Here is a 72,089-nt window from a genome sequence, read left to right as displayed (position 1 = left end):
TGCAAAAACGTTTAAGATCTCTCTCCAAATTCTCAGAGATTGACGTGGGTCAAGGATCTTTTGAGTGGAATTTGGATAGAGTGTCTGACATGGTTTGTGGCAATATTTGCACTTTAAGATGTCTGCAAACTTGCCTTTTTCTGACAGGATATTATAATGAAGGCAGGTGCTGAAACAAATGGATTGCTCTGAACTCAGTTGGCCAGCTGGGTTATATTCTCAATGAATCCATACCTGATCCAGCAAATTCAATAAAATGATAGCTCTCATGATATTTAACGGTTTTCTTGTTGTCAACCAATCCGATGTATAGGCCCGAACCAAGAATGAGTGTAACAATTTGTTTCATGGAGTTCCATTGTTGTCCAAAAACTACTGGAACACATCAGCGAGCCACAGTGTTGGACATTTGTTCATTACCATGTTCCGTCATTACCATGCTTTACACACACTGGAATCTATTTGGATTCAGTCACATATGCTGCATGAAAAATGACTAAATAGAGAACCAGTCCCCAACAAGTGTCTTCCTGTTTAAGTAACATTTGCCAAAAAAATGTCTCATCCTTCTTTAAAAAGGAAACTAAATTATAAATTAATGAATCTTGTTTAGATACAAATGGTTTGGATTAAAACAATGAGTCGGACCAGGTCACCAAAATCAGTTTGTACTTTTGATGTTCTGCTCACTATACTACTGTATATTGACTACAACTATAAGTACAGATTAGAATTCAACTTCCTCGTTGTTTCCTTGTGTAAACTAGAGTCTAGAGTCTATTGCACAAACAAAATGCTTTGAATACTCAGGTTTAATAGCATGTCCAAGTTTTTTTTTCTATGAAACCAGTGAATCTGACCACCACATCAGCCCAAACTATTTACTGGGCATTTGGGAAAACTCACAGCGCTCTGGATGGCACCCTTGTCATCATGAGCCATAGACTGTAAACTATATAAGGATGTGACATGATGATGCAGTGAGTCTGGTGACTCATGACTGGTCAGATACGTGCATCAGTGGGACCTTTGTATTGAGGCTACATCACTCAATCATTACTGCTCATACTCTGGCTCCAAATGATGTCACCTGCGCAAGATGGCAGCATTCGTATCTGGGATATTTTGACGGAAAAGGATGTGGAGACATGTCATCCATCTTTATATAAATCAAGTCTGTTTTTGGAAAACATTTTGAAGATGTCAGAAACACTGTAAACACTTGTAGATTCTCTTCATTCCCCTTGAATTTGTGGCAAGCTGTTGTAACTATAAATACTATCTTTATTGGAATGATCAACACTGCCTGTTGCCTATTTGCTTTATACGATTTTATATTATGTTACAAATCTTCATAATTTTTCATCTCTTGCAAGCAAGACTACAAGTAGAAAACCTGGAGTGATTTTAGATTCTGACCTCAGATTTACAACCCATTACATTTCTTTCACCAAAACTGCATTTTTAATATTTGTACAATATTGTGAAAGTTAGACTTCTACAAACCCAACCAAATGCTTAAAGCTTGTTTATCCTTTTGTTTCTGGTCTTCATTAGTTTACACTGGCTTACCAGAAGTTGCCACTGCAAAAATACAGACTATTATTATTAAGAACTGTTGGCAGGGTTTTAACAAAATCTAAAACGAGAAAGCATATACTTCCTGTGTTAGCCCCAATATATTTGTTTTAGAATTGATTTTCACTTAATTCTTAAAGCACAAAGCCCCTCTTATATCACAGCCTGTCATTGAATGATCCCTCACGAACCCTAAGATCCTCCACAGCTGCACTTTCAACAATTTCCAAGGTTGCCACACAAACCTGATGGTGCTTTTAGTCACTATCCCTGTAGAAACTGTACTCATGCTGTTTTATAAAAAGAATATGTGTGTTGAGGTCATTTTATTGTTAGTTAGGTTTTATATGAACAAACATAAACCCTTTGTGTCTGTGTTTGGCTGCATGTGTTATTGTTAACTGCTGATTTATCAAGCGCATAGAGCTGCATTGTGTGTATGAAAGGTGCTGTATAACGTAAGTTCTGACAATAACTATGGATCTATAAGACCAAACGGTGACCGGACTTTACATCTACAAGGTCATGTGACTGCTGTATCAAAGCAAATTATGCATTATGCAGTCATGTACTCAGCTGCAGTCAGCCGCTGCCAGATGTTTAGTTTAGTCACTGTGAATAAACAGCCGTACAGTGAAACTGACTTACAGAATTTTGTGTCTGAAATAAACAAGCATTTGCCACAGAGTCACAGTTACCTCCCTCATTTGTTCCTCCATTATCAGAATGTCCATAAGCACGAGACTCACTGACTGTTCCTTATGTGTATAAATGCAAACTGTGATGGATGACTACACAGGAAATATATTTAAGAGTCAGCAAGGTTGAAATTGAGTTTGGCCTTAACTAACACTGTTCTCCTATTGTTAGGTGAACACAAAACCCACAGTCTGAAAGGAACACTGTCAAGAATAGGAGCTGCTCAAATTCAGGAACCTTGTCAAGGGCAAGAAGTGGTGGTAATTTATTTACCCCCCCCCCCCCCCCCCCCCCCCCCCCCCCACACACCCTACAAAACACACACACACACACACACACACATACACATATACAAGTGCTGTGTGGTAAGATGATGTTTGTTGTTCACTGTCCTGACAATGACTTTTTACAGAAAAATTATGAAAAATAACAGATATTGAAAAATATTTTATTTAATTTTATATTGAAAATTAAGAGAATTAACCACTAATTTAAAAGGGAGTTTATATTTTCACATTGTATGTTTCCCAGTTAAACAATCACATTCAAATTAGAGTGAAATCTTAAATATAACAGTAATTAACAATATGTTAATTTCATATTGAGGGCATTTAACATATGTATACCTGCTTGATTGATTGTCACCCCTGCTTATCTACCTATTGAAATGCAAGCTTCTAGCATCTAGCCAAGCCTATCAGCCTATAGTCTAGTTACTAGCAGCTAATGCTACTCCACTAATGTGTTATGGTGGTTAGCGTAAGCCGTTGCATCATAGTGGCATGACTGGCAAAGCTTGTACCACTTTGAAGGCCCCTTCAAATGTGGCCGAGATATATGTCCTTCTTTCCCACGAAATGAAGGATCAAACAGGTGGATTCCTCCAAAATTCTAAATGTGCAAGGAAATAGTGAAAAGTAATATTTATTATAAAAATAAACATGTAAGATATAACTATAATAGAGTGAGTAATGCTACACACCCAAAACCCTACTTGATGGAAAATATAGTTAACATGGGGGCAAAGGGGAATCCAGTGTCAAGAGCTGGCAGAGAATCCAGTGTGGGGGAATCCAGGGGAGCAGGTCAGAGAGAATGAATGAGGGAGTCTGGAGATCACTGAGGGAACAGGCTGAGCAGCAGGACCAGGTAAATAGAAACAAAGGAGGGTAGGCACAGTTCAGGGAGAAGCTAATACATTTCGGTTAAAATAACAAGGCTAAGTTACATATTATGTGTTGAGTTGTAACCAAAATAGAAAGAAAGTAGGTTCCTCGGAAATGTCTATCTCTTTCTCTTTCTGTCTGTCTTTCTCTTTCTCTCTCTGTCTGTCTGTCTCTCTCTCTGTCTTTCTCTCTCTCTCTCTGCGGGTATCTCTGACAATATGACAACTATTATTATTATTATTGTTACATGAACTGTTGCTGCTATCATTAATAACACCTTTACATTCATAATTATCACTCATATTGTTGTCATTCAACTAGTCTGTCAGAGCTGAAACATGATGGTGCACAACTGTTGCTGAACTCGCTCTCTCTCCTCTCTCTTGTTGTTAGATTCCTCTTGACAATTACAGGTAAATTCACCTTCACCCTCTAAATAGCCCATAATTATAAGACAACTGGCAGAAGGCCCTTTTTAATTGTGGTGTGGTTCTCAAGTCACTGCTCTTTTGTATGTGAAAAGGATGAATAAATATTTAGTTTTGTATGGTTTTCACTTGGTGATGAGCACACATTAGAAACATTGCCCTGCTTTAGTTTATGTGTTGTTATTAACTGTCATGACTCAATTCCTCTGCCTTAGGATCGCAAGTGTCCAGACTCAGGGAAAGGACTGAGTGGGAAGACTACTGTCTAGAGGTATTCAACCCTGCCTGTCCTAACTGACTCCGTCCCTGAGAGCACACAAGTGCAGCAGTGCATGATCGGGAGGAGGAGGAGGAAACAATGACAGAGGAAAGAAAGGTAGAAGAGAGCAGATCCAATTCTTTAGACAATAAAAGAAGACAAAGAATCAGAGGTGGTTAGAGCACAGAAAAGAGGAGAAATGATAGACAGCCTTATTCTCTCCATTTAATAGATCGGTTTAATAATTATTTGAATTTATTAAATGATTATCAATTTCTTTTACAACTTAAAATTCACAAGAACTTTCATAAAGGGGTGTTTGTAGGTCTTTAAAAACTCATTCATTGTAAATAAGTATATGTCAGTGTTTATGTAAATAGTATTTAGCTCAGCTGAGCAGCAGAGACATCTCCACAGACAGCTGGTGATGCCTCAAACCATATTCTGTCTAACTCTCCTCAGGGTCATCCTTGCCACCATTCAACCATGTCTCAAGACAGGTATTATGAAGGTTGGCACCTGCTGTTATGACCTAAAAAAATACAATTATATGACCTCCTTGAAAAAGGAAAATCATCCTTTTTGATTTATTCTTCACAGTCAACACTCAAAATCCCATTGAGTGATTACTTATTGGTGTTTCCAGATGTGAACTCCAGAGAATGTCTGCAAAATTTGATAGGACTTTCTCCAGTGTTTGCTTTTCCCACACGTAAACGGCATAGCAGGTCAGTGGTGTCATCAACACGCCCAGTTGCTCACAGTGAAAAGAGATGCTCTGGAGTTCAGTGGATGTCTACAAGCTTCTTATATGAGGTACAAGGTTGTGGCACATGTCAGGGAGGTGTAACGAGAGGTGTAACCTGAAATGATCACCATTGGTGCACTGGGCTCCCAAACCTTGTACTGGCCTCCTGTAGGGAGGGATAATAGGGGACGTTGAAGGCACGGATACCCTCTGTCTGCTTCTATGGTGGAGCGGCCCTAACTTATATCTCTAACTTCCAAAACTGATTTTACTTTTAAATATTTCCATTTTCATCATATATGAATTGGTTTGTCCATGGTGACAGACTCCAACTAGTCAACCATGTTACTCATTCTGATATGATTCTCATTAAAGTTGACTTTAGTATATACCCAAATAAGGCTTGTGATCCGTTAAAGGTCCAGTGTGTAAGATTTAGGTGAAAGGGATCTATTGGCAGAAATTTAATGTAGAATAATCCTCATGATGTTTTCAGTAGTTCATTTAATCTAAATTGTATGAATTGTAGTTTTCTTTAGCCCAGAAAAGAACCTTTATATTTAAATACTTTATATTTACATTGAGGGGACCCTCTCTACAGAGGCCGCCATGTTTTTTACATTAGTCCAGAATGGACAAACTAAACACCTTTTGATTTTTTATGACAACTGAAGCTACCACAGGTTCTTTTTCATGTTTGGAAGGAAAGGGTGAGGTGAGGGGTGTTCAGCTGCAACATGTAATTTTAACACTAGATATCACAAAATTCTACACACTGTACCTTTAAGTCAGACCTCCATCTGTATAGCTACATATGAGACAATTTGATCCGGCCTGTGAAACAATTCATAAATAGAAAGAGCAACTCAGATATATGAACAATTCTAATGATAGAAATGTTTTCTGTAATAAAAGAGAATAAAAAAATTGTCAAGTCATGGTGAAGGAAACGGACACAGAGCTGTTGCGAGTCATCGCTGACAAGCATCATGGCAGAGATCAAGTGAAGTAGATGCATAATGTTGCACTTTCCAAGAAACGTTTCCAAACAATAAAGAAACGACAGACTTCCTAGTTTGAGGGGAAGTTAATAACACTTTATTTCATGCACTCTCCAAGACATCAGCGAGGTTCTGGAGTTCGGGTGACATTAGTTATAGGTGATATTTTGACATTGAATTTACTGATGATTAGCATCATACCAATCTGGGGCCTATGGGATGAACTGGAAGAAACCGGCCCTTTGACCCAACATCAGTGGTGGACCTCACAGATATATACATGTATATATATATATATCTTGTAGCTCAATGGGAAAAAATCCAAACTGCAAATGTAAAGATTTAAATGAGATTTTGAGATATGGGTGTAATGTGTAAAGTATACACATAGTTTTGTCAATGTCATTATGGAATGTGTCAAATTGCAGGTAGTTGTGCTAGTTTGGGCTCTAATGGTAAATTGGTGATTTTCTGATAGCATTGATTTTTTAACTCATTGTTAGCTCTGGATTCTTTTTCTGGAGGACAGTTTAATATTAATAGACACATGGTGTCAGCCAGTGAGTGATGACCAGCAGGGGGCATGAGTTAATCAGACAAGTCAGTGGCAATGATTTATTGTTGATCTTCATCAGTCCACCCCTAGGTGCAGTGCTAATGAAGGGCAGTTGATGGACTGAATACATTTTCTTGACAATTTATAAAGACATTGTGTGTTATAGGTTATAACAGATTAGGGTTATTTTTGTTTTGACCTTGTAGGATGACACTAAGGAAACCCCCTGCCATGTCTGCTTTCTCTCAGTGCTATTGTGGTTGTTCTATTTAATTTCCCTTTTCTAAGTGGTTTGTTGTGATTGTGCCCTGGCTTGGTCAAGGACAGACTTGAGGACACAGAATGCTGGCTGTTTAGCACAAAATCTCACTTTTTTAAAATCATTGTGAAACACAAAGCCTGGAACTCTCACCTGTTCACACTGGTCTTTAACAAATTGGTTAATCTATACCACAGTGGTACAGATTAAACCGTTTGTTAAAGGTGGTGACTGTGTATCCTTGGTGAAAGACACACTACTCTACAAGATTTAAAATATTTTAATTGCTAAAGCAAAATATGATATTTGTGTTATTTTATGCTGTTCATAATGATATGAGCTGATCAACATATATGATTATTGATGTCAAAGTTATTGAGTGTGACAAAACACAACACACACACACAAATGTAAAGATAAATTCATATTTCAATATTTGAGAATGCACAGGTCTTCATTGCGGTTTAAATACTATTAATCCCTTACATTTATTTAAGGGTTTAATTGTATTCAAACTTCAGGCCATTAGTAACACAGCACTTAATAATGCACGTCAACATTAATAGTAAAAATATGATATTTGTACAATTATTTGATGTTTTTTATATAGTATTATGTAATACTATTTATACTACACATGTATTGTACTGTAACCCCTCTTTGTTTTGCACACTTTATTGATTTGTAGATATTATCATAAACATATTTATCCCTGAGTTGTATAAACAACTTAGTACGGGTCCACCTTTGACAATTTGAATTGATCAGGGAAAGATTGTCTAAATCAGGTCCCAAACCCAGTCACAGCAAGATGAAAACCAAAGCATGACAGAGAAACTCTGTGATACAGTTGTGATGAAGCAAAGATCAGGGCAAATAGGGTGTAAAAAATGTAATCAATTCCATATCCTAGTCTAAAGATGACTCTGTGGAATTATTCAAAAGCCAGTTCAAATAATATCTGTTTAAACAGGAACTCAGGTGATTTGTGTGTAGCAGGACTGTTTTAATGCTGATTTTTCCTATACCCCATAGACCTTTTGCTTAAAGCATCATGAAATGGTGAATGGTCTGTACTTTTCTAGTCTTGATGCACTTTACCGTACACTTTTTGCCATTCACCCATTCACACACTCATTAATACAGTGCAGGACTTTCTCTTTGAGAAGTGGGGAATGTGGAATGGAGAAGGCTGGGATCAAACCACAGACCTTCTGGTTAGAGGACGACCTACCCCCCTCAGCCACAGCCACTAAATTTGAGTTGTGTTATTCGTACACAGTCATATGTCATATTCAGCTTTTTTGTGGTAGAGGGACATAAAATATTAGATACTAATGAGGCAGTGTTGCTTGCTTGAATCTGCAACACTATTTTTCTACTGAACTCACAATTCTGTCCTTCCATGTTTAGAGCAAATTCATTTATCCCTGTTTAGTTTCAAATCAAGCATAATTAATTTTTCTTTACTGAATGGATACATTACTTTACCTTACATATATTGGCAGAACTGAATGCAAATATTTTTTTTCCTTTCCACAGTGGAATAAAGGTACACAGTTACCAGTAGGAGTTTTCTGTAATGGAGCAATGTTTTGGCTCCTTGTCTTTTTATATTGTGCAGGTGCACGAGAAAAGCTCATTGAGCTGCAGGCCTGAGCGAAACCGTTCAAATGCTGCCGTTGGTTTCACACCAATCTATAGTTAACAGTAGGTGGCAGAAAAGTGCCAACAAACATAAATCCATCAAACAAGACAAGCAAGAAGACAGCCAGGTAATAAATAAGGATATGAGCATTGCCTAATGAAAACATTTTAAAAATCACATTTTTTTTTACAGGAAGGAACATGGATGGTGGAAGTCAGTAAGAATTACTACATAATGACATCATATTCAATGCAGCAGCACATTTATGATCTTGTGGCCGACAATTTTTACTCCAGGTTTAGAAGATTTTACACAACGACGAGCAACGAAGTTAGAGACCAACTTGCTGAATGTCAGCAGCATATTCACATGGAAGGCAGTTTTATTCTTCATAAAAGGTCGACTTCATTGTTGACTGAGCCGCACACTATATGGGTATAGTAATCGAAGTAGCAAGGCCGTTGAACTTCATTACACACACACACACATACACACAGTATTGACGTGAAGTTCTACATTTGTTAATCAGAGGCCACGTTGTTCTAATGAATGTTCTAAAATGAAATCTAATATTATAAAACTAATGATTTAGTGGATTTTAGGTCAACTACTATGATGCTTGAGTTTTATTAAATGAATGTAATAATGTTTTTACTGATTTGCTTGGTAAACATTTTCTTCCCTGCAGTTAGAGCACCATCATAATAGTAGGAGGAGCTGCAGCCCCCTCATCAGCCCCTATTTCCTGCATGTTTGGGAAAAAATTTATATTTTTTATTCAAACTGTAATTTTTAGAAAGACCATGAATGCAGACACAGCCCTCACCCCCATAAATGTTATACTTTCTTTTTAGCTTTTGAGTCAAGTCAAGTAAAATTCATTCATTCCTGTCTTCTGAAATCTATGGAAGGTGGAAGAGTGGCATATTGATTTATTCAAAAGCAACTCTATGGGGGATGTGAACTTAAAATGTATATATCTATTTGCACTGCAATACGAGACCTATTCTCTGGGAGGATACAACATAAATCTCAGGATTTTTTGTTCATTATTAGTGCAATTAGTGTACTACTAATAAGTGCAATTATGAAAAAAACCTTTACAAATACAGAATTGTATTGAACATACTGTATGAAGAAATAAAATAATTATTTCAGGGGTTAGGGGTACAGTGTAAGATGAGCTGTCAGAAATGTTATTTGGAAAAGAGGAAAATAATGGGAGGTTGGTTACTAAGATTTTTAAAATCATCATCTTAACCAGATGAAAATAATTTCATATTGTCAGCAGGTATGAGTTGAACAAAACCTAAAACAATGAGCCAGGCTGCAGAGGGCTAAAGAGCTATTATTTATGATATCTACACTATCAACCATTTGAAATCATACAGGGCTGTTTGTCTTGAGTGATTCAGTGGAGCACCATGCAACAGTTATCGCCAGAATCATTTTTCTGCCCTTAGAGAAGCTAATTTCACTTGTCTAACATTGTGCTGGAAGCTGTATTCTAACCCTTCTGAGTAAGTACAATATTCAATATGTGGTTTCAATTGATTTTTTTTATTAACCAGGAAAACCAACAGATTGCTGCATTTGTAACAGAAGGGAAGAAGGCAGCTGATCAAACAGGATCAACAAGCTCACAATCTGAAATCTTACAAATTATCTTTGAATACTGTGTACAACATAGAAGATCATGCTCCTGTAGCTTTCACCCAGAGTGATTGCATGGCTATCTTCTTTTATCAATAAAGATCCTGCCATCCCGGCAGAAAAGGGTTGTGGTTGGGAGGGCACAAAATGAACAAAATATAAATGATGAAGTCAAAACACAAGCCAGGCCCTAGTCCTTCCCCTTTATTTATTGTACAAATATATCTGGGAGACAGAGACAGAGCTTGTCTGATGCTGGGGCTCCGCTGACCTGTAGCCACAGCACTCTTGCAAAACAAAATCGTGCCAGAGAAAAAACAGCAGATAGGCCATATTTCTTGGCCCTAGTGACAGAGGGCCCGACTCAGTACCCCTCCCCCAGCCAGCCCGGCTCGTTCTCTGGTCTGTGCTCCCTAATAGTTGGATGAGCAGATATAGGCTAATCGAGGACCTTGCCGTGACTCTGGGAGGTCAGGGGTGAAACAGATTGATAGATAGAACCTATCTCCCTGTAAGCACCTTCTGCTGAGCAAACAGTCTAATGACTCAGATGTGCTGTGCAAGTTTTTCTGCTTTGGAAGGGACCGGCCATGAGTTCACTGAGCTTGATATACTTAAAATTAAGTTGCTGTAAATGTTCTGCAACTACTATCATTTTACTGCCAAAACATATCATGAAAAGTTCTAAACTGGAAAAAGTGGAGCCTTGAATGAAGATTATTATTTTTTTAATTTGCACTTAACTTTTTCCTTACATGTGACTACCTGCTTAGAGATTCAAATCTGCATTTTAAATTGATTTATATTGTCATTATCAAAAGTTATATATCCTTCTATACCCACCTTTATATATTTGCATATATATATACATTATATTTTTCACTTGAGTTAGTGTGCACTCAGTTGGTGTTTCAAGTGTTAGTCTTATTTTGTCCACACAATTCTGTGTATGATTTCAGCAGCAGCAGCAGCACTTTATATCCTCCACAGATATCATACAGTTCAGTTAACACCTGAAACAGTTTCAGATGTGCATATCAAGGCTGACAGGCACTTTATCACCATATTGCATTTACATTTAATGAGCTCAGATACATCATACATTATCATTGTGATCACCACTAAAGTGGGCCTGTAAATAGATATAAATTTATATATATGGCAAATTTGTCATTTACATCTCTGTACTATTTCTTGAGAAATTCATAAAAATGAAAATTTGAAAGTTAGAAATCCTGGATCCGCCCCCTCGATGGAACCTGCTCCAAAGGTTGATGGGTTCCTTCCTGGCTCATACCCCACCCTTCCACCAGGTTTAAAAAAAAAAACAATCCTGATGAACAGGTTTGTCGGAGGTAATATAACATCTCAATGAAGGGGGATTTTTGCAGGACTGTTGTATTAGACTGCATTATTTTTTCAGGGGTTCCTCATAAACGGTTTACAATCATCTGTAAAATCTCTAATGATTTGTTTTCCCCAGGTCACCAATGGGGTGCTACATTTTCAATTTTACATAAATCACTCCGATTTGTGTTTTATTGTCTTTTTGCTTTTCCTGACAGGACATTTGCGACTTGACTAATTGTCTTCAGACCTCAGTCCAAAAGACTTCCCCATCATCAAGGTTGGTGGTTCGATCCCAGTCTTCCATAGATGCAATGTATGAATGTGTGTGAATGGGTAAATGGCAACAAACTGTACTGTAAAGCGTTTTGAATGGTCGTCAAGACTAAATACAGATCATTTTACTGTCAGTTTCTTCCAAACTCTACAGATTCACTGTCAAGCAGACAAGAGAATATGTGAGAATATCATTTAGAGCAAACATCTCTTACGTAGAGATGGACGTAGATGAATGAGCACACAGTAACTCTCGAGTGGACGTCAGGGTGCTGTCTATCAACTGTCAGCTCTTCAATCCAACCCCTAACATTAATAAATTAACAAAACATATTTATATTCTGCTGTTGTAACTTCATCATCCCACTGGTAATTCCACATAATCAAACTATATGCATCATGTCGGTACGAGAGTTTGTCGAGCAATTTCTTTTCCACAATCTGCTCTTGGAATAACAACAAGGGTAAACCCCTGAGTGAGGAAAGACATAGACATGATTTTGACTTGACACAAAAGATGTGATTATATTGGTATTTCATTGTGAAATTGATTGGGAAAGATATATGTGTGCAGTAACGTTTTGTCTTTTACCAAGAAGTTAATTGGTAAACTGAATTTTAAGAACGCTAGAGGACTGTTAGAGGACTCTGCCTCCTCAAGGACAGGCAGTGGTCTGAAAAGTTTTACAGAGGGTGACCCTGAGGAAGAGATGAGCGTAGATAGAGAACCCCTCACTGTATGACAGAGACTGAACCCATCTAACAGTCCAGAAAAGGACGGTAATCAAATTCAGCAAATGGATGTGAGCTTTGTATCAACATCAGTGTCGTTTGTGTTTCCCGTCTTTAAAACTGTATGACGGCCAACAGTTGAGGACCCTCAGCTTTGTTCGCGTTTCCACACAATGACCCTCAGAAGCCTGACGGATCCTCAGCAGCCACCCCCTGTTTCCTGTGTCATCAGCTAACAATAGACAGTTTGACGTCTCACAGTGCTTACCAAGCAAAATGCCCTAACAGAGTCAATTGATATTAATGCCAACATAAGCTGGAACACCTCTGAATGCATGCATATGTGGAGATAAATATAGAAATATCCAGAATGAAACAGCGAACAATGAATTGCAAGCCAGTTTAAAAATAAACTGAGCAATCAGTAAGTCTGTGCGATTACACTGCTAAAGTTACATAGAAATGAAAGCTAATGAAATGCCAAATACCTAATTAGTCTAATATATAACTGATGAATGACAAATGAATGTACTAATACATATAACTAATTATAGCATATATTAATCAATAGTGCCGATAATAATTATTATTATTGTTGTTGTTTTTATTATTATTTTTATTGTTATTATTATTATTATTATTATTGTTTTTATTATTATTCTTATTGTTGTTTTTATTAGTAGCAGTGGTAGTATTGTTGTTATTGCCATATTTAAATGCAGCCAAATGTGCTGATGTGACGTAACCATACAATAGTTATCGTGTCGGAATAGAGATTTTAAGATCTCGAGTGTTTCATAATCTGTTGGGTCGCGTGTGTATTCATCAGTTCCCTCTCTCATCTGCATCGAAAGTTAAGAACAACTTTGTCATTGAATAACGAGTGTGTGAAAAAACATTCTCTGCAAGTGCAGCTGTAAAAGCTGCTCTTTAGCAGATTTTCTTGCCAAACGGACTTAAGCAAAGTGAGATGATCGAGCTGGCGTTGAAGGTGTGACTCCTCATCAGCACCGCTCCGCTCCTCTGTCCAGGCATTTCCACCGGGGAGGCAGCGAGCGTCCGCCACGTGACCCAGCGTCCGCCAATAGCAGCTCGGCAGCCTAACTTTGCTGATAAGGGATGCACAGTAAAGAGCGAGCGGACAGAAAGAGTTTCACTCCGAGCTACAGTTGTGGCCTCACTGGTTCTTAAAGCAGTGTTAAAACAGACAGTGTCCATCCGGATTTGCGTCCTTTTTGATTTTGCTCTGCTCAGCAGCCAATGTGAGGCTGCAGCTATTCCTCCATCAGCTTTTAGTTATCAGACAATCACCCCTGACTGGCTGCAGTTCAGATGTTGGGAGACAAGGCTCACGGTAAGTCTCTCCTCTTTCATCGGTCTGTGTGTGTCTGCATTATAGCCTGCAGGGAAATGTTTTAAATGCTCTGTGACCTAAACCTGCACAAAGTAAATCCCCAGCATCACAGGTCCACAGCCTGTTGTCTCATTAAGATCAACGTATGATACAGCAATGTTTTTATTTGGCAAAATCAATACGTTTGTTTTCCCCCCGTTATTAAACGACAATTAAAATTAAAAAAATCCAAGCAGGTCTATTTAAAACAACACGAGACCAACAATAGTGAAATGATGAAAATATCTTGAAAAATTTTTTAAATTAAAATAGGCCTTTGTAATAATTATTTGCTTTGTTATTCAATTAAGCGTTAAAATGATGTCGACACTATATATGATATAACGACCTATTTCAATGTGTTGATGATTTGGGAAATGTGAAATGTGAAACAACGAGCGTATAATAATAATAATAATAATAATAATAATAATGATGATGATGATGGTAATAATAACAACAACAATAATAATAATCACAACAACAACAATTAGAATTATTGTAGTTTCTTGTATTAACTCAACACTCTGACATCCTCCGACTATCCGCGTGTCCTCCGCACCGTTTCACCGGGCGCGTGACACGTCGGCCTCCACGTCTCGCGCTGATTCCTCTCATCGTCCCGGTTCATCGCCGCAGCTGCTTCTGTCTCAACGTGGCGGCTCGACGGCCGCAAAGTAACCGGCTGTTCGATCCCACAGGGCGGCCGAGCAGTGTTTCACTGCTGCGTCAAACGGGCCGAGCGCTACAGCCTGTGATGAATTAGACTGTGCACTCAGTGATGGAGCTGCCTCGTGTCCCATGGCAGGTAGATGATTTACGTAAACCTCGAATGAGAAAAAATACACAGTGGGAAATAAAAGTCATGTTGATGAGGCGGATTCATCAAATTCACAGAGGTCACATTTTACTTTGAGCAACAGTTTGTTTCGTATATTATTATGTCATAAATTCACAGTGTAAAGAAAGTGCGGGGTCTTAAAATCACACTTCGGTGCATTTAGCTCGTTATTTATAAAATTACATATATATATATATATATATATATATATATATATATATATATATATATATATATATATATATGGCGCTTAATCTTAACAGTAAAGAGCGAGGAAAAAAATATATAGGATATTTACAAACTCATGTTTTAAGTTTCCAATCAAATCATGCCCCAGTGTTTCCGACATTCGTTAACGAAAGTTCTTCTTTTGCACCAATTTGAGTCATATTTTCATATAAACATCAACAAAGATCATTTGCTGATCTGTTCAACCGTTCAATAAATTCGAATTCATGTATTAAAAAAATATATTTGAGCTTTAATAAATAATGTAAAAAATATATATATTCAAAAATAACCAGTATAGGCTATCGCGTATATCATACATATATTGTTCAGCTCAAAATATGCGCACAGAATACATTTTCATTAAATAACTGGGGTAGTTTCAAATAGATTCTGTTCTTATAGCCTTATAGTTCTATACATGTCAGATTCAATTGCTTAAAATGGGAAGAAACAACAATTCGGCCATGCTGATTAAATGAACACTATTATTTATTTCACATGCAGGTCACAACAAAAACACATTTAAATACAAATGTTATGTTTGTTTTAATTGAATTATTTCTAAGTGTATTGAATTATTTCTAAGTGTCAGACACCTGAAACACTGTCAAATCAAATGATCTTATTCTAACTAGACTATTGTAAAAAATATAGGAGGAGACGCTTTTTTTAAGTTCTGATGTCATTAATCGTAGAGAGATGTGGATGTTTCAACAGTGCGCTTCCTTGTCCTGCGTGTGTGTGTGTGTGTGTGTGTGTGTTTGGGTGTGAAGGTGTGACTTTGAAGGTTATGGAATACACATATGATGATGACCTTGAAGAGATGTGTCCTGTGTGTGGAGACAAAGTGTCTGGATACCACTACGGTCTGCTCACCTGTGAGAGCTGCAAGGTAAAGACGCAGAGAAACAGACCAACACACACAAAAAACATTCAAACGATAGACTAAAGCTTTTTACTTCTATTTTCCATCTTCCAAAATATCAAACCCTTTTATATACTGATGCATATATGAATTAATATATTATAATATGCAGCCTAAGATACAGAACTAATTACTTTATCTTCAGCGGATTTAATAATATCCTTTTATTTCTAAGAGACAAGTTTGGATGATTAAAAACGGAAGTCCCTGTGTTGTGCGTGTTTCAGGGCTTCTTTAAGAGGACGGTGCAGAATAACAAGAGGTACACATGTGCGGAAAACCAAGAGTGTAAAATAGACAAGACCCAGAGGAAGAGATGTCCTTTCTGTCGCTTCCAGAAATGCCTCAACGTCGGGATGCGGCTAGAAGGTAAACGTCACTGTGCACAGCCCGGATTGAAATGGAAAGCCCGAATCTGCAGACAATATTTATTCGTCAATTAGTTATTATTTGGGAGGGGAAATGTAAAGACTTGGAATTGCTACACATTCATTATTGCATTGTTTATCGGATAATTCCAATAATAATTCCACCAACACAAACTATCTGTTCTGATTTACATTTTTAATAAGTTGATAATTTGTATGAATATTTTTTGGGTGTTAGTGGCTCTCTTTATATGCACATGGGATGAGATTAATTCTCAGACAGCAATGCAGGAAAGCACCTGCTTCCGTAGCAGAAAAAGGACACATTCTTGACTTACTGATAAAACCCCGGAGACTCCCCTGTTTTAAATCAAAAGCTCTATTTAGGCTACAAGAAGGAGTGGAGCTGCACAGACTCTGGGGATTCTTCTCAGCCCTAAAAAGGGAAGCAAAAATGACCAACATGTCTCTTATTTGCTCTGTATGAGTAGTTGCTGCTAAAATGCAGCTCGTAGTCTGAGTACAGAGTCAGAGCACAGTTTATTGGGATGACAGTGCGGCAGAATTCAGTAGAGTTGGTGTTTTAATAGTAAATCTGTTTTTTCCCTCTTGTCCCTTGTGTGACAGCGGTGCGAGCAGACCGCATGCGTGGGGGGAGGAATAAATTTGGCCCCATGTACAAGAGAGACAGGGCCTTGAAGCAACAGAAGAAGGCTTTGATACGATCCAATGGGTTCAAGCTGGAAACCCCAGCTCCTCCACCAGCCTCTCCGTTGCAGACTGACTATGGCTTCACCGGCACCCTACACACGCTGCCCACCATTTCCAAAAATCTGCTCCCCTCCACCCCGAGCTCTATCACCCAGACAGACTACGAGGCCAACCTCTACGGACCCCCATCCTTAGGCATGGCCATGCAGTCCCACATGCCAATCACTAGCCAGTACCAGTACACAGCCTTCCCTGGCAGGGCAATTAAAGCTGAGTGTCCTGACTACACCAGCTCACCTGAGTCTCTGACAGTATACCCCTACCCAGACATGTACCCCTCAGCCTCGCCACAGCCGCCCAGCCTGCCACCACTGGTGCTGGAGCTGCTGCGCTGTGATCCGGATGAACTGGTGGTGCAGAATAAGATTGTTGCTCATCTGCAGCAGGAGCAGAGCGGTCGGGGCCGGCTGGACAAGCCCAGCACCTTCAGTCTAATGTGCCGCATGGCAGACCAGACTCTCTTCTCCATAGTGGAGTGGGCTCGAAGCTGCATCTTCTTCAAGGAGCTGAGGGTGAGTACCAAAGTCTTTGCCCCATCCTCATGTTCACACAGGCATGTTCCCTCTGAGCGGTTCAAAGGTCACACTTTACAGCTCCTCTCCAGATATAATTTTACGTTCAACTGCAGCCTTTACAAATATGTATGTTATCAGAAATAACAACACAGCTTTGATTTGTCTCCCTTCCATTACACTTGGTTTATACATATTCTACAAAATCCTTCTGTTTGTGTATTATATCATACAAACAAACTGGACAGTCTAAAATCTCTGAATTCTACCCTAGTGATTTATGTCATCTATGCTGTTTTTCTCAAAAAGATAAAACATATCATAAATACCATAAATGAAATGTTCCATATAAAGACGCAAATACATATGTATTTTTTATTTATTTATACTTTTTTCATTTACTTCATCAATGCCTCTGATTTCAGTTTTAAAACTCACATTTCAAAAAATGAGAAATCCGAAAACACAGCTCACAACCCATGATTGCCACATTAGAAACCTACATTTTCCAATCACAAAGACCAGAAGTCACAAGAGTCTGCTTTCAAACAGACGAGTACAGAGCCTGCACCATGGCCCTGTCTTCTCATACCATCTCAATAAACATATTGAAAAACACTTAACGTATTATTATTGATGAATCTAGCAACACTAACAATATAGTACAAGTCAAAACCGAAACATGTGATGATATTTATGAACAGCTAAGATAAGCTGATGATCATTTGCAGCAGTTTTTATAGTGATGATCGGTTTGTCAGTGCAGATGCATCTAAAAAGTTCATCCCATTGATATTTACAAGGCCATGTCACACTCCTTGTGTCTTTCTTTGTGCAGTTTTCCTATGTTCTATTTGCCCCATTTTGTCTAACAATGTAACATGTTACTAAAAAAATAGGAACGCAGTTTCATAACATTTGCTTTGCTCTAATAAATAAGAGAAAAGAAGAACTTGTTTTACGATCAGCAGGCCTGTTTTAGATCTGAGGCACAGCTGAGTGCACAGCCTTAGATTCGTTTTCAGTATAAATCCAAAGTTGACTCATACAACCATAATGCACTGCCTGAAGCCCACATTAGGAAACAGTGGATTTCTACATGTTGTGAAATTAAACCACAGTTCTTTGCAAGAGGGGCTTCATGCATCATCGATAATGACTGGAGATCACACGGGTAAAACAGCATAGAATGTATGAGTATACAAGATTTCAAGTAAAACGTGTAAAACCAGCTCAAGCATGAGCCGCAGGAGGTTAATGCCTGTACCTGGGTGATTTTGCTCTGCAGGGACAGAGGCAATAGCTTCATGAAATTGCTGTAACACATTATTCAATTATTGCTTCTATACTGTATGTGCTGTATCTAGGTTTTTTTGCTCTTGTTTTCCATATTAACACATCAGAAGTTGGGTTGTGGCTGTTGTCAGATTCTAGTTGGCCCGTTTTTTGATCATATATAATATATTTAAATTTAGAATATACAGATGGGGCAGGTCTGCTCCTGTCATTCACTGGTTCACATTGAAACAGGCTTGGATATAAGTGGATAAGAGACCGTACACTCATTGTAACCATATTTTGCTATTAACACAGGAGTTGTCTGTTGTACTGGAAATAGTCTAAGCAAAGTAGAACTAGGCAGAACTGGATAAACGGAGCTGGGTCTTTGTCTACTTTCTCTCTCTTTATATTCCTTGCTTGCACCAGAAGCAGATGAATGTATGGCTTCCTGAAAAGGGGCACTATACACGTGCATACGTGCATACATGCGTACATGCATTCAGTCATGTTTAAGGGCTGCTTACAGATGATGGCAACATTATGAGGTAATTCAAAATTCAGAATATGCAAACACAGGTGGATTGTTCAAGACATAGAAACATGCGAGCTGGATATTTCAGATTCTGGAAACATATCAGTAGAGATGCATATGAAAACATGTTGCATGAAAATAACTTAATGGTTAAGAACATCAGGAAGGATTTGATTCTTATATACCATCCTTCTCTCAGAAACAAAGACCACTTTGTGTTGATGGTATTATTTGTTGTATCCTCTCAGACTAACAACAACAACGTTTCTTTCCATAACTGATAAAGGAGAGAAGCTGCTCCTATGTCATCACAGTGGAGTTGACAAAAGAAAATGTCTTAACATATTACAATTGAATCCTCCGTAAAATATGCAGATTCAGATGTACTTGTCAATACGTTTTCAAATCCAATATAGCACTATTTATGAACATTTTCTGTCAGAAACGCCTGCAGCACTGCACAATGGGACACCTCTTTCACATTCGTGTTGCACACTGCAGACTTGCTCACCCACTTATTCATGTTTTCTGTTCTGTTGCCTTTTGTCGCACTATATTTGCAGGATTCATGAAAGGGAGCTTGGAACTCTAATCTGAGTCTCATTCCTATGTGTCCCTTCAACACATGCATGGGATAATTAGGATAATCAGTAACATCACTGTATTTTTTTATCCCCTGTACAATTAAGATATTTGCTTGTTTAGAAGATATTATAAACACTATTTCCTTCAAAGTTGTTGATGTCTTTTATTATCTCATAGGCACAAGACAATAATCAACCTTATATTTTCTCTCTCGTTTCTGAGAAGATTTCAACAGATGAATTCAAGTAGTTACAAACGTTTCCTATATTAAATGAAGACCATCATCCTTTGCTTCCTCCTCGTGAAGTTGAATCATACTCCAGCTGCTGTGACATTGTTTTGCAAAAGTGGATAGCCTTAATTAAGTCATTTTAGGAAGAGCACTCTGAACCTTGGCAGAGAGGTTTATTTAAAAAGTTTTCCCATCTTGCTTCATGTTTGTATTAGTAGGCTAGTGTAAATATAATTTGTTCGAGACATGGTTTATTAGAAATAAGAATTTGTCTCTCTCTGTCTCTCTTCTCTCTCTAAACATTTAAAACAGTTGTTTCAGTTTGGATGGACTAATAATTGCCCTGTGCATTGTGAATTAATTGATGTAATTAAGTAAACAAGGGGACCACTTGTATAAGACGGAAACATAGGTGAATGAAAGATGGCGAGTTAGCTGGAGAGAAGGTAGTTATCATTTGTAGGGGCCAGAAAATAAATATCTATAAATCATTAAGGGATAGTGTGCTAAAAAGGTTGTGGTATATTAGTAACATCAGCCTATGCTTTCAAAATAAAGAGATCTTTTGATTTGCATAAACAATTTATTCTATAAAATAAATGGGAAACAAGCAGCAAAATGTGAGAAAGGTTCACATATGCACTTTAACAGTCAGTATTATATATCTTTTCCATTCATCTGATGTGTTTCTGTTGACAGTCAGAGCAGTTTTACGTCCAGTGGACGGCCATCATGGACAGTGAGAATAAAGCCGAGCATATTTTTGCCAAGAGAGCCTTCCTCAGAAAGAGCTGTTTCCCTGGGCTGGATTATTACATTCCATGCAAGCGATAACAGGGGAATGTCAGCTCTCCACTGCAGCTCTGTGCTGCACTCGTCTACATTGTTGCTGAGGACGTGCACATACTGATCATCATGAATGTGCTGCTCCTAGAGCCAGTGTACTGACAGTAACATGTCCAGGAATATTTGAGTTCTGCTTAAATTGAATACAATAAAGGTTCACTCTGAGCTGCAAAGTTATATACACTCAACATCAAATCTGAAGAAGCCATTTTCAGAAGGACACTTAATATTATATATATATATATATTATATTATCAAATATTCATATATTCTCCCTGTGTCTCTGTGTCACATAACATTGCAAACGTCAGTGAGGGATATTGTATATCTTTATAAATATGAAAATCATTTTCCAGTAATTTCCAGTAACAATCTCATCTTGTGTGTCTGCTGTTAGCAGCAGCAGGTTTGTTGATTAAGTGCAGCACGGGTTGAAGCGTGGTTTCAGTCTATATATTTACAAAGTATGTAGAAATGCAGCTTTTTCATTCACAATGTTGTTGCTGTACAGTATCTGCTGCTACTATAGACCACTTACTGAACATTGTTCTGTGTCCACTGCTTCTTCACAGCTGCATGACAGCACGCTCCACACTACTCCTACTGACAACACAGAAGACACTTGCATTGTCTAAACGCTGTCACGCCACTGCAAAACACATTTCACGACACGTGTAGCCTCAGCTCTTAATTCAGCAAACTATAATCACCGGGCAGACTTGACGAGAGTGTGTCTGACGCTGCCATCCCTCTCAAAGCAGGCCGAATCCAGACATGTTGGATTGATATTGCTCCTCCTGGTGTTGCAGTCAGGGTTACGTTGCTGTTACATTGCGGTTTGATAGGGTGATGCCAATATATGTTTGTGCCAGAGCTGGCATTGCCAATCATTGACTGCCTGACTGCTGATTTGAAAAGGCTGTAACACCATTAGCCTCTTCTGCTCAAGATCACTTTTACTTACCAGCAGGGAGATGGTGGATTTGAACTGTCAGCAACAGCCTACAAAGGAACCATAATGTGAACAACTGCAGTTCATCTCTATGTCATATTTACCCACTTTAAGCAAAACATCAAGCACAGTAAGCTGGTCGAATAGGGCCAAGCACAGGGCATATGTAGGTAGTGAAATCTTAGTGATTCTTTCTACATAAGATTAAACCAGCTGTATTTATTATCTTGAACATAACACTGCTTTTGTTTTCTGACCCAAAGTTTTCTCAAAGATCGGAAATGGCAGTCAAGGGAACTGCCAGGTTATTAATTTACTGGTCAGTGTAGCAGCAATGTCTAAGTGAAAAATCTACCAATTTAAATAGTCAATGGTCTGTATTTATATAGCACTTTTCTAAGCTTGATGACCACGCTGTACAGTACAGGCTATTGCCATTCACCCAGTCACTCACACATTCATACAGTGCCTCGATGGCCAGCAATTTTTTCTATGAGGGGCAATTCATACACTGCACAAACAAGGTGCTCATGACCGACACTCTCACGCCACCTCTGCTTTCATCACATCTGCATTGTGGTCTAAACAACTCCTGAAAAATATTTTATGAACATGACATGACCTGATGTTTCACACATAGCTGAAGATGTATGCTTTTTTTATTCTCTGTAATTCTGGAGATTTGTACTTCATGGCTGTGGGATAGAATGTGTCTGTCACAGATATTACAGCTTTATAACCTCATACTCTATATCAGTGTAACCCAGTCCCGTACTTGGGGCAGGCAGTAACACTGTGAATAAAATAAAACCCTTCTCCCCTGATTTCTTGGCTGCAGCTCAGAGTCCAACTCCTCCTGAAGAGGAAGCGCATGAGGTCGCTGAGACCTCTTGCTTCCTTAACCCCTTCCTTTATCATTGTACAGCCAGGACCCCACCACTGCAGCAGTTCAGATGAGTTTGTGGCCAACAAGATTGGACCCTCCCCTCATGCACTGATATATAGTTTAATTCACATAGACAGTAATTCTGTCAGCTCTGTGTCAGACGAATGTGTGTTTGGGCCTATTAGCAGCTGCGGCTGGAAAATTACTGACTGCTGTGTCCTTCACTGTGTAGACAATATTGCACGTCCATCCCCCAGAGCAGAGCAGATGGAAGGTTAGTGAGAGGTGAACAGGTCTCAGACGATGCTCATAAATACACAACATAGGACACATTCACAGAAGAAACACATACTGACATACACATACCACCAAGCCACATTTTGTTTCTCTTCTCTTTTTTATCACCTCTGTTTTTGTCACATAATTTAGTGAGATTTGGCAGCAAGGCAGATATTTGAAAAGGAGGTTATTGATTTCCTCCATCCAAGGTGAGTGCAGAAGCTGTGAGAGACACTAAAAGATGAATAATCCCAACTATTTACATGTCTGAACTTATCAGGATTTTCAGTGTTACGCCAAGAAAGAGAAGGAAAAGAAAAAGCCGTGAGATTTGTATGAACAGAATAACTCTCAGATTGTAGACATAAGAAGATGTCTGTCTCTGCTGTCTTTGTTCATCTGCCTCTTCTCTCTATCTGTCTGTCTGTCTGAAGGTGGGAGATCAAATGAAGCTGCTCCATAACAGCTGGTCAGAACTTCTGGTCCTGGATCACATTTTCAGACAAGTGCAACATGGAAAGGAAGACAGTATCCTGCTGGTGACCGGCCAGGAGGTAACAACTCCCACTTACAACTTCCCCTCAACACAATGCACAGTCTGCTTCATTCACTAACACCTCAGCTGAATCAAAAGAACGGCTTGTTTCCAAATCTTCTGACTGCAGCCCCAGTGTGTATTGTCTCTGTTTGATCTATCAATGGGAGCAGGTTTAGCCGTGCTGATATTTTTATATATCAGCAGAAAGTCTTCACATCTTCCGACTACACCTTAGTGAAGATGAGGTCTAATAACCCCAAAAAACCAAACAAAAAAAAGAATATATACATATATAAATATATATATATATATATATATATATATTTATATTATATATATATATTATATAATGTAATATATTTTATTCTATGGCCACTGGTCCATATTTCCAGTCCATAATATCTTTACATTTGTATTTAGTTAGGTTAAAAACTACTATGTAGGTGTGTAATGAAACAGATGATAGGAAAATATTTAACCCAGCACCTGTTCAGTCAGAAAACTGTTAATTTACCACATGATAAAACACCATTTCTCAGGATGTAGGTCTTGCGCTTCTAAAGAGCTGATAAAATGGGGTGGAAACAATTTTTCCTGAAGCATCATTCAAGAATGTGATGTTTATAGTAATTTAAAGTTATATAATTTTAAGGGTTACTTCAAGGAGATTCTGCTGATGACCTAATCGAAACATTTATAAAATGATGTGTACAAGTCAGCTCCCAGAGCTCCACAAACTGCATTTGCTTGTTTGTGCTAATTTAATTAATTAGTGTGGGAATATGCAACACTGAAGCACACTGAATCTTAACAGTCCTGATGTAATAAAATATCATCATCTCTATAATGCACATTCCTAAGTGACAGTGTGTCATCAAATCACCGCACAGCACACATTGAACAGAGGGTTGGAGGAATGGTGGGCTGAGGACTCACTACAAACTGTTGTATAAATAATATTAGCATTTGTTTTCTTTCACATTTAATCAATAATTAACAATGAATTGAAACAATATAGATTTTGTGTTGTTTTTTGGTGTTTAGAACACATAATGTCCACATGCTTAACGTTGGAGTACATTCATGACTCTCCTCTATGACTGTTTTGCAGGTGGAGCTGTCATCCATCCTGTCCCAGGCTGAGGTCACTCTGTCCAGTTTGGTGCAGAGAGGTCAGGAGCTGGCGGCGAGGTTGCGGGTGCTGCAGGTTGACCGCAGAGAGATCGCCTGCCTGAAATTCCTCCTCCTGTTCAACCCCAGTGAGTCACTCTCATGTTTGTAATGTATCACTGTAATGCAATGAAGAGGGACGCTGTCATCCTATATCTATCTTATTGCAAGGTGATATCAGGTTTGTCAGGCTAAAAACATTCAAATAGGCTAAACATTTTCCAATATTTATTGAGACTGATTCATCCTTGACTGAAAACAAAATGTGTTTTGAAAGGCCTGAGCTTATACAAGTGTAACCTGTAGAAGAATAGCGAGTTTTGATGCAAAAATCAATCATGTTTGTGGCGCTGAAATATTGATGCTGTCTTTTGGCACGATTTGAATAGCAACAGTGACATTTTAATGAAAAACTGTCACCACTGTGGCTTATCTGCAGTACCTATTTATCTATAAGGTTACAAGTATTTTCCAAACTGGCCTTTCTCCCTACAATAAATTCACTTAATTAAATTTCTAGGGTTGACAAAAGCCAATATTAACAAAGACATCCTCCTCCATTGTCCACTAATGGCACTCAAAAGAAGCGTAATGGATGGCTCTATCATTCGATGGTCGGACCAACATTCATGTAGCGGCTTGTGCAGATGGAGAGAGCATAGATGTAGCTTGCCTAGATTCCCAGAAGTGTTTGCTGTTTAGCGCTGGCAAAGCGGGGAACAAAGAGCTTTTGAATGGTGAGAGCACTTGTCATAGGCAGAAAATATTTGCTGTCTTTGCCGGCAGCTTCTTTGCTCGCGCTCTCGCTCTCGCTCTTCCTCATCTTCAGAGTCAGGTTTGTTGGGGGTAATTTAATTGCCCTTAAGCAGTTTGAAAAGATGATTCAGAACATTGATTCAAAACATTTAATTACTGTCTGAAAGGACTCTCCAGGATGGGCTCAGCTGATGCTGAATGCCAGTCCATCCAAGGGCTTGGCTATTGTCTCATACGTACACAGAAACACGAACACTCACACACGCAGCCACCCACACTGTATCTACACTCGATACTACACAAAGTTAAAGTATAGATACAGCATATATATATATAACCCAGTAGCTAACATAAGTGAGTGGTTTTAATTGAATTGATTTGTTTCTTTTCTCTGTTATTCTGAAATAGCCTTTCAGATATGCTTATTTATACTGTATATATAGTATGAAAAATACTAACACACTGGTACAAATGAAAGGAATTTCTCTGAATCAAAATGGCAAACTCAATATTGGCACGAACTAGTTGTCATCCAAATAAGCAAAGAAACAAATGCATAAAACAAAAGAGGAATCATCTCGAACGTGAACCTGAGGTTCTTTAAAATGTGTAGAAATCTCTATTCCCTGATTACATGTGGTTGAAAGTTCCAGAACATATTATAGTAAGTAAACCTCAAGATGAGATTATTTCATCAAAGGACTATTTCCAAAGTTCAGGACAAACCTTTTCACGAATTAACGGAATCAGTGTAAACTGTAAAACTCTTTATATATTTCAACAAAATCACATATTTAAAAGGCTTGAATTTGTGTTCTTTAAATGTGCCAAACTCTAAATTCAAGTAAAATTTGAATTCCAAATATGTATTGCAGAAGGTTACTGGAAAAGCACAATAAACTCAGATGGATCTTCTTGTCCTGCTTTATATTTTATATCATGTAGCTTTAAAGCCCATTAAAATGCACAATACATGCATAACACTATTTATCTCCCCTTAATTACCTTTAAATTCTGCAAAATGATCTTATTTCAAACAATCAATCAATGTATCTTCTATTCATTATAGTTATATATTGTTTACTATCAGGGATTGTATGGCTGCCTGAAGAAATCTAATAAATATATTAAAGATATTTTATGTATCATTGTGTGTGTGTGTGCAGATGTGAAGCTGCTGGAGAACCAAGCATTTGTGGAGGGCGTTCAGGAGCAGGTGAATGCAGCTCTGCTGGAGTACACTCTGTCCACCTACCCTCAGTTCCAGGAGAAGTTCAGCCAGCTGGTGATGCGGCTGCCAGAGCTGCGCTCCCTCAGCACGCAGGCCGAGGACTACCTGTGCTACATGCATCTGAGTGGAGAGGTGCCCTGCAACAACCTGCTCATTGAGATGCTGCATGCCAAACGAGCGTGAGTGCGAGGGATGTGCGCAGAAGGCTCCACCGTCGTGTGTTGTTTGTGTAAGTGAGTCTGAGTGTGTAAGGGAGCGTGTGAGTGAGGTGAAAAAAAATCAAAAGAAGATACACAGGTTCATACTGGGTCATCTTTGTGAGGGTTTTTGATTGAGTTGAGTTGAGTCGGGGAGGAGAAAATGTTCTTTTGAGTTTGGAATTATAAAGTTCCATCTGTACTCAATGCAGTTGGGCTATTTTAAATGTTAATGTTTTTATATCCTTGAGCGCTTCATTAACGTGACCTTTGTAAACTGGATTTTCTTCCCTGTTTTCAAAAAACGTAAAAATAGCCTGTAGAGTTACATTCAATTCTCTTTGACCAAATATTGAGCATTCCAATGGCACCAACACGATTCCCTATGTCCCACAGCTGCCCAGCAAACATTTAAACTCAGAGGAAGAGGGCGCAGCATGCACCAGAGCTGAACAGCCGTCAAATCATGGTGTCTGTCCACAGCTGCTACCTGGATCATATAGTGACATCCTCATCTAGAAAATTAAACCAGTTTCCAGTGCTACAGGTTTTTATTGTGTGATTGGGTGCTGGGTGAGCTGCTGGTTATCTGTCGCGAAACAAGATGGGACTATTTGTATGAAAACATCCGATGGTTGCTGGGGGAGCTAACGTGCACTTTGTAAGGCAGATTTTGTAGCCTTTTTTTCAGCAATCTGATTTCAGGGTTAAATCAATCTCTTTTGATCCAAACGTCAGATGCAACTTTATGATTCCAAGATCAGCAATGTTGTTCCCAGATTATTATTATTAGATAATTATTTAGATGCAGACAGACTTTAAGGTAGTTTTAAACACTGTGGTCTTGTCAGACTAGATTAGAACTGCTCTTATCTCTGCACTTGTTCTTTTAGTCACCAACCTTACAAAAAAATAAAAGTAATGGTGTTCAGTATAGTTTTACTTTAATCTATTTAGATGTTAATACATTGGTATATCAAAGCCGGACATGTTAAGAAAAATATAATTATTCATGAAACTCTGAAACAAAGAGGGAGAGGGACACAGGCAGAGAAAGGAGAAGGTAAATGGAGAAAGTGTACACAGTATACACTGCTTCGTGGGTGAAAAAATAAAGAGCAAGGAGAGGAGGGAGAAAAGACATATCAGTGTGCTAATGGTAAGAGAGAGATGAATGAAAATGACAGCATTTTTATAAAACAGAAAACGGGGGACAGCAAAAGGAAGCATCACTGAGTGTTCAGCACAGACGATGCAGGGAGGGAAATTATGCATTTGGCAACATTTGAGTTCAAGTTTCTTTTCAAAATGTCTTTTATTTAGTCCATATGTCAAGAAACAGGCCCTCAAAAAGAAAGGTTTCGTTTGTGTCACTTTTCAACACACTGACTCACAACTGACTGATCATTGGTGCTGCCACTGGGACAGTTGTAAGAGCACACAATGAAAAAGATCAAATTTTCTGAACATATACTTAATGTAACTAATGTGCTTATATTTCCTTATTGTGATCCAATCTTCCCTGCCCTGTGTTTGACTGTCAGCCAAGTCCACTGGTTCATGCTGAAGACATAAACCATTAGAAACTTGTCACTGATATATTTTAAAAAGCTCAGTCCGTCCCTGAAACAACTGGACACTGTTGTTTTCATCAAATGTCTCTTGTTGGGCACTATTTGTAATTTCACTTTTCAATGTTGGCATTTATAGTAAATGTTGACAGCAGCAAAACTCGCTGCATGCTAGCAGTGAATGACAGTCATTGTATTCTGGTCTATACAAAGCAAAGGATGCTGGTTAACTTCAGGTTACTAAAACTCTTTGGTCAAGTTTAGGGGAGATCAGGATTATGATTTAATACAAAGACATTAAACATATCTCATCTCTCTCATCTTCTTGACTTTCTCAATATTAAACCCAAGATCTGTCCCTGCAGCTGTGCTGTGAGAGGCCTAAACAGAACCACAAAGGCATTAATCATGTTTGGTTGCCAAAAGCAAATATTGTAGGAAGATAAATAAAATATGCTGACAATGTACTTTGCTGATATATTTAATATGAATATTTTATTTAAAAGATTGTTCCTTCTTATGTTAATTAAACCCATAATTTTGGTGGTATTTCATTCCAAATGTATGTGCTGTTGCAATATAAACTTAACTCGTTCAGTGAATTTGTGTCCATTTCTGCTAGAAAGCGGGGGTTAGTTTAATAGTAGGAACGACACATCCGTCCTGATGACATCATTATTACTTCATGTGGAAGTAGCGTTTGCCAGGAGCAGAACATTTACATCGAAAAGTGCCCGTTTTTTTCGCATTTCTTATTTTTGTGCCACTGATCCAATCTCGTCACCATTTTTTGTTTCTTGTGCATGCAGCCAAGCTATTTGAATCACCACAGAGATGAAAGATGAACACTGTGATCCAGTTTAGGAGACAGTATTTAATACACATCATGTTCTATTTTTAAAAAGTAAAGTGTTTAATCCATAATTCTGTTCTTGTCAGGGTGATCATCATTGGCCACTGAACAGTCACTGACATATTCCTGCATAGTGTATAGACTTTCAACAGAATATCCTATCGGGCACTGTACAGTGTATCTGTAGCAGTCAGTGTTCATCTGTGGCACTTGCTGTGTTGAAAAGAAGCACTGTGTATTTCGTCCCCAGATGTGTTTAACCCTGTTTGAAAGCATGTCTGTCAGCGATGATGACAATGTAACTGATATTCACTGTCAGTGTAACCAGCACCACCTGAGAAACAAAGACACCGTTCACCCAGTGTTTGTAAGATTGTGCAGCTAAACTTTCTCACTGTGGACATTTAAAAACATTCCGTGCTCATCCATCGCCGTGGCACATTTCAAGGTGTCGTAGACAATCACTCCACCTGCCTTAACTTAATGTTTAAGATACGCACACACACACACACACACACAAACAAACACACACACACACACACACACACCAGGGTTTTCCAGTTGAGAGAGCTGTGTAATCACTCTGTACAGTATATTTATGTTGTGAAGTGAATATCTACTGCAAGATGAAGATACATTTCAACACAAAAAGTTCTCCACTTTATGTCGAGGTCAAAATGCTACTGTGGTGGAACTGATTCTCTTGATATTGCCTTTGTTTTTGCTCTTTTTATTCCTTCCTGTGAGTTCACAGTCCCATCTTTAACTGAAGTGAAGAGAAAGTGACCGAAACATTTTGTTTTCTTTAAATATATTTTATTGTAATAGCATCATAACAATAAAAATCAATGAAGAAAAGCTCCACTTGTGTCGGCTATCATTGCATGACGTTTATCATTTTGTACAAATGATACAGAGCTCATACTGTGACCCCTCGTTATGCTGCCTTTGCTTTTTTCAACTGAACCAAACAAAGCCACCATGTGATGTAAGATGAAGTGCGCTGTCTGTAACACAACAGCGTCTGCATCCTGTCCCACGAGGTCAGTCCCACTACTTATAAACAGTCATCACTCCGGCTGTGAGAGTACCTCTACTTCCTGCATCAAGGTAGAACAACTCCCCCCCATTCTGTGTTCGTATCATTTATAGAGACCAGCGAGGCAGAAAAAAGGTCCAACATTCCTGAATTGAACAGACTGTAGAAAAGGGGCTACTATGTGGCTGTTGTTTAGCCTTGTCTGACTTAGAAAACATAATCATCAAAAATAATTGTGTATAATGTGTTTTACATATACACGTAATTCAGCAGCTACACTACAACTCCTGGCAGGCCACACACACACACACACACACACACACACACCTCTGGGATATCCACAGACTTTCTCAGCGTACAGTGATCTCTGCTGTAGGGATGAGAGAGTAAGATGGCTGCTGCTTTTCATAATAAAGAAAAAGATGACTGTTTCTCATGTCTTTTGAACAACTCTAGGATGTTAATGCAAACATCTGTGTCAAACTCTCACTATCTGGTTGTGTTTTACAGCCCAATGCCTGTTGAGGTGTAAGGATACAATCTAATACTATATTATATCTACTATTTACAGGACAGTAAGTACAGTACACTTTACAGCGAGACAAAAAAAAAAGTTATAGGACTATACTATAGGAGAATATTTTGGGCCACAGGTTTGAAAGCAAAGAATTGGGCCCAGTGTTGAGTCATACAAGTTGATGAGGTACATTTAAGTGGACCTGTGGGTACAGGTGAGCCAGTGATATTCTAAATAACATTTAGTGAATAATAGTGAAAAATACACTATGTAGTCAAGCAAATACAGTGGTTTAGTTTTATTTAGTTACGTTTTCAGGTAGCTGTGCCTCCACCACAGTAGACGTGAACAACAACAGCATTATGTCTGTTACATTATTATGAAAAACTACTGTCTACAGTTTTAATTACTATATTATATCTACTGTACAAGATCCTATAAAGTCTGTTCACAAACACTGTCTGTCAATGTCTGTGGAGAATAAAATAGTATTCTCAAACCTGACTTTGGATTTGTTTGCTGCATCACTGCAGACTTTCCTCAGTGATTTTTTTTTTTTACAAAACAGGGTCAGATAAATAAGTGATCAGATCTGAATATTGATCTGACCTCTGAGCAGTGAGGTGTATCTCTGCTTCATGCTGGTTCTCGCTCACACTCATCAGTGTGGCTGTGCTCTTCATCAGGTGGTGTCTGTGGATGTGTGGGTCCACTTTCAGTTCAACAGCCTGCAGTGAAATAAAGTGAAAGGCATTAGCTACGACTCTGGGCTTAATCTGATGTGTAATGTTTTTGCATTACAGGAGTGTGAGTGTGTGAGTGCACAAAGAAGAAAACAAGCGGGGAGGGAAATGAAAGGCAAAGTGAGAGAGAGCAGGTGTTGGAGTGGTTAATGGCTGATAGCATGAATAGCCGGCACTGTCTGTTCCTGATTAAGGGAATGAACTTCCCCTTTGTCTCGACGGTCAACAATGATCACCCAGCAGCACTCTAAACACCATCCATCAGGCGTTCCTCGCAGACGGCGAAACATTTAATGAATCTGTTACGAACTTCCCTCTCACTACCGCCAGGCAATTTAGAGCCAATGACAGTGACTTAACCCTATGGAAACATGGGGACCATCTGTTGTGCACGCCTGCCCATTCAAATCAACAAAAGACACGGGGGCAGTTTTTCACACAGGCCTAATGTTGCACTCTGTGCAGGTAAATCTAAGAAAATAACGTTGCTTTTGCTCTTTCTCCTCAGGTCAGCTAATTGTATCATTTATTGGTGGCTGTGCTCTAACGCATTTATTTCTCACACACACTTTGCAGCAAGCTCTTATTGTTTAAACTAAAGCCATCAATAGATGTTTTCTACAAACCCTTAAAACCTTTAAGAATGATTTCCATGACAGAAAAAATTACTACTAATAATAACCATAGCATAAACTGACAGAAATATATATCTGAGGCAGTTCAGTTATATAATTCTTTTATGAGCCAAAGAGAAAGCAGGTAAAGGTACACAGGCCACAGGTGGTTGCTGGGCTGTGAATCACGCAGGCTGTCACGTGTAGGTGATGTCACAAGTCTTGAGCCTGTGATTATAACCCTCCTCAGTATACTCTTTCATGGAGGGTTTTTTGTTTCGCTGTCAAAATATACAACACAGTACAATAGCAGTAGAAGTATCTGGCTGTTGGTGCATTTTGCTGTTACTGTATCTCACAAATGATTTTCTCCTGTGTTGTGAAACTGTGACAAACACTTTCCCTGCAGGGATCAATAAAGATTTTCTGATTCACATACACTATAAAGTTTCTGAACATTTTTGGTGCTTTGTAGTCCTTTGTATTTTATTTTTTAAAAATATATTTAAAGTATTCAATGTATAAAATATTCTAGTAAAATAGTATGGTATTGTTTCAAATATTGCAAACTCCAGTAGGAAGAGATGTAAGCGTTGTACCTGATGGTTTGAATGCAGTCAGCTGGACCACCTGTTAGAGTCAAAAAGACATATCCAACAATCAGTCATGTTCATTCACTGTGATATAATAAGACATTGTGCACTATAGGTGTGACCTACCTGGTTTCCTGATGCTGGTTTTAGAGAGAAACTCACAAAGCTGTTAGTTCTGAAACTCTCTGAAAGACAAAAACAGAAAGTATTTTTATTTAGAGTTTACATTTCTCTTCCAGAATCAATTAATTTGTTTATGCAAGGCCACAACATGAAGGAAATATAATGTACAAAAGAAGAACTATTTGAGTTCTTAGAAGTTAATACCATCTTTTAGTTTGGATATTTCTTGTATTAATACTTCTCTTTAAATAGATAGATAGATAGATGACTTTATTAATCCCCCATGGGAGAAATTAAGTTGTCATAGAAGCAGGTACACTAATGACATAATAAAAACACAAGAAAACATATTAAAAGAAAAAAACCATACTACAATATGATATAACACACCATAATATAAAAACAGTACAGGTGAATTTAGAAGTATATATATAATATATACTTGGCTGTGCAAGATATTAATACAGATACACAGTGATTATAAGCAGGATGAAGTTATGTAATACCATTTGGTTCTGTGGCCACAGGTCTGACAGAGACAGATGAATTCAAGAGTCTAATGGCACCAGGCAGGAACGACCTCCTGCATCGTTCCTTATTACAGCGGGGGTGAATGAGACGGTTGCTGAAGCTGCTCTTTAGATTGCCCTGTGTCTTATGGAGGGGGTGGGAAGCATTGTCCATGATGACAGCAGTTTTGCCAGCATTCTGTCCTTGTCCCCTTTATGATCAATTAATGTCATATAATCATCAGTCTTGTGTTTGTAGGACAGATTTCTACTAATGGGATAAACCAAGAGAAGATATCATCACCAGCAGTCGGCTTTCTGCCCCACTTAACATTCACTTATTTCAGTCACAAAGAACAGTGAAAGTGCTGGAGAGTTTGTTTCACAGCTGTGGTGCACACGATGGGAGGTGATGATAACTGACAGTCAATGACGCTCTGTGACCTGTATATTCTAAAGTTTCTGTGGATTTTGTTTAATTAAATGTTTTTTGACCTTTCAGTTGATGCACCACTCCCATCACATTCTGACGATGAGTATTATCTTTTGCCTCCACCTTTAGTCTGACCACTTTTTCATTTCAGAAACTGTTCTCTCTGTCACTCAGTGCATCAACTGCATCAGCAACATGTTACCGCTCAGTGAATTCTCTTTTAAGAATGACATCACTGCTGTGGCCACCAAAGAATGTCTTTCTTCCCCTCCACCTCAATAACACGCTCCTCGATATCGGTGTTGGAAAGTTGCTCCTCTTCTTGATGCCATGATGTGGCTTCAATGAGGATGCTGCTACTTGAATCACCTGCATCATCATTTGAATGTAATAACTAGTTAAATCAAATTATTTCAGTCAGGAACACTTGTCATGATTTACCAATTTGCAAATGGGGATACAGTTATGATTGGCGCTGAAGGCTCCATTCTTTGGATGTTCCCTGGATTAGCCGAGCAGCGTGCTAAGATAAAACAGGGAACATGTGCAGAACCACCTGATGGGTGTAGCAGGCAAGGTACATTTGTTTGAGATAAATATCGTTTACCACGACCGTGTTTGGACTCAGTGCTTAAAAGGTGGAGGCTGGGGTGGTGGAGGCAAGTGGCCTGCAGCAGGCGTGGGTGGCAATGTAGCTGAGCAGGGATCAGTGAGGATGAGGTCGTATTTAAAGGGACCGCTTTGCTGAGAGAATGGGCTGTGATTGGTGGGTATATAGCCCATTCTAACAAATCACAATTTGCCTCATAGAGCTTAACAAAAGCAACATCTTCTGCCCTTAACCCTCAGCAAGAGTATGGAAAAATTACTCAAAAAAACCCAACCTTTTAGAAGAGTAAAAAAGTCATAGAAAGCTCAGAGAGAAACCATAAGACCTTCAGAGAGAGACACATGTGAGGGATCATATAAGAGCACATCAAGCAAATAACAATATTTACAAAATTCATGAGCAAAGACATAAATGAGAGTTCTATCAATCTTTAAAGTATTTAAGAAAATGTCCAACAGAGATGAAGGGAGCAATAATGACAATTGTAATGATAGAGGTATTGCCTATGATGGTTGTATATGTGTGAGTGGGAATATTGTGTATCCAAGCAATCTAGTTGTAATCATGATCGACAATCAGCTGCCACCATGATCCAAACTCCATAATCACAATCACTAATTTTAGTCTGGTTTGTGTCAGTGGCTAGTTTTCATCATAGATGTCTTCAGTGCATTGTAAGGGGCCAGCCGTCACAATCTTTGTGCACAGTTACCATGGTTACAGGTGTCTCTCTGCTCTACTGTAGTACACCCTGACGAACCTCAGAAATCCAGTTACCACTTCCAAACTATGTTTGAGCAGAACCACTCCCTATAAGTAAGCACAATAAGCCCAGTGCTCACAGTAAGTGCTGGGAATGTTAGGGTTTTCGAGGTACTAGAGGAGATCATCTCAGAAAAGGTGAGTCTTCAAGAGGTTTTTCATATGTCTAAGATAAACATTTATGATTATGCCGATGATACACAATTAATTTATCAATGAATCCAGATGAAACTGACCAGTTAGCTAAACTAATATCAGTTAACCAATGTAGCCTATGACAATGAGTTGCCAGCCACTAGGCAATCTTCAAGATCATACAAGGACAAACAGCTTACCCCCAGTTTATGCTATTTTGAATTATTTTGTGTGTGTAAGTCAAAGATGACTTCACACAATACTAATAATACCAATAGTAATAGTATAATAATAATAATAATAATAATAATAATAATAATAATAATAATCATTCCAGACCAAGTGTCTGTGATGAGTTGGGAGTGATACAGTGTTGGTAATGCAACCTACCGTTCTTGATAACCAATGATGTGGATGTGGAACTGGGGGGTCCAGAGGTCTCACTGGTCTCAGGGCTGGAGGGGGTTGGTTGACTGTGGCACCAGGAGGTAATTGGGGCCCTTTGGGAAGGCAGGAAGCTGGTTGGCTGGGAACAGTTCTGAAAATACATCACAACCAAATCAGAAGTGCCACAACGGTACGGCATGTTATAATGAAGTATAGTTTGCATACTAGTCCATCAAACTACTTACATCCTTAAAAACTACACACAAAAAAGCAAAGTCTGAGTTTGGGTGAAGTAAATATGTGCTCTGTACTGATGGACCAGATCACTGCTGTGTGCCTCTTACTCACTCACCGTGAAAGATAAGGCCTTTCTCTTTTCTTTGATCCTCTTTATGGCATTCCTCACCTAAATGAGAAGCAATTTTTACACCCACTGGTTTGACCAAAAGGCTGGAAGCCTCACATATCATATAAAGATACATTCTGATATTCTGCCGCAGCGGCGATAGCCAGTGGCACCGACAATGGACTGAATGCCTTCTTACCTCACTGTTGTAAACAGCATACACTAAGAAGATGTACAGTCCCTGCATAGGAGAGAGACACATATTAGAAAGCACAAGTAAAAGATGTGGAGAAATGGAAGAGAATAAACTCCATTCACACAGTACAGCTTTTATTGACATTATTAATCTTTATATTGTCCATTTAGTGCTGCACTCTGTCATCATATTCTAACGATGTTTTCCTCTTGACTATCAAAAGAGAAGCACATATTTTAAAATAACTCTTCAGGCACTCTATCTGTGTGTATCTACTCCCTTTTGGCACAAACTTCAGTTACATTCAGCAGGGTGTGGCACTTAGATCTCAACTGAACTGAATCCAAACTGAACTGGGGAAAATCTGTTTCAGAAATGTAATTTGGACAAAAAGAATTTTCTCTAACATTACAGCTTGTAGACCTCCCATAGTGATGCATTGAGGAAGTTGAGGACACGATAAAAATGGGATATCTGCACCCAACCACCAGTGCTCTCCTGCAGTAGTACCAGCTCAATTAAAGGTCCAGTGTGTTTGTAGAATAATCCTCATGATGTTTTCACTAGTTCGTTTCATCCAAATTGTATAAATTATATTTAAATACTTTATATTTACATTGAGGGGACCCTCTCTACGGAGGCCGCCATGTTTTTTACATTAGTCCAGACTGGACAAACTAAACACCTTTTGAGTTTTTATGACAACTGAAGCTACCACAGGTTCTTTTTTTCATGTTTGGAAGGAGAGGGTGAGGTGAAGGTTGTTCAGTAATTTCAACACTAGATATCACAAAATTCTACACATTGTACCTGAAAGTATAAAGTTTGTAGTTTGCCACAATGAAAGGCATCCTGTCATCTCTTGTTTTGTCTTTGGGGCAGTGAAAGTGGCATACAAAATTATACAAGAAGAAGAAGAAATACACAGAAGTAACAAAAGCTACTCACAATAGCACGACACAAATGTATGCTTGTCAAACAAAAGCAAATCATCAAGACCGTGAAATAGACTATTAAGGTGAGTCAGTGAGAGCTAGCAGATCTAGTGAGTTTGTTTTCAAGCTACTGCCCTTCACATCATCAGGTAGGCTCATACACAGAAAGATGATGGTCCAAATACAGTGCAAAGAAATGATATGGTCCAATCTCATACAAAGGAAATTCCCACACTTAATCAGGATTGCTTTAGAGAAGCTTGATTTATAATGTACCCACTTGAAACATTTCATATAGGTTTTGGTTAATATTTGCCTCGAGAGCATTCCAACCGACTTTCAACCCCTGGGTTTTGAGATACACTTTTTTGGTATTTGTGGTGCCCGCTATGGTTTGGGCTGAAGGTTTTTGGTAGGTTCATTCCCAAACATAGGCCAAAGATATCTAACAAGATTTCTGATGATTGGAGAAATTCTTTAAGAATCATAGCCAAGAATGAGAAAGTCTTTTACAAATTTATTATTCTTATTAGTTTTCATGTTTTGTTTTGTTTCATATTTTTGTATGTATAAATCATTTATAAAAGAATTGTATATCTCAGTCCCTACCAATTTTGGTCAAAAGCCCAGAAGTTATATTCATTTTGCTCTTTGCATCAGGTTACATCTCTGATCCCATGATGTGACCTTCCCTTTTGACAGTCAATAGTGCAGGTCCTGACCCTACGCCCTACTAATTTTCCAAGTTTAATTCACAGTAGATCGCTCACTTTCTTTCTCTCAATCTATCATGTACACTCACAGACACATAAAGTCATCGGACATGTCACTGGGTAAAAAAGTATTTTGTTGTCCTGAAGACAAATTGAGAATAACGTTAGATCAGACAGGCCAAAAACTCAAGATCAGCTCACCTGACAGCTATAGCAGCCGATTTCAAAGCTGGTGGCTCAGTACGTTCTCTTCCTCTCGTTCATTGGCAAAGCTCAAAGAAAGTGCAGCTCAGTAGCACCTGCAGATAGTCTGCAGGTGATGCATTCAAGGGACTTTAGGAAGCTACGTCTCTACAGATAGCTTCAGGTCAGATCATCTTTAACTGGGTATATCAATGCCTATTGCAAAGGTAGTCACACATTACTAGTTGGCAGCTAAAGCAGCTTTAATAAAACATGCAATATGAACTTTTCCAATTAAATGCAAGGGGATCAGCTGAGCAATCAGCTGTTGTGAGCTGGTATAGAGATCTGCTGCTGTCAGCAAGTATTGTGGATGAGCTTAACTTTGTGACATACCTGAACTAACGCTATGTGCATTATGCTCAATACCAAACAAAAATCACTGACCAAATTATTCTGTGTTGAGACCAGTGGTGGCCGGTCAGCAGAGGATGCGCTGCATGTGTACCTCACCAGCCACACAGTTTAATTCAGATCATCAAGCTCCCAGACCTATTTATCAATATTATTTAAAATTAGTAAATTGGTGAATTTCTACTTTTTAGTCATTTGAATATCCTAAAAATGATCTTCAGTTTCCTTGTCCTATCTATTACTCAAACTTATGGAGATGAAAAAAATCAATAGGATTGTCTGTCTAGTCAATGCTAAACCGGCTTGTATTTATCACACTGTCAATAACACTGGCTTGACAGTAGCTTGTCTTCCCTCCAGTCTCTTCTACTCCTTAAAGAATTATATTTTAATCAATATTCTTGTTGAAGCCATGAGGGGGGTTAATGCATTAGTTGGAGCTCTGACTTTAGGCACTATTGCATTTCTGTCTTGTTGCACAATCACAAATACAGTAGGTCCTTTGTAGTCTCACACATGTACATATGCATATTACTGGGTACTACAGACATGTGAAAGACTGGAGATTGAGTGGTTTGGTGACAGATAAAATCACATGCTGAGACCACCACACTTTAGCTAAAGGTTAAGTAAAACCTTTAAACCAAAACCCCTGATGGATGTTCTGTTTGTGAGAGACGTGCTGTCTCTAATAAATTTTCCCCACTCAGCGACACACCCACTGAGGAACAAACTGCACTGAGGAGCATTATTGGCGACTCTATTCTGAGAAACGTGAAGTTAGCGACACCAGCGTCCACAGTTAAATGTTTTCCTGGGGCCAGAGCGGGCGACATCGAGTCCCATTTAAAACTGCTGGCTAAGGGTAAGCGTAAGTACAGTAAGATTATTATTCATGTCTGGACCCCTGCCTAATGTTTCCAGTGATGACATGTACAGCCGCACGTCATCCTTTCACCGCTGGCTGTCGAGGTGGTGTCCAAATAACAACGTGGGCTTCGTAGATAATTGGCGAACTTTTTGGGGGAAACCTGGTCTGATTAGGAGAGATTGTATTCATCCCACTTGGGATGGGGCAGCTCTCATATCTAGAAACATGACAAGGCTTGTTAGACAGTCCACACCGTGACAATCCAGAGTTGAGACCAGAGTCGCAGTCTTACACGCTTCTCTGCGCTTCTATTCAAACAGTTACCCCCACAATATCCCATAGAAACTGTGTCTGCCCCCCGACCACCTAATTTCTTTAAATCAAAAGCAAACAGGACAGGAGTAATATATTCAAACCTAATTAAAGTTAACACCGCCAATACACCGGTAGCAAAACACAGAATTATAAAATGCGGTTTATTACATATCAGGTCACTCAATCAAAAATCACTACTTATTAATGACCTGATTACCAATCACCAAATTGATCTATTATGTTTAACAGAAACCTGGCTGCAAGATGGAGAATATGTAGGCTTAAATGAAGCGACGCCCCCAAGCTATATTAATACTCATACTCCTTGTAGCACAGGCAGAGGTGGAGGGGTTGCAGCAATCTCTAAATCTAACCTATTTGTCAACCCTCGACCAAAAAAAGTTATAACTACTTTGAAAATCTTAGAATCAGCCTCATTCATCCGAGCTTGAAATCACATAAACCAATTAATCTAGTTATCATATATCGTCCGCCCGCCCCTTTTTCTATCTGAATTTCTATCAGAACTAGTTCTTAGGACAGATAAAATAATTATAGTAGGTGATTTCAACATTCATTCGTAGATGTTGCCAACAACAGCCTTAGTTCAGCTTTCAAATCAATAATAGACCTGATTGGTTTCATTCAACATGTGAATAAACCCACTCACTGTCTGAATCACACTCTTGATCTTGTTCTTACATATGGCATAGACATTGAAAATGTAATAATATTTCAACAGAACCTTCTTCTGTCCGACCATTTTTTAATTACATTTGAATTTACAATTACTAATTACACTGATTCTGGACAGAAATTCTATTATAGTCTGTGTTTATCTGATAAAACTGTGAACAAATTTAAAGAACTGCTTCCCTCTACACTTACCTCTCAGCCATGTGTCAGTACAATACAGGAAAGTTATCAAAACTTTACCCCCACATTAGTTGATAAGTTAGTTAATAGTACAGCAGCTTCATTAAAAACAATCCTTGATGCTGTCGCCCCTTTAAAAAAGAAGAAGGTAAATCAGATGAGATCAGCTCCGTGGTATAATTCTCAGACACGTGTTTTAAAACAGATATCGCGGAAACTAGAGAGGAAGTGGGGTTCTACCAATAAACATGACTTTCACCTAGCCTGGAAGGATAGCTTGATATATTACAAGAAAGCACTCAGAAATGCCAGAACCTCTTATTATTCATTATTAATAGAAGAAAATAACAACAACCCCAGGTTCATCTTCAGCACTGTAGCCAGGCTGACAGAAAGTCACACCTCTACTGACCCATCTATTCCTCTAACTCTGAGAAGCAATGATCTCATGAACTTCTTTACAAATAAAATTATAACCATCAGGGATAAAATCCACCACCTCCTTCCAATGAATATCACATACATAGAAACATTGTCTTGTCCTGAAACCATAGAACCAGATTTATGTTTTAACCAATTTTATTCTATTGACCTTCCTGAGCTGACCTCCCCCTGATTGACAGTTCCATATTAAATCAGATTAACATGTCTTTGTTAACCGGCTATGTACCACAAGCTTTTAAGGAAGCTGTAATTAAACCTCTGCTTAAAAAGCCTACACTTGATCCAGAGGTTTTAGCTAATTATAGACCCATATCAAACCTGCCCTTCATTTCCAAAATCCTAGAAAAAGCTGTTGCTAACCAGCAGTGTGATTACTTAGATAGTAACGGTTTGCTGGAAAAATTCCAGTCAGGTTTTAGAATCCATCATAGCACAGATACAGAACTGTTAAAAGTCACTAATGATCTTTTCATGGCATCAGATGACGGACTTGTCTCTGTACTCGTGTTGTTCTAGTCTCTGAAACCATAGATCACAAGATCCTGTTACAGAGACTGGAACAACATGTTGGGATCAAAGGAACTGCACTAGACTGGTTTAAATCATATTTATCAGATAGATTTCAATTTGTTAACGTCAACAATGACCCCTCCATGCACAGGCAAGTTAGTCATGGAGTTCCACAAGGTTCTGTCCTTGGACCGATACTCTTAGTTCAGGAATGTCTCAAGAACATTAAGGCCTGGATGACCCAAAACCTCTTACTTCTAAATTCAGACAAAACTTAGGTACTTGTAATCGGCCCTAAACATCTTAGAGAATCACTGTCTGAACAGATACATTGGATGGTGTCAGCTTGGCCCCCAGCTCAACTGTGAGGAACCTTGGAGTTATGTTTGACCAGGACATGTCATTTGACCAACATATAAAACAAGTCTCTAGGACAACTTTCTTCCACCTGCACAATATTAACAAAATTAGAAACATTTTGTCTCAGAAGGATGCTGAGAAACTAGTCCACACATTTGTTACCTCTAGATTAGATTACTGTAATTCCTTATTATCAGGATGCCCAAGGAAATCAGTAAAAAGTCTCCAGTTGGTCCAAAATGCCTAGAAGATGGAACTAGAAGGAGAGAACATATTACTCCTGTCTTAGCTTCTCTACATTGGCTCCCTGTAAAATTCAGAATATATTTCAAGATCCAGCTCCTCACATTTAAAGCCCTTAATAATCAAGCCCCTTCATATATCAAAGACCTAATAACACCGTATTATCCAAATAGATCACTCCGTTCACAAAACACAGGCTCTCTTGTGGTTCCAAGAGTCAGTAAGATTAGAACTCGAAATTAATAGTCTTTACACTGTTGTTCCATTTTTAACTAGTCAGATGTGATACCTGATGGCGCTCAAGTGTCCCCGTTCTTTCTCTCACCTACTTCCCCCTCTCCACTATCCCTCTCTCTTTTCTTTCCCTTCTTTTCCACCCATCTCTCATCTCCTTCCTATATTTTGATTTTAAGGTCTTGACCTTCTATGTAAAGAGCCTTGAGATAATGTATATTATGATTTGGCGCTATACAAATAAAACTGAATTGAATTGAATTGAATGTTATTATTCAACCCAGTCTTGTCCTACTAGTCGTTGATCTCTGCTTTCATGACCCATGGGCTCTCAATAATACTTGCTTTTAACATCTGTTGAAGCAGCCAATTAAAAAAAACTTTTTTTTGTTAATAAGAAGAAAACGGGCTGGCCCAGCATCACCCTCATAACTGCATGAGGAACTCCTACTGTAGTGTTATCTGCCCTCAGCTGGACACTGGCAGTAAATCTAAATTAACAAGCAGCTCTCTGGGGGTCACCCAGGGGCTAGTTCATTTTGATTAATTAAAGACTGTGGAAGAGCATGGAGGGGTGGGTGGCGTAGGAACAGAGATGTAGAAAATGGATAAAAGGTATAAGCATAACAGAACCAGTGTATGGAACAAATGGGCAGTAAGTGAAGGGTGTGAGAGAGAGGAAGTGAGTGCTGTGTAGGAGGAATAGAGGAGGTTGATCCGGTATGACTCCCAGCAGGATTCGCAACACACACACACACAAACAAACGCAAACACACTATTGTTGATCAGTGACATGCATCCAGTGCATTGTTTTCTGTTATAATCCCTAACTAAACACATTAACACATTTAACTTTAAAAACTAATTAAGATGGGAACTGTGGTAATGGGTTATACAGTCTGGTTTTTATCAGTTGAGACACATCTCTAAAATAAAACAATTTCTGTCTGCTGTTGACCTGGAAAGTAATTAATTCCTCAGTTTCATCCCCTCTGGATTACTGGAACAGTCCTTGTTCTATAGACTCAGTAAAAAAACACTATATTGTCTGCCATTAGTTGAATAAGCATATATTACCAATGCTTCAAGAATATAATATACAACTGATAAGGCATGACTAAATCACTATGCTGTATGACTGAGGCACACTGCTGACTTGAGTGCAATCTGCATTCACAGGATAATTCTCAGGATAACCATCTTTAAATAGAATAGGAAATGATTGCATCATCAATTAATAGTGAAATGAAATAAAATAAATAAAAGGTTTTGTTACAAAAGTTAAAAAATGGGGCTGCACCTGCAGCAGTGCAGGGTGGTTTGAAGAAGCTATGTCATCCTGTATGAGGAGATTGTGGAAGTCAGTATTACAGCTTTAAATGTGTTTTGATTTCATTTGTGTACAATCATTAACATGTGGGATCACAGGATATTCATTTTAACTTTAACTGTATGAATTGCAAACTTTCAGGATAATTGGGCAGCTTTAACTTTGGAGGTAGAGTGGGTCGATCACTAATCAGGTGTCAGTGGTCTGAACCCCAGCTGCTACAATCCATATGTCTAAGTGTCCTTGGTCAAGGCACTGAATCCCAGATTGTATGATTGAATGCATGAGTGATGGAAAAGCTCTATTTGAACAAGGTGTGCAGACTGTCTTCGTCAGCTGGGCAACAATATATTTTGTGAGTTATGTTTACGAAAACAGCTGACAGATTTTAACGATGAGCTGAAACTCACAATGAGGACATACATGTATTTCCCATTGTCACCTGGTTTTCACCTTGTTATTATCACAAAGATTGTGACCATTTAAAAACCAAACATGCAGGTAACCCCTAAATTTTAACCATTATCCAAAATATAAACGGTATTGGGTTTGAAACTGAAAAATGTACATTAAGTTCTGAAGATATCACGTCTTTGTTTACCTGGAAGGCATTAAGAGCGATGAAGACGTAGGCGATTACAACAGACAGATGGACCAGCACCCCACACAGCCAGGTCAGACCCAGCACAGGCAGCAGGATGAGCACCGGACGTGTCACAGCCCTGCAAACATACACAGAATGCACACACAAAAATCACAAAATTGACATGTAGTATGTGTATGAATTCGACACATGTATTCTAAAATGCATAGAATGTCATCTACCAGGCTACTGGAACAAAACTCCACACTGTTGTGAGAACTGAGAACTACACATGAGTATAGGCAGACAGACAAGGACTCAGCAAAGTGGAGTTTTCAAGGTATTTTGATGACATTTATAGAATATTTCTTCTTTGAATTCACATCAAACACTTCTTCTTCACAGCGATAGATTTTACCGCCTACCACAGTCATACTCCTGTTCCTTTGCAATCATGCTTTCAATGATCCTGGTGCTTATATGGCCAATAACCATTTCATGGGGCAAGGCAGAAAAGGTTGCCTTTGTTCAAATCCCTATTGTTGTCACACTGCTGCACCTGGGTAGAGAGATTGAGTTTTCATACTGCACTGTGTCTGTGCAAGGACAAAGCCGGCACTCAAAATAAAAGGGAAGAGAACGCTCTTCCCTTTTATTTTTGAAAGTCGTTTTCCCTCTAATCTCCTGAATTCACATAACACTCTTGAGCTGGCAGAGACATCTACTTTCAGTCTGTTTGTGAGGGAATGAAGAGACATAGAAAGAGGGGGATTGGCGTTGTGGAATTTTCATCACTCTAAGACAAATGTGTGAAAAGAAACTCTGGATGGAAGAGAGCTGCTGCATGTTGGGTTTTTACCCAAATATGAAAAGAGATCGTAGTCTCTCCTCAGCCATAAGATATATTAGTAACATCTATCAATTCTAGTGTACTGACCCGTGTATTAACCTCTGAAAGAGCATAGTACTGACAGAATAATGTCCCTAATACAAGTGGCACATTGACATCTTACGATCCATTTACTTTACAATCCTTACAACATGAGGAACATTTAGATAATGTTATGCTGAACATGTATTGTACAGGTAAATCTGCTAATCACAGTTCAATACATTAAAAGGAAGGTTTACAAAAACTCTAACTTCCCTCATGTGGTATCACATTACAGATTTTATAAAATATCTCTCCCTGAGAATTCTGCCACCCAACCAACTGAAAAGGCTTTCAGTTGTATGCTCACAGGGTTGAAACAATACATGAATAAAATAACATCAGCATCTAAGTGCTCACACTGCTCTGGCTACTCCACAGACCTTTCTGTCAACCGTTTTCATTAGGATTATTTATTCCACAGAAACTGCTCACAGTGAGGTCCAAGCCTCTGTGGCTTTACTGAGAATACTGAAACAGGCAGTGGTGGCTGTTTAATACGGCCCCCTCCAACATCCTGAGACAAAAAAAGCCTGTACAAAAATGTTTAATATAATTTAATCAGATAATAATTGTTAATGCTCCCAGTAGACATTAAGCACCGGTGAGCATTCAATACAACTTTTCAAATTGTATTTGGTTAATGTATTTCTGTCTGTGGCAAAGGACATTGGAAGTGAATGGGGCGCCTAAACTTTTGGCAACCACAGGACCTGGGGCCGTCTCAGGTAAACCCACTGTCACTGAGTTACTTCTGCTGCTAAAACATAGTTTTGAAAAATGCAAACAGCATGAAAGTTGCCACAGTCACTTGGACACAATGAGGCTACATTTTTGCAGGAGGCCTAACATTGTTCAGCAGCTCGATGAAGGCTACAGGATTGCCATATTGTGTGTTTTTGTTGAGTCTGGCTTTAGTTTGTTTGCCACCCCCCCAAAAAAATAAAAACAATACATTTTATCACCAGCCGCCACTAAAACCTGGATTACTGGAAATGTTTGTACTATTATACTATTATCCTGCCACCATAGTCAACATAAACAGACCTGACAGAGTGAAACAGTAAAGTAATGTTTGCTACTAAGTTTGTATATATATTTATATATATATATATATACCGGTATATGCATCACAGGTACAGTAGGTAGAATAGGTTATGAACAGCATATATCATGTGCATATAGGCCAAGTGGAGATACTGTTTAATAAGTATGCTGAGGAAGAGTTTTTTTACTGTATTCATAGATGAAAATGCTGAGTTGTGAATTATCCGGAACAGAAACGGCCCTCACACTTCAGTCTTCAGTGGTCAGTGAGTAGCAGAAATGTTCACGTTAGCAGTTTTTACTCGTTGCTCTCACAGCTAACGTTTTAGACACTGAACACATTGTAAAAGGTCTGAATGACTAAGCACTGGATGGATGGTTGGATCCTCCAACACGATTTCTTTAATTTTATTTTAAAAACTCTTTATGTGGCAGAATTCACTGTGTGGCTGAATGTATCAGTAAAGACAGATCCCATGTATTGCGCACGTACACACACACACACACAGATTTGGGACCAGGTGTTAAACTGATAAGCCATGATAACTCCCACAGAAGGCTCCTGAGCCTTAACTCCCATTCTCTCACACTGTCTCTAATGACCATTGTGCAGCCTAGACCAGAAAGCAACTGTGTATTTGTGAGAGTGTATGCGAAAGAGTGTGGGCGCATAAGAGGAAAAGCCTTACGAAAGAGAGTAGGGGAGAGAGAGAGAGAGAGAGAGAGAGAGAGAGAGAGAGAGAGAAACCGTTGTATCTCACCAGGTGAGGTCAAAGGTCTGCAACTTTGATGCCGAGCTTGGACTGAGCATCTTAGCACGACGATGAGCACTGGAAACAGTCACCATGACAACCCGACACAGCACAACTGCATTGACCTGCAGGCAGAGGACAACAGTATTAACATGGCCTCCAGCAAACACGAGACGTGCCGCTGCAGACCCTCTTGGCCTCCTGCTTACATGCAGAGCAAAGGACATTCACGCAGGAAATTACATCACAAAAAAAACGTTTCACTCATACACAAGACATTATTTTATTTATTCTTGCTCACTGTTTTCTGATATAAAATAATAATAAAAAAAAGGGTAAATGTAGTTTACACATTTCTTTTAAAACTTGCATTGTTTACATCCATGCTTGGCCAGCAAGCTGTCTTCTCCTCTACCTTTTACTGCTATTTTCCCTGGAATGCTAACATAACCAATTCTGGGTCAGAGAAGTAACATCAATATGAGGGTTAATTCTTATGCAAGTGCTGGTAGGTCTGTTTCTGTTTGTGTGAGATGCAAAAACATAGGGGACCCTGTTAGTAGCGGATAACAGATCTAAAGTAAATCGACAAAGTGATGAATCCAGATGAGTCTCTTGCATTTGTTTGGAGGACGTCTGCCATACACACTCAGCCACAGCCCCATCAGGGTCAAGACAATTGGGACTTTGAGCATTTATGAGTGATCACAAGACATTACTGATGTAGTGTCTAGCTTGTTAAATCACAGTGTTTCCCTATTACACAGGTGGCTGATCCAGCTCTCCTTTAAAGGGTTATAGTAAACAGCCCTAAACAGGCACAGACACAGGCCCCTTTACTTTTATTACTTTTGTTTTATTTACTAATCAGAAGGATGGCGGTTCAATCCCCATCTCCTCCAGTCTACACATGACAGTGTTCTTTCGCAAAATAATCCAAATCAATAATTTATTTTTATTTTTATAGCGCCAAATCACAACATATATTATCTCCAGGCACTTTACATAGGTCAAGTTGTGTCTCATAGTGTAATGCTCTAAGAGAGGTTCTTGAGACAAGAGTCCATATACAACTCACACACACAAACACACACACACAAAGCATTTACATACCGCCAAGACAAATATTACAGGTCCCACAAAGGCCCAGATGGTGTCAGTCTTCACATTGAGCCAGCAGTGATCATCTGCCTTGTACTTGTCCACTGATACTGCCAGTGTTACACCAACTATTAGAACAGGCAGTCCTGAAAAACAATTAAATAAAAGAAAATGACCTGTGGGCATGTTGTGACAACAAAAAAAGAAGCATGTCTCAAGATATTTATGGAACAGTGACTGCTGCAATGTATTGCGCATAATATTTAGTCTGTTCTCTTCTCTTGGTCTATTTAGTCTGAAGGGGAACATTGATCACATCTGCACAGATGGCTGAGGGACACCATATTCACACACTGTCCTCGGCTCAGTTTGTGACACAACACATATGGCTTGATTTGGGAACATGAACAATAGCAGCTGCACACATTTTTTGTTTATATGTCAAACTAGGTTAAGGTTGCAGTATAGCATAACATCTAATCACATGATTACCTTCATATTAAACATGTATACTTACAATAAATATGACATATTGGGAATAATAAGCACAAACAAGCAAGTCACAATCTAGTCACTAAACAACCCCACCACATTTAAGTGCTGTAGTTTTCAGCTCTATACCTATTACCTAATTTCCCTTTGGGGATGAATAAAGTAATCTATCTATCTATCTATACATAGTAATATATGTTTTGATGATTACTAAATAAGTGGAAAAAACCGGAATAAAACATGATTCCCAAATGTTAATTAACATTAAAGGTCCAATGTGTAAGTTTTAGGTGAAAGGAATCTATTGGCAGAAATTAAACACAAAATAATCCTAGCAATGTTTTCTCTAGTGTGTTTCATCTAAATTGTACTAATTGTTGTTTTCTGTACCCTAGAATGGGCCCTTTATATTTACGGCATGTGAGGGTCCTCTCTACGGAGGTCGCCATGTTTTTTTACAGTAGCCTAAACTGGACAAACTAAATCTTTTGAGTTTTAATGACAACTGAAGCTACCACAGGTTCTCTTTCATGTTTGGAAGGAGAGGGTGAGGTGAGGGGTGTTCAGCTGCAACATGCAACTTCAACACAAGAGTCTACACACTGAACCTTTAAAGCAAATTTAGTAGCTGCTTCAAATGAAAGTTACAGTTGAATTGTCAGTTTTTATTGAGATTACCTTGAGATTCTGAGATAAGGATTCTGGTTGAATTAATAATAAGTGATAGATTTTTTTCACTACAGTTAAGAACAGGTGTGATGATGTTATGATGCAGGATGATTGTGTGAAGGACCCTCAGATTATGTGAGAGCATCAAGTTTTTTATTTGATGTCACCACCTGTGGTTAACCAGACTGTAGACCAAATTAACTTTACACATAGTAATAACTGGTGCAGGGCCCATTGACAACCCTGCCTGGTTGGACTGGACTGTTTGCTTGTCCTGAGTTAATGTTCTGGAGTTGCTTCAGAATTATTCCTTGTAATTAGTGAGTCCTCCTCAAACACGCCTGTAAAATACGGTTACTCTGTTACTGAGTGTTGGACATTGTATGCAGAGCTTTTTATAAACAGTATATGGTACAGAGTGAAATTCGAAAAACTTTCCGCTCACCCCACCTGGTTTGTCTGCAATGAAGCTGTTCTGGTTTTTTTTAGACCAATATTATAGCCAATGTTTTTTTTTTTAAAGAAACTGAATTTGCTTTATTTCTGTTTGTGTGTGTGGCTTATAAGTTGGAAATAGTTGCTTAACTTGTTTATTCAGGAAGTGATTCTGTGAATGTTGCCATGATTGAGATCAGCACCCACGACTCCTTTGAATGTCAGTCTGATATGGTGAAATTAAAATAATGAAATTATCAAATTGATCTGGCGGGGCAGATATTATTGGTGGCAGGCCAGTTTTTACCCATGGTAGATGAAATTGTGACCCCTGCTGTAGTTTATCCAGGGACATAGAAGAAGACATGTTGAACTCAGTCGTCTGTTTATTCAAATTCTATAAATGTTGAACATACAGTATTGCATGTCCAAACGTCACTTCCCTGGACCACTAAGAATACACATGCCAAGTATGAAGCCAATAAAATAAATGGTTCCCATAAGCTTTCTGTGTCCCACATCCGGACTGACAGACATGGAATTAGTTGGTAGATGGCGGATAGATTTGTAAATCAAAAACAATGAAGTCAATAAAAACAAAAGTTAACCAGGTCATAAATTCTTCTGAAATGTGACGAGCCATTGAAAAGAGGTGAGAGTTTACCCCAGCCAATGATGTAGTAGAGCTTCATCCTGCGGTCCTCACTGATGTTGACTGACACGACTTTGCTCCAGAGCAGCAGGCCCTCCACTAGCATCCAGGAGAAGGACGCCATGAAGAAGAGGTGAAGGAGTGCAGTCACCATGAAGCACGCTCCCTTCAGGATACAAAACATACAGTATACACTTTATTAGGAATGGAAAATGGACTGATAGTTATATAGTCATTTTTTATTAATGATCAGTCATTTGATAAATTGTTAATATAGAAATAGTGATTTTACATAATACCCAACAAATGATGCGTGTTCTTAAAACATTAGATGACTAGCATACTTTCACAGTTACCATTCAATATACAGCCATTGTCCAGCTAGTGAACAGTAGTAATGAGAAACTACTTAATGTGACTGAATTGGACTGTGGTCTGGGGACCAGAGGAATCCTATTTTACATTATTTCCAATATCATTAAATTATTATTACTCCTCATAATACAGTTTCCCACCTCATTGGCAGACGCCCAGTCACTGCACATTAACAGCAGCTCAGCGATGCCCAGAGAAACTATCAGGTTCTTATGCACAGTGGTACGGTCTGATTTAGGGACACTGAAAAGATAAACACAGACACACACACACACACACACTACATTGGCTTTCCATTGACATTCATTTCCTGGAGACTTACTCGAACCGTAACCATTAACACTGCTTGCCCCTTAATCTTAACTTAACCCGAACCCTTACCCTAAAATAACCCTAAACTTGAAAAATGTTTTGTCCACATAAAGTCTCTGTGTAAACACATTTAAGTCCCCACAGAATGAGTGGTACCAGGACGACACATGCATGTATAATGCATGCAAACACACACAGCTTAAAATATCTGAGTGAGGCTCTCACAGGGGTTTTCAATTTTTTCTTTCAGAAATGCTTCACTGTGGTGCTGTTCACATATCCAGAGAGCACAATGTTCTGTCTTTTTCCATTTATTGATGTGAATCTGGCAGAGTTTTATGAAATGCTTTTCACCCTCTGTGCTTTACAGAGTGCACTCTGTAACGTTTGTGACTCACCCCACAGCGATGAAGAGGATGAAGGTGAAGAGGAGGCCACACAGAGACACTCCACAGCCGATGAACGTCAGCACCTGCAGAGCGTTTTCGTTCTCTGGGCTCCTCTGACACAGACACACAGAGCGTGAGCCATACATAGCAGCACATACTGCAGATGAAAGCCTACACCAAATACACAATGATAATTCAAGAGAGGAATGTTACCTGGGCTTCATAAACCTGCAGCAGCAATGCAAAATTTGTGGTATGGTTGCAATGACAGACAGTGTAGCCATATTCTTTGGACACTACCTCACAGCCTTTGGTATTCCACCACCCACCAGCCTCCGGACTAGTCAGGCACAGACAGCACATATAAATGTCTACATACAAACAGGAATGCCAAGAATGAAAATATTTTACTATCTAAATGTTTTGCTGCATTTATCACATTTTTAATGAAACAGGTAAGATAACAGCGGTATTACAGCTGGCTGGTACTTACGTGAGATCAAAATCCCAGAATGCACACACTGGATCATACACAGTACCAGTGGGATTCTGTAGGAAATATAGAACACAGAATAAAAATAATATAAATTAATAGTCTCTATTTATATAGTGGTGTTGTAGTCTTGATTACCATTCATAATTTACAAGAATAGTTTTTTTTTGCTGTTCACCAATTTACACACACACATTCATATAGTGCATCTATGGGCATCACTTTTTTTCTATGAGGGGCAATTTGGGGTTCAGTATTTTTGCCCAAGGAGGGTATGCAGATGGGGAAGACTGGGATTGAACTGCTGACCTTCTGGTTAGAAGATGACCGCTTTACCCCCCTCAGCTACGGCCAAATGCTGATGATCACTTGATTTTGAGAGATTTTGCTGACCTGTACTCTGTGTCGGAGCTGGAAGTGAACTGCCATGCTCACTGGCTGGTCATCTCCCAGCGCTGTGGTGGATATGACGGAGGAGCCCAAGACAGTGCCCAAATACCTGGTTATGTACACAGATTGATACATCTTAATAATGACAACAAGGAGCAAGCTGCAAACCAAAATGATAGAATATGTAGGGTTTGATTGTCCACATGAAAGAAAAGTTATTTTGTGTCACTCATAAGTAAATTAGCAAGTTGTATTCTGTTTCTTACAGCAAATTACAGAATTATGTGTTGCATTTAGAGCCTGATTGATATATCAATCAATATTGGCCTATTGTAGATGCAGTATATCATATATATGAAATGAGATAACATACACCATGTTATCTCAATTCATCCATTATCTATTCTGTGATAAACCCCAGTACAACAAAATGGGGGGACACCCTGGACAGGTTGCCTGTGCATCACGTGGCTAATATACAGAGACACACATCAATTTCTCCTGACATCAAATGTACTTCTGCACTGGATTCCATACAGCGTACTGTTGTTGCACCCATCCTTACCAGATGTATATTATTTAGACATGTATATATTTCTTCCTTCCTTCCTCACTCTGTGTAAATCTCTTTTATTCTTTTTTAAAATCTTGTCAAGGGGAGTTGTATGAAGCCTTTCACTGCTCGTTTTACGGTTGGTGTATGTTACAAAGGAAAACAAAAATTTAATTAGAACATTTTGAATTTGAATTTACACCTACAGTCATATTAGAGGGCCAAATTAACCCAACCCCAGTCTACATGCCTTTGGACTGTGGGAGGAAGCCAGAGTACTCACACAGACACAGGGAGAACATGCAAACCTTCTTGCTGTGAGACAACAGAAGTAACCACTGTAAACTGCATAAAAATATATCATATCATATTTAAAAAATCCTCTGGATGATTTAGACAAGGTGAAATCACATCATAAATAATCTCAAGAGGAATTGAAACAAATGTAGCCTCTAGCTAATGTAGCTATTAACATTTGCAGTCCCTAGGTGAACATAAATAGTAACATATAGCAAAACATGTGCTATTTACAAAATGTATATTTTCTTTCAATCACTTAGTAATTAGTATTTTCACACCATTTTGAACATGGATATTTTAGCTGAAGTGACTTGACATAAACGTTTGCAAAAAGGCAGCTTTGAATCCGACGATACTCGTTTTCCTATAGTTCTAAAGTCATACAAAATAAAATAACCTAACCCCCAAACTAACCCCAACTCTAAAACATATACATTCTGTTGAGTAGCATTTGAAATCACATTAAAACTTAGTTACTTACTATCAGGAGTAAAAAAACATCCCATACTGTGACAGATGTAATGATGTTACGATAGAAAATGATATTTAAAAAAACAAATTTGTCTGTTACCTCTGGCTGCCATCTGTGACCGTAGGAACCATAGTGATGTTCTCCTCAGGACTGAAAAGAGGCGGCAGAGAACCATACCACGTATTGACCAACGTGAGCTTATTGAAGCCTAAACATTCAGAACAAAACAGAAAGATGAAGCTTTTCTTCAGCTTGCACCTGACAGCCAAACAAAACAGTACTAAAGGAAATGTTGTTAATTTAGGATCACTTTCAGATGAATAGTTTCAGAACCCAACAATGTGCCTCCATCTCAACTTCACTGTGAGACCTTGGGAGTGTAAGTAGGTGAATGCATGCTACACATTTACAACTCTGTTGTCAATACATTGTCCACTTCAAGACTTAATAGGTTAATATAAGGTGTCTTCTCACTCAGTGTTGTGATAGCTAGTCTGAATAAGTGACAGTTAAGTGCAAATGGAGGAAGATGATTGGGTCTTCCAGCATCTCCCTACCGTTGTTATGGAGATCCTCTATCTTCTGAAGTGGTACTGAAATACAGTCTAGGTTGGTATGCTTCTCTGTCTCAGGCCCACAGAAGATTGATCCTCTGTATCCTCCCTGCAGTGTCTGCTGCTGCACCTCCACTTCTACAAAAGGCAGGACAATAGAATCACTGTTCGATTTCTCTGCATAAAAAAACTGGAGACATTTTAGTTACATCATCTATGTCCAATCATCTTACGTCAAGGGTCTTTTGATAAGTATTTTTCATAATTAAATCCAATTAGATTCTGATTTAATGTTTTTTCAGAGATGATTTGTATTGTATGTTCTTAATAATTATACTAGTAAAATAGATACAAGTTTCAGCTTTATCATATATATGTTTACTCATGATATATTCATATGATAATGTGAGTTATAGTTCTCAATCCTGTTTGGCTCCATCAGGTGTCTCTCGCCAAACATGGTTAATACCCACACCATAAACACAACCCTAATTGTTTAATAATAATCAAAATTGATTTACCTGAGCTGGACCAGAATTACCATGGCAACCCTAGTACATTTATGTGTGCGACAAGTCAGTGCTTTATTTCATCTTAAAAATCTATTTGAGATTGTTCTTGCTAATTATGTAAACTGCAGGGGTAAGGAAAATTGGTTTTAAATGTTCACATACATTCACAATGCAAGTGGTGAATGTTGGATTTAATGAAACACTTTTTTTGTAATTCTGCCAACCTTGTTGACATTAACAGTACTTTTCACTATTATTCTGTCCATTATAACATCAACACTATAATTGCCGGCTCAAGATGAACTCATTTAGCCTATTGATATATTTATTTGTGTGACAGGAATTGTGTCACAGCAGCTCCATGTGTAGAATGATGGTCCAGGTTTAATGTGCCTGTTTTGGAACCAAAGTGAAGTAGCTTGTAGCTCTAAGTATTCAGCTCTGAGTAACTATAGTTCCACTCCATCCTTGAGGAGGCCAGCAGGCTAACTGATTACATACATTCAGTTTTCTTAACCACAATAGAGAGCACATTTTCCCATTCAAATAAGAAAAAAAAATTTATACGGAAGAATAACCTTTTAAATTATAATTTTTTTAAATGTATATGGTCCCTGCACCGGTGTTTCTGAATGTTTATTCTTGATATGAGGGTATAGCTTAACATTGATAAGGGGTTACTATTTTACGCCAACTCATGAGTGCACAAAAGAACGTTAAAATAAATAAATTTTAGATAAATAAAAATTATGGATAAAGGAGGCTAAAAATATCAGACAAACACAATTTTAGTTACCTTGTTGCTGAAAACATCACTGAATTTGTCTTGGGTATCAAATATTCCACTGCTTCCTTTATGTACCTTTTATCTTGGTTGTAGGATACAGAGCACGGTAGCTAGCTGGATTTTGTGTTCACTCTCTGAGAGACAGGGTGCAATCCATAGATAGTTAAAGCAACACCAGAAACGGTTGAGAACAGTAAAGGCTAAGAACATGAGGGAGAGAGGTGCTGTGGCCGACAAAGCTTTTGTTTTGGTCCAAGATGCTGGTTATAATATGTCATCTAGTGGCAGGGAACATCATACATATAACCTTTAAGGTCTAATTCTGTTTTTTTAGAAAGCTGTTTGTTTAATTCATGACAATCTGCTTTAATCTGACATTGAGATAGTGTCCACTGATTAGGTAACAACCTTGATGATTAAGAATAGAAGGGGATGGAATAACACTGACATCCTTAAATGTATTTCAATCTAAGGTTGTCCATATTCCATAATTGTGTAAAACTTGCATTTAATTATCAGTAAATATTGTGTGTGAGCCCGTACACACCTGGTATTAACATGTGGTTTTTGTGATCCGATCACAAGTGGAGAGCTCTAAGTACAGGTGTGAATGCACTCAGATAGGATAGGATCACGCCAGACCACATTCCAATCTAGGCTACATGTGTCTACATTCTTTTAGCAGTGTGAATGTGGTCCTGGCCACATTTAAAGACCACTGACTCATTCAACTTCATCTGTGTACGTGGAAATATGTACACATGCAGGTGCCGGAAGCATCATTTAAACTTTTAAAAACACATAACAACAACAGAAGCGATTTGCTTTGCCTTAAAGGCAATGAGATCCAATCTGAGATCCGATCGTGAGTGTGAGAGAGAGTCACTCACTGATATTGGGGCGGTGAATGGTCAGATGATCAGTCTCTGCCATCAAGTGAGGGCTCAGGCTGGTCACCATCCGGTCAATACTCTTGACCACATCCATGGGGCCATTCACCACCTAAAATTCACGGAGCACAGATGTCTCAGCAGCAGCAACACTGACCCACTATGCCCCACTTGGCATGGTCGTCAAAGCTAAAGAGGTACATTTCAAAATGACCATTCATATGCCACACAATAAGAACACGCTTTTAGTGCCGTAAAATGTTTACCAGAGTGTACGCACAGTTTGGCTGAAGTGGGAGATAGGCCTATAATGCATGGTGCAATCATAGATTTTGCCATTGTCTGTTTTGAAACCCCGCATTCTGAATTCAGTGTGCCCATTTAAGAGCTGAGCCTTGGAGACAGAGCTGGGAGCACAGCGAGGGAGGTTTGTGGATGAGTACAGCCACAGTTTTTCAGAGTGCTGCTCATTCATTGAGTCTGGGCTGAGGTGGCCTTGGGAGTGTTGAGAGGCCTGGGGGTGGGGGGGTGGGGGGTTGGGGTGGGAGATTTCTGAGAGATTCACAGCACTCACAAGGCAGACTCTATACGGATCCATACTCTGCACACATCAATAGTGCAGAGGTAGAAGTGACAAAAAAGGTAAGAATAAAAAAAGGTAATAGAGTTTTGGGAAAGCACAATGTCCAAACTATGAAGTGAATCAGATAATTATTTACTTTTTGAATATTTCCTTTCTGAGTAATTGTTTTGTTCAGAAATTCTGAATATGACAATTGGATGATTGCACTATGTCTTAATCAAGACAAACAGAGGCAGGCATAGTGTTTGTCAATAAATCTTATGCTAACTTCATTATTCTGATGCTGATTATGAGCTCGCATAATATTGTATCTACAGAGGCATACTGCCCTCTAGTGTTCACAAGCTGAAATGCCAGTCTGTCTGTCCTTGGATCCATCAATCCAAATTTCATGAATTCTTTTCTCACTCAAACACGTCACAACCAAAACTCTGTGTATAACACTGGAATTTGCACACAAAAAAAATAAGCAAACAAGGTACAAGTGACCTCTAAAGAACTCAGACAGGCATGCAATGTCTTAATGTCAGAAATATGCAAAGTTATAAATGGCTGTTGTGAGAATAGGTTGGTTGGCCATATTTTCAGGTGGACCATCAACTTCAATATCAAAAACAAGAGGATGTGGAGACTCATCATTTTAATATGGCAGCTGATAACCAGTACCTTAATAATACTACTTTATATAGACTTAAATTTGAGCTTCTAAAAGCTCTAATACTCCTTCTCAAACTAAACATGAAATAGAAAAGACTTTATTGCAATGACTGCATAGAAGCTGAAAACACACATAATATGTGAAAAACATATTATCATGATATTCCTTGAATGTCCTTGAGAAATGGCCTAAATGATTTATTTTCTTCATCTATGATATGCTGAATACTAGATATAAATATCAGAAGAATTAGGGTTAAGTAGGGTTAGCCTAACCTATTGCATAGACCTCATGTATCCACCCTCTAAAACTACTACCCAGAGAGGAGCTATATGCAGATGCAGCCAAAGAAATAGTGAGATCGTGCTTCCCCTATGCCATTATTGCTACCTCTCTAATGGACTGCCACTTGAGGGCGTTTTCTTCATTAATGATGCTGTCTGCCACGCTGATGAAATGCTGGCTGAACTCCTGGCTGTTGCTGGTGGCAGCAGCAGACGGCTGTGAGGGGATGTCAGCAGCCAAAGAGAGTAGCTGAATGAGGGACACCATGTCTGTTGGCTGCAGTCCCTCCTGCTGAGTGTCCTTCAAGGCCTGGACAGAGATGTCCAGTAGGTCGGATGCTTGGGCCATGCTGGTCAGCTCTGATGGTTGCTGCTCCAGCATTGGCTGGAAACAGAGACAGACAGTCAGTTCAATAAAACAATCAAGCTTACAATATGTAAATATTTGAGTGGACGCCATAGTGGGGGGTTGTCTACCTGGGTTTTGTTGGAAATCTTCATCAGATGGTTCATAAAGGCAGAATGCTGAGAATTCTGAGACTCACTCATCTGCTTCATTTTCAGGTAACGCTCTGTGCCAAAAACAACAACAACAGGATCAGTGGATGATGTAATGGCAGAATGCTTCGCTGCTCTGAGAAGTCATTATCAACCCGCAGACCACTGAAGCACCCTTCAGTTAAACAGTGAACTACCAACAGAAACTGACCCCAGACCTCACCCACACTCAAAGCTCAAATATAATAATTAATTTACTGTAGGCAAACATATTCAGTTTTACTTGATCGTGTTAATCGCTCTAATATCCAGCACAGGAACATATCAAATCAAAAAAAGGTTTAATTGTATAGCCCATATTCACAAATAACAGTTTACTGCTTCGGTCCTTAACCCCCCCCCCAAAAAAACTTTAACAGGGAAAATAAAAATATTAAAAAATGCAGAAACCTCAGAGAGGTCAAGAAAAGGTGTAAAAGGGTGTGTGTAACAGAGCACATCAACAGAATAACAATATTCTTTTCCCCTGTTTTTTTTTTGTGATAGTTTTTCCTTACTCTCGTTGAGAGTTAAGGGCAGAGGATGTCACACCTTCTTTAAGCCCTATGAGACAAACTGTGATCTGTGAATATGGGCTATACAAACAAAATCTGAGTGATTGATTCAATATTTCCAACTATAATGAGAAAAGATAGTGTCTAACATAAAAACTCAGGTCAGGTCCCCAGTTGTGTAACCATCACATTCAGGCTCTGTCAGACTGGTTGTTATAATGAGAATAATAATCTTCAGTTGTACCTTGGCGTCATCTGGTGTTTTGGCCTTTTAATCACAATAAAGGTCAAAGCCAAAGCTGAGGGTACGCTGAGGCTAAAGGTAAATCTGACTGGCCACTGGCTTCTATGGCAGAACTATGAAAGCCATGTGACTCGCTCAGCGGATTAGATGCCATTACCTCTATGCCTTTTTAAACTAAACCAAATACCTACTCTCATAGGCAGCAGAGTCAAAAGCTGTCGTATTTAAGAAAGTACATAAAATATAATTGCAAAAAAAGTAAGTAAGTAAAAAGGAATAAAGCCGTTAAAACAACACAGTAGCACCAGAGTGACACATCACATGCTAAAAATGCTTTCCTATAAAAATATGTTTCGAGCAGTGATTTACAGACTGGTATTGAGTTGGCAAGCCTTATCTCTTCAGGCAGGGAGGTTCAGAGCTTCGGGGCCCTGACAGAGAAAGCCCGGTCACCCTGAGTAGCCAGTCTTGACGTATAAACAGCTAACAAGGACAGGCTGGCCGATCTCAGACTGTGACTAGGATTGTAGGGAGTCAAGAGTTATTAAAATGTAAGAAGGCCATGTCGAGCTTTGAAAGTTATTGAAAGAACTTTAAAATCAATCCTTAGTTTAACTGGCAACCAGGATTGGGACGATAGGAGATCTAAAGTTTGTTTTAGTTAAAACATGAGTAGCAGCATTTTGAACAAGCTGCAAACCAGTTACTGAGGTTTGACTAAGGCATGTATGAACTGCATTCAATAGTCCAGACAAGAAAAGACAAAAACATGTATGAGCTTTTCTAGGTCAGGGAGAGATAAAACTAATTTAATTTTGGATATATTATATTTTGATATCACTTCATGCAGGCTACACCATGGTGAATTACTGTAATCAATATCAATTTGTGGGCATATTATATGGCAAACGCAGTGAGAGGCTCACCTCTGCTGCTCCTGCAGATGAATGGCAGTTGTTCTGAACAGTCTGTCAAACCAAACAGTGGGGGCTGATCTGACAAGCGCTGCAGCGTCCTGCAGCCCTGCAGCTCCATCTGCTGGTCTACGGCTTCTCACACATTCATAAGATCAGACATGCATACACAAAGTGACACACAATAAGAAAAGAGTGAGCTTGAGCAAATGTACAGGTCTTTACTGGTATCAAATCAAAACTAATGGAGGAGGTCAATTGGAGTCAAACGACTGACGACCTTGACAGTCAACAGCAAATTGAGGAATAATGAATATATAGGTACAAAAAAAAATGCTAAAAGATACACAAGAGGAAGACAGAGTAGCCTATGAGAGAATAGGTTTTCATTTTGAAAGTGTGGTGAGTGAGGGCACAGTCAAACAGTCCGATGTCGTTAGACTTTTTAGTTATTGTTTTCCCATCCATTTAGAATTTGGCAAAAATTCACACGCACTCATCTGGATTGGCTTTCTATAAATTTATACATCTTCAAGTTAGAGTTCATGATATTTTAGATGAGCATTATTCAAAGCCACATTGAGCGTGAATTTATGAAAGCAATTTAATTATGTCACCTCCACAAATTTGAGATTATAGATTAATTTCTGAAATTCCCATCTTTTTCAAATGCCAAACCAGTTAAGTGGTGGTTAAAGCTTTAATCCCAAACCAAGAAGAAACTGATGACATCATAATCAGTGTAGACAACCTTTGGCTGACTGTTCTGTTGAGTCTGTTCAGATGCACTGCCGTTATTTCAAAGGATGGGTTAGGGTTAGGGTTCAAATAGGGACAAACATGGGCTGTCAGATGATCAGACCAGTAAAAGACCAACAGTTTGTCCAGATCATGTCAGTCGCTTTATTTGGGGGTCAAACTGTTATCCCTCAATTTATAGGAATACTAAGATGGATAAATTTCATCAAACTCAACAGAGAGTTTGATGAATAAATCATTATAGATCACTACTTTCAAATATATTTGGCTAAATTAAAAAATCCTAGATTCTTTGTTGTTATCAGAAAAATGCTGGTGTTCCTTTTCACTTCATTGCAGCATTGTTACTAAGTTTCCAAATGTCATTCCTGTGACCAAGACGTTATTATAAACTGAAGCAATGGTGCTCAAAAACTGTGACCTTCAGAGGACTAAAGACTATCAGAGTAACCCTTGACTTCCTTCCCACCAGAGATGGACTGAGAGTATTCACCTCTTCAGAATGTTCTGTCTCTAACATTACATAAACACAAAGTTTGTCCTCAAAAAGAAGACAAGGAAGGACTTCATTAGATGCAATTGATGGAGTCTTATAAATTGAAATTGAAATGCTGACTAGAGGAAGTCAGTTGCTAAACTGTGGCTCTGTATACACAGAAGCATAGTGATCTTACCTGGGCAAAACAGAAGAGCCTGCACCTCTTTGACCACTGGGTGGCTGGTAAGGTAGTCTGGATTCCAACTAAAAAGCACTTCCTGGGTCATGGGTGAACACGCATTGAGTGCACTGGCATGTCTTGTTTCCAGAGACATATTCCAAACATTCAGGTCAGTGATAGCTCCAAAAAAGGGCTCTGTAAAATTCCCTCCAAAGGAGTCTTGGTCCTGACCCAGAATGAGTATCCCTTCTCCATGGATATCCCTGGAAGTGTCTGTTCCTGAACCCATGTCCTTCCTGATACCGTCCACATAGATAGCCCAGTGGCCAATGCTGCGGCGCCATGTTACACAGATGTGATGCCACGCACCGTCATTTGGGAAGGATGCCTTATAAGGCAGGTGCTTCCCATGGATGATGAGCGCTAGCAGGATGCGTTCCTGCATGTCTGCTTGACCTCGTAGCTGGAACTCATTGGTAAAGACAGGTGCAGCATAGGAGAAGATGGTGGACACCTCATTCCACTCTGGGTCCCACTGAACTCGAACACACACACTGACAGATGACAGGGCAGGGAAGGACATGTTCACACGAGCAAAGCCCTCACGGGATTCCTTTGTGAAGTTTAGAGCTGAGAACTGTACATCTAAATTAGAGCAACAGAACAAGTTAGTGTTTCAATTGTACATTTTACTTTTCAATTCCTTTACTTTCTTTGTAAGGTCCATGCACTGATCTACTCACACTGCTTGGCGAGGGCCACAGGCTTGGAGGCTACTTTGCTGGGGTCCCTGACCCAAATAGGTAACTTATGTCCAGTCTGTTGAAGAAGCTCTAAGGCCCCTCCCTGGTCCTCTGTCTGGTCCAGGGTAGCGAGGGAGCTGAACTGGCCTCTGCAAAAACTCTCTGCTCTGGAAAAGTCAAGTGAGTCATTGAGCAGCCGGAAGGCTGAATGAGACGTCAGATGGACCAGTTCGGACTGTCCTGGTGAATAAGACGCAAACAACAGTCACAACAAAGCAACACACAACAAATCAGTACATATGAAATGGGAGGCCAGTATGATGAACTGACACTACTGGCTGACACAACAGTCACAGTTTCTCACCATGTGAACCCCCCACTCTGTCTGGCTCAGCATGTGTTGGCTCACTCTCACATACAACCTACAGAAGAAAAAGTCAAGTTACTTTATCATTTTAACCAATGCTGCGGAGCCCAGCAAGTTGGAGATTATGCCATTTGAAAATAGATATGGAATGTTGGTTGTTCGGAAAAGGCATGTCATTAAGCATAGAATGAACAGGTTGTTACCATAAAGGAGAAGAGAATGAGTCCAGTATGCAGAGCTCCAGTCATCTCTACACCAGTGTAGTCTCCAGCTGAAATAAATCAGTTTACAGAAAAAAATAATACTTCTGGATCCAGAGAAACTTCTCTTCGGAAAAAAGTAAAAACTAAACCCTTTCAATTATGGGTATTTAAGCCAATAATATCTTAAGGGTAGCTTTGAGCATACAAAGCAAGACATTTTTAGTATGTCACTCTTCAACAGGTTTTCAGAGTATGTCTTGATTCATTGTTGCTTTCAAGTCAGTTGTAGATTTTTCTCCCAAGGAAGCAGAAGGTCTCTTTGTAATCTAGGAAAAAACTCCATATGTGTTGCATAATCAGATACAAATCCAGACTCCTCATCTGGGACGTCAACGACAGCTTCCAGCATATCCAGCAGACTTTTTGGTCTCCAGAGTGGGAGACAGCCAGCGATCCCAGTGCATCTGTCCAACAGTCCCAGTCTGCCTGCTTTCAGAAACCCCCCCTTCAGACCCCGCCTTCCTCAGCACCCTGAAGCCATTTGCTTTTCTCATGCAAATTGAGTCATTTTTTAAAAGGACCCTACTTACGCAAGCAGTGTCAAGCATTTGGCACAATGTTCATCTAGATTAGCAGGGTCGTGGACGTTTTTACCACATAGCACTTATTTATGTCTTCGGACTCTCTAAAGTTAATTAGAACTTCTGTTTTCTTGCTGTACTTCATAGTCAATAAAAAGTTAGTACTACAGATGTAACCAGTGTACAGTAAACTATAGAGTCATTACAGTCTGCCTGTTTGGGTGGCTTTCATTTATGTGCAGCATTGGTTGAAAAAGCTTATGCCTTTTAAGAGTAATTGATGATGAATGTGAAATGAGTCCAGGCTGTGCCTTAGCGTGTGTTTGTTCAGACATCGTCATGTTGTTCATTCATACTTGTACATAGTCTCCTGAGGTCCAGGGAAACGACTCCTGTGTCAGAGGCCTGTCCATATCTGGTTCTAGGCTTCATTATTTTTTAAATTGCCAATTTATTATCATGTAATGCTTCTTGTGTAAAGTTGGCAATACATAACTTGAGATGAAAAAGCACAAAACCTTAGCTTTGGGCCAGTGTGTAACTCAGTTTAGGGTTGTTGTCACACCTGAAAGTCAAAATCAAAATTCATGTCTTTGTTACATTGTTTACATTTGATCCTGTTAGTTTTGGTTTTGTATTGCAATTAAGGAAGCGGACAAAAGACTTTTGTTTGACATACGTACTCCCTTGACCTTCATGGGCTGCATCTGCCTACACTTGACATTGATTGTTACTTAGACAGGCAAGCATCTGACATTGGTTTGTTGTTTAAAGAAAAGAGAAGTTTTCCGCTTGAATGGAGAAAACAAATGATTGGTTAACTGTTGATTTTGTTGCCACTGTAATATTATTGTGGTAGTACTACCAGCAAAATGAATGTCCTCATTGTTCTAGTGGTCTGCTCAGAGCCATGGATTTGATAAAGGTTGTTGACAGTTTCACACACAAACTGCAAAAGTAAAACAGCAGTTTTGGGGTAAAAGAGCACAGTGTTGTTAATTAATTTAAGGCTTTTAAATGAGCATTTCGGTTGGATATAATTTTTGTTTCAGTCTGTGACAGCTACGGAGGGGCAGCCTAATGGCTTTGGATGAAAATGAATGTATATGTTGTGCTTGTAAAATTATTGCAGGTTACAGCAGTCCTTCCTTGTTTGAATATTATGGATTATACCAGTACAGTTGAGATACACTAGCAATTCTGACTTCCTTTCTGTGATGTTGCTGTGGCTAACTCAAGCAATACATTTCACAGTCAGAATAATCCTTTAACATCATCAGTCTGTGGTGTGGCTTTACACACTGCCTAGACAAACTCACACCAGGAGACTGGAGGGTAAGACTGCTGGAGTAAAGCTGTAACATCCTCAGAATTCAGGGCTCCAGACAAAGCCTGATTAAGACAAAGTCTTTCGTTAGTATTCCATATAGATATCCAGCATAGACTTTAGTTTCCACTCACAGTGTGAACAACTGGACAAGGGCCTGCAGTTACAAAGGCTGCTCCAGGCTGAGACTCCTGGACATTGCTCACATTCCCTCCACTCTTGTCACCCATTCATCTGAACTGAACAACTCTCTCATAGGGCTTTTGCAAATTAAAATCAGGGATCCATGCTATTAAAGATTGTCAGGTAAAGAAAAATCTAATGTACAATGGAGCTGAATGAAATGTTGTTTGATTAAATTATTTCACATCACATATATTTTCAAAAATGACGTCACGTCTTTTATTTTACAGAAAGAGAATCTCGGGATTATCCACACTCTTTCTATCAAATATTTTTAAGTAACTGAGGCAGAACATTTGTATTACAAACCATCAATGAACAGCAACACAACCAAAGTTTCCATTATAAAAGGATGGTACTGTTATGAAAAATAATCTAATATTGAAGTTTCAATTTAATTCAATTCAATTCAAATTTATTTGTATAGCGCCAAATCATAATATACATTATCTCAAGACACTTTACATAGAAGGTCAGGACCTTAAAATCATGTTAAATATAGAGAAACCCAACAGTTCTCACAATGAGCAGCACTTTGGCGACTGTCGAGGGAAAAGTCCCTCATTAACAGAGAGAAACCTCTAGAACCAGACTCAATGTGGGCGGACATCTGGCTCGACCTGTTGGGGTGAGCAGGAGAGAGAGAAGAGAGAGGGATAGTGGGGAGGGGGAAGTAGGGGAAAGGGGGGCGAGAAAGACCGGGAACACTTGAGCACCATCAGGTATCAGATCTGACTAGTTAAAATGTAAACAACAGTGTAAAGACGTATTGATTATTAATGATAACAGGCACAATTCATATCATAATTAATTACTGAGATATTGTAATTAATAATAGTAATAATTGTAAAAGTTGTTGTCCTGAGGTTCCGGGGTCAGAGATATCTGAAATGAGAGAGAAAAAGAGAGAGAGAGAGACTATGGGAGTACAAACTGAAATAGTCATTGACATGTATTAAAATAAATAAATGAATGAATGTGGGGGGACAGAGAGAAGTGGAGAGGTGCTCAGTGGATGATGGGAGTTCCCCCAGCAGTCTAGACCTATAGCAGCATAACTAAGTGATGGTTCAGGACTCACCTGATCCAGAACTAACTATAGGCTTTATCAAAAAGGAACGTTTTAAGTTTAACTTTAAATGCAGAGATGGTGTCTGCCTCCTGAACCCAGAGTGGGAGCCTTGATGATCTTGAGACATTCCTGAAGTTGAACTAAGTGATTAGATTCATCAGGCTTCATAGATATGTACAGCTGGGTGTCATCTGCAAAACAATGGGAGTGTTTGTGGTGCTTTCTGATGATGTTGCCTAAAGGGAGCATATATAAGGTGAAGGACAAGGACAGAACCTTGTGGAACTCCATGACTAACTTGCCTGTGCATGGAGGAGTCATTGTTGACGTTAACAAATTGAAATCTATCTGATAAATATGATTTAAACCAGTCTAGTGCAGTTCCTTTGATCCCTACATGTTGTTCCAGTCTCTGTAACAGAATCTTGTGATCTATGGTTTCAGAGACTAGAACAACACGAGTACAGAGACAAACAAAACCAGAGCAAACCGTTACTATCTAAGTAATCACACAGCTGGTTAGCAACAGCTTTTTCTATGATTTTGGAAATGAAGGGCAGGTTTGATATGGGTCTATAATTACCTAAAACCTCTGGATCAAGAGTGGGCTTTTTAAGCAGAGGTTTAATTACCGCTATCCTTAAAAGCTTGTGGTAAAAAAGACATATTAATCTGTTTTAATATGGAACTGTCAATTTGGGCGAAAACTTCTTTAAAAAGTCTAGTTGGGTTAGTTATCAAGCTGACTGGAGGCAATTCCTCAATCAACTAGATAGCACATTGCTGTATCACTGCATTCAAACTCATAAAAGGTAAATATAGAAAACTAAACTGCCACATTAGAAGCTGGTCTTTACACAGGACAATATCTAGTTGTAGAGGCTACATGGGTACATATGTTAAAACACATAGAGCTCAAATGCCATACACAAATTCCTGGTGCTATATGACTTGACAGATAAAGTTATTGTTAAAGATGTGAAGAGTTACACTGCAGTAATAGTAAAAGTTTAGAAATACGTTACAATCTGGAGCACATGAGCATAATTCAAAGGCTCTTTTAAGACAGACAACAATGTCAAAGCCAATTTCAAATATAAATTGAAACCCGCGTCTCAGACCCTCAACGTTTGTTGAGTTATTTTGAAGGTCTGTTGTTGATTGGACTTTGTCACGGACATCTCTGGCACCTTGTCTGCTTATTCTCAACCATCAAGAAATATAAATGACTAACTATCTAACTGCACGTGGGTAACCCACAAGATAAGTCACCTGTCAACATATTAGGATCTCCTGTTCTTGACTTCCTTAAATATGCTAAAGTCAAGGAAGGGTCCCTGCAGGTGGAAAAGCCAGGGGAATTCTAATACAGCTCCTAGTGCGAAACTGTTTAAAATAAAAAGTCCTCTCATTTGCAACATGTGATAAATGTTGGTGGGTATGATGAATAACTCACAACCCAGAAAAGATTAAGTTGCTGAATGGGATAGCTTGTGAAATGGGATTAAGAAATACTTAACATAGCTAACACTGAGTATGTTGTAATTTCCATGTAGTTCAGGAATTTAGTTTTTTATGACCTAACAGTTTGCTTTCTACTACATCTCAAAGGCTGATTCCACCAACACTTCTCTGTGTAAGACCAGATAAGAAAAATATTCTGTTCTATTCTGAACTGGCCGAGTATGTGTGCTTATGAAAACAAATTATGCACAGAAAGACTAGATGTACGACTTGTGAGACTGTTGGTGCTGTCTGAGTCAGTATGCTGAAAGGCAGGGAAACAACTGAAGTCAACGCCAGTAGTTGTGGCTTCCCTGCACAGAAGAGGAATCATCACAGATGTTTACAATTCAAATCTATTCTAAAGTTAAGTTTTTCATACCACAATTGCAAGGATTTTTCTTGGTTTAGTTCAGTTCATCCCATGCAAATGAATTGCTTGAGTCTGGTTCTGCTAGTGGTTTCTCCCTGTTAATGAGGGAGTTTTTCCTCCACAGTGCTGCTCATTGTGGGAACTGTTGGGTTTCTCTATATTAATATGATTTGAAGGTCCTGACCTTCTATGTAAAGAGCCTTGAGATCATGTATATTATGATTTGGCGCTATACAAATAAAATTGAATTGAATTGAATTGCTAAAATTTGCCTAGCTAGCTCTTGCTTTTCTGTTAATGATATCTCCACAACATTACCATTTAAACTATGCCTGACCAATTTACTGGATTTTTTGGATCCCATGCCAAAATTGTTATGAACATCATCAGACATTGGTTTACATATATAGAACAATTATGCTACAGATATTTCCTTTTACATTGATTGCTGCAGGTATGGATATAAATGTGAGTAAACTTTATAAAGTCTCAATTGTACAACTGCTATTGTTGAAAATCACAGTGTTCCATAATGACCAGTTCTAGAAAGGTGGGTTTTACTGATTTGCTGTGCAGTTAATGCTACTTGTGCAACTTTTAAACATACGTTTCATCAGTATGATATCTTTATAGTATGTATGTATAGTCTGCATAGATAAACAACAATCTTTTAGTAACATTTAAATCTGTAAAGACTGAACTGAATACAAGCATTTGCACAGATTTAAGGCCCTGCACACTCACACACTTGTGATTGATTTTGGCTGAGTTTACTGAGTAGACACTGATGATTTCAGTAAAGTCACAATGTATGATGTAGTGCAGACTTTATTGAATGGCTTTGCTGTTTGTACTGGTATTTTTACAAGTTTTATACGAATCCAGTTTACACTAATACACAACATCCAATGAATGCAAAACTGAGAAAGAATGAGAAAGAATACAGATATCCAAGGATAAAAGTGTACACATAACAGATGCCAACATGTCAACTTAGAAAGACCCTGAGATTTAAGCCCCTTCAGTGATACAGGCTAATGCTGGTGTCAATGTACTGTGTACAGAATCACATGATTTTCATAGTGGAATTGAAACGTTGTGTTCTGCCTCCTACATGCTGCACCATCCCTCACCAGAATGCTGAGGATATTTCTGTGTTGTTGACAGGAGAATCTCCTGCTGTGTTAACATGCATGCGCACAAGAAGGATGACAAGGACCTCTCTCAATGACTTCACCTCCTGCATTTGCATTCCAAATTTTTATTTGAGGCCATGTAGGATTGTTGCTATTTATTTTATGTTTGTATATATATTTGATATGTGATAGGAGCATTACCACAGGCAAAGAGAAAACCTAATTTCAAACAGGCATTTGTAGAAAAGGCAAACCACTGAAATGGATTCAATGGAGTGATTAACCAATGATACTTGAATCTGCAACTGTCCTCAGCTTTATGGTGCTTTTAAGTTTCAGCTGATAATTAGCTCTCTGGCGCACAAAGGTAACACTTTATCTACTAATATCACATAGAAGTTCACTAATGTTAAGCAGAAAACAGTAGGATATAGTTACAGATTTGCTGCTGGGTATAATGGAGAATAAAGTAGCTAAAGAACCTGTTATTTCATAAAGAGACCACTATGGAGCAATTTAGATGGATTATTGGATGTCAATACATCAGGTGGACACAGACATGTTGCTGCATAACTAGGGTGACCTTGAGTCCCCGAATTGAGACCCTTAAGTGTTCTGTATGTGTATGCACACATGTACGTGCTCATGCATGCACTTTAGGCATTTTTTGTTCTGGATGGGGGATAATTATTTCAAGTTAGCACGCTGACCATTTCACAACATGGACACCATGAGGGCAGTGCTTTCATTGTTGGTTGCTGGTTACCATGCCTTCATTTCCAGGTGATTGGGTTACTGTAATGCACTTTTTACAGACCTCACAAAGAAAACAATAGAACGGCTCTAGCTAACTCTGCTGCTCAGCTGTTAACCAGAACCAAGATGAGAGAACACATTAGGTTAGGTTCTCCTGCTCACATACAAGGCTCTGAATGGGTGAGGACAGAGTTTCATAGCTGCCTCTCTAGTTAACTATGTCCCCTCTAGAACACTGAGATCATCTGCAGCAAGTTTATCAGAGGTTCCCAACAACAGCCGAAAGGAAATCGAAGATGCAGCTTTTGAAAATTACGCTCCAAAGTTGTGGAACAGATTCCTGCTAGATATCAGAGAAGCTAGTTCAGTAAACATCTTTAAAAGAAAACTTGAACATTTCTCTTTACTTCAGCCTTCAAATAGATCTTTTACTTGTCCACACTCCTGCACTCTATATATATTTGATTTCTTTCTTTCTTTCTTTCCTTTGTGTTTTTTAATTAAAACTTTTTTATTTGAATTTCATTTTAACCTGTCCTTGTGTTACTTAAAATCAGTGTCCTTATATGAATTACATTTCAACATGTTTTTATTTGATAAACATATTTTTATTCGTATTAACATGTTTTCATTTGTATCTGTATTGTATGCACATCACTTTGAGCTGCATTTCTTGTATGAAAGGTGCTATACAAATAAAGTTTATGATTATTATTATTACTACACCAAGAAAAGGACTTAGCCCCCTGCATTTACATTGGTTTGGTAATGTCAAGTCTGTTATTTAGACCATGCCCAAATAACAGACAGCCATTACATTTTAAGAATGAGTTTGATATGCCATGTCTGTAAAGAGCTAAATAAACTATGTTATAAAACCAAAAGAAAGAGACACATTTTCCTGAAACCCAACACAATTTGTGGCATAGAAAGCTCCTCGTAAACTCAACAGCTGGTGAAAACCGGCATGTGCTGCAGTGACTCACCTTCAATCCAGTGAAATGGGTCATTAAAACACTGGCAGTCAACAGAGATTCAGGGCAAGAGATGCTAAGGCATTTCCCTATGCATCCCAGAGCAACACGATCACCTCAACAAAGTGAAACAGCCCTGGCCTACTTAACTACAATAAACATGAAGATTTCTGTTGGGAAAAATGTACATTAGGTAAAAGGCTAAATGTACCCCTTGTATCCTGGGTCTGCCGACACCCACGTGTTCACTTACATGCTTAGATGCATAAATGTTTACTCTCTCATCATATGTACAGACATTATAGCAACACATATGGAGGCTGGAGTGAAAGTAAGGTAGTTGTGTGACAGCATGCATACAGAGTGTTTCTTTACATTATTGGCCCTGAGCTCTGTGTGCAAAGAGTTGTTCAGAACTCCAAGTCAACAAGACACTCTGCACACTTCACTTCAGACTAAGCATTGAGGAGAGGACATTCAGGTCTTTGGAGAATGGTTTAACACAGTCAGCGATACCATATAAATTTAACCCATGTGTTTTGACAACATTGAAGAATTGCAGGAGGCTCCTGTGTGAGAAACAGTCTTCTGGTTTTTCCCAGTTTTTTGAGTGATCTGTCTTGCTTTCTGCCTATAGTCAACAGACGCCTTTGGTCAGAGCTTTCTTAATCAACAGACTGGGCACAGCCAGCAGAAGCTCACAAAAGAGGCCAGGCTAATTGACCTCCTCCCTTTGCTCGCTGTTCCCTCCACTGTAACATTGCTGCCACTGCCACCCAGTGTATTTCCATGACAACCTAGGAATTGTAAGAGCGGTATGGAAACGTCAAACACTTGGTGGGCTCGCATCATTGCACACAAAAGGCCAGTGACCTACATGTGGAGTGAGGATGAAGGCTTTTCCCAGAAGAACAAGCCCAGCCGAGCATTAGAGGACGGGACAGAAACACAGTGACAATCCCCACTCTTTTTTTAATCACACCCAGCTGCTCCGTTGCAGAATAAACCTGAAATGACGCTGACTCCTCATGAAAAGCTGTCTTATGGGATATATATTGCATCTTGATCTCACAGGGCAGTGACATGATTTATGAATGGAGCAGAAATGAAACAGTTTGGGGTTGAATTATGTATATGCTTCTTGAAGTCTAAATACTTTTAATGTAGTTAAAATTATTCCAAAGCACCACTTTGTACAGAAAGTTGACATTTTCAGTACAAACACAAATTGCAACATTAATATGAAATATACATTGTATATCGCTTACATATGTTTAAATCTGTACGCAGAAAA

At 38.9% G+C, this 72,089-nt stretch overlaps 2 protein-coding genes across 3 annotated transcripts; one reads left to right on the top strand and one right to left on the bottom strand.

Moving 5' to 3' along the window:
- Nucleotides 1–13,219: 13,219 nt before the first annotated feature.
- Nucleotides 13,220–29,848, top strand: nr5a1a (nuclear receptor subfamily 5, group A, member 1a). Of its 2 annotated transcripts, XM_069522835.1 has the most exons (8): nt 13,220–13,704; nt 15,589–15,707; nt 15,968–16,109; nt 16,736–17,391; nt 23,419–23,538; nt 24,634–24,781; nt 26,615–26,908; nt 27,273–29,848. In XM_069522835.1, the coding sequence occupies exons 1-7, from the start codon at nt 13,683–13,685 to the stop codon at nt 26,860–26,862; spliced, it is 1,455 nt and encodes a 484-aa protein (XP_069378936.1). In that variant the 5' UTR covers nt 13,220–13,682; the 3' UTR covers nt 26,863–26,908; nt 27,273–29,848. The 2 variants fall into 2 exon arrangements, with proteins under 2 accessions (XP_069378936.1, XP_019957910.1); XM_020102351.2 differs by having other exon boundaries at nt 13,221–13,704; nt 26,615–29,848.
- A 246-nt stretch (nt 29,849–30,094) lies between these two features.
- adgrd2 (adhesion G protein-coupled receptor D2) lies at nt 30,095–63,369 on the bottom strand. Its single transcript, XM_020102345.2, has 25 exons — nt 62,891–63,369; nt 62,685–62,742; nt 62,321–62,560; nt 61,593–62,222; nt 60,172–60,294; nt 58,427–58,521; nt 58,056–58,334; nt 56,425–56,536; nt 54,239–54,373; nt 53,781–53,889; nt 52,360–52,465; nt 51,967–52,022; nt 51,687–51,813; nt 51,483–51,586; nt 50,913–51,015; nt 50,410–50,563; nt 48,162–48,295; nt 47,058–47,173; nt 44,337–44,457; nt 36,311–36,352; nt 36,118–36,171; nt 35,769–35,916; nt 32,933–32,991; nt 32,813–32,843; nt 30,095–31,584 (listed from the first exon to the last, which is right to left on the bottom strand). The coding sequence occupies exons 1-25, from the start codon at nt 62,933–62,935 to the stop codon at nt 31,577–31,579; spliced, it is 3,189 nt and encodes a 1,062-aa protein (XP_019957904.2). The 5' UTR covers nt 62,936–63,369; the 3' UTR covers nt 30,095–31,576.
- Nucleotides 63,370–72,089: the final 8,720 nt, after the last annotated feature.

Source organism: Paralichthys olivaceus, chromosome 4, assembly GCF_024713975.1.
Source record: "Paralichthys olivaceus isolate ysfri-2021 chromosome 4, ASM2471397v2, whole genome shotgun sequence".
Lineage (NCBI taxonomy): Eukaryota > Metazoa > Chordata > Actinopteri > Pleuronectiformes > Paralichthyidae > Paralichthys > Paralichthys olivaceus.
The sequence above is the reverse complement of the archived record's forward strand: the minus strand, read 5'-3'. Positions and strand labels throughout refer to the sequence as shown.

What these genes read in the sequence shown, in the direction of transcription:
- nr5a1a (XM_069522835.1), top strand. Translation starts at nt 13,683, where the DNA reads ATGTTGGGAGACAAGGCTCACG. An exon ending in TCTTCTTCAAGGAGCTGAGG is followed by an intron (nt 17,392 to 23,418) that starts GTGAGTACCAAA and finishes GTCTGTCTGAAG; the next exon opens with GTGGGAGATCAAATGAAGCT. An exon ending in TGCTGGTGACCGGCCAGGAG is followed by an intron (nt 23,539 to 24,633) that starts GTAACAACTCCC and finishes ACTGTTTTGCAG; the next exon opens with GTGGAGCTGTCATCCATCCT.
- adgrd2 (XM_020102345.2), bottom strand. Translation starts at nt 62,935, where the DNA reads ATGACTGGAGCTCTGCATACTGGACTCATTCTCTTCTCCTTTATG. An exon ending in ACTGGGCGTCTGCCAATGAG is followed by an intron (nt 50,564 to 50,912) that starts GTGGGAAACTGT and finishes TGTATCCTGAAG; the next exon opens with GGAGCGTGCTTCATGGTGAC. An exon ending in TCGCTCTTAATGCCTTCCAG is followed by an intron (nt 36,353 to 44,336) that starts GTAAACAAAGAC and finishes TCTCCTATGCAG; the next exon opens with GGACTGTACATCTTCTTAGT.